The 72,089-nt window shown below is 37.1% G+C and overlaps 1 long non-coding RNA gene and 1 other non-coding gene across 2 annotated transcripts; both read left to right on the top strand.

The window, feature by feature from the left end:
• Nucleotides 1-19,277: 19,277 nt before the first annotated feature.
• Nucleotides 19,278-19,350, top strand: TRNAD-AUC (transfer RNA aspartic acid (anticodon AUC)). The gene has a single exon. It is a non-coding gene; the product is annotated as a tRNA-Asp (tRNA).
• Nucleotides 19,296-49,410, top strand: LOC126646834 (uncharacterized). Its single transcript, XR_007630412.1, has 3 exons — nt 19,296-19,362; nt 37,848-38,011; nt 49,360-49,410. It is a non-coding gene; the product is annotated as an uncharacterized LOC126646834 (long non-coding RNA).
• The last annotated feature ends 22,679 nt before the right edge of the window (nt 49,411-72,089 follow it).

Genomic DNA, 72,089 nt, shown 5'->3' with positions numbered 1-72,089 from the left:
TCAAAGAAAACACACAGTATCATACATTATTGTTTCATGCATGATGACACTTCGCAGCAACAAATTTCAAGCTCAATCTTTCATTTATCTAGTCGTGTGAATATACAGGTGTATGCACAAAAGTATTTACACGTAAATGTGTTATGAATATGTCCCCCTAATTTCTGAAATTGTCTACAGTAGCATAAATAAGGATGTTAAAAGGTGTTTTCATTTTCAAAACAATTGTTGTTGTGCAGTATTTTTATAGAATCAGTTATAATGAAATTCAATTTTCATTTCTTTTTCCAGGTTTTGTAATTTACACTCTTTAACTAGATCATAGTTTAAGCACAGCGTTGATGATTTATCCTTCTAAAATGGCACAGAGGATGAAGGGAAGGGACCTGTAAGGTTCACCTGAACTTGTAACCATATTAGAAATATCATGGTGGATATTTATTTTCCAAAACAGAATTCTAAGGTCAACTGAAGGGTAAGCAGAAAAAACAGTAACTAGGTTTGACAGAAACCTTAACAGATAAATATTACATGCATGTTTGCATTTAAGGTATATATCATGAAGGCTTCTCTTTTTTTCTTCCTTATTTTTTTTGTTTTCTGAACACTACCATTAGTCTTTTTTCTCTAAAAGACTAATAAAATGAATATGGCATATTCACTTCTGTGGGTAACTATCACTTGGGTCACCACATCTTGTGGTTTGTCTTAGAAGCAATCAATACCTTTTAATACCTGTTATTCCTTAGTGTTTCATTCCCAAAGGAAAAGTCCCTGATTAAAGGTTTTGTGCACAGAGAGACAAAAAAGAAGCATCTAAATAAAAAAGTCATACCAACCAATAGGGTTGGACCATATTGTTTTTAAAATTATAAATGAGGAACAGCTGAGATTGGAGAAATAAACAGAAAGTGACTGGTGAAAGGTACTCTTTACTGATTGTTTCTCTGTCAAAGATTTGCTAGGAGGTTTTCAGCAAGTCATTTCACTTTTCTGCCTTTCTTTCTCTCTCTGGAGAGCTGTAATAATAATCCTTGTCCATCCTCAGATGTGCCAAGTACATTTTTCAGACAACATTTCTATAAAGTTTATATTAAATGAATAAAGACATGGTAAAAAAAAAAAAAAAAAGAAAATGTGGTTGACTTGTTTTGCTCTTTCAAAGCAAAGAAAAAACATGCCTCTGTTTCTTGTTCCCAAAATACGTGTTACCTATTTGTTTACAGAACCAGCTTGTGGCAAGTGTGATCCAGGTACTTAATGGTGTACAGATCCCTGCATTATTTGAATGATGTTCTCAGCATCAGAGGTCTTCAGCCTACATGAGAGAGCATTAATCAACTGCAGTTTTCCCAAAATGTATGTGGACGTTTAGCAGCATGACACACATTGGAATGAAAGGGATTTGCATACTAAATAATAGTGCACTGATTCAAATACACATTCCTCACAGTCTTCAAAGTCATGACAATATTTGTTACGTGGACAACACAAAATAGATGGTAAATAGCATTTTCTAAAGAATTGTTAGTTCTTGGTTCAATAAAATATTATTCATCTTTCAAGAATTTAGGACAATTTGTATGACTTGGCCTTCAGTTGCAGTAAGAAAGCACTTAGCATAAATGAAGAACAAGAAAAATCATAACAATGTAACAGAACATTTTCTTGGGGATGCCTCACTCGGTTTGTGACACACCAGATCCAGAAAACACAGAGTGACATTTGTGTGACCTAATATCCATCTCAACACTTATCTTTCTGCTTGTTTGAGCAAAAGATCTAGAATCTCTATCAAATCACATGAACTTTTAGAATTTTCATTACAAAAATAATATAACTGTGTGGAGAATCTTCAAGTAGACATTGATGTACCAAAAATTAAGCCACTGTTATTTCTATTTTTTTTTTAAATATGAAAAATAACAGAAAATTATAGTTTTCAAAATCTTCTTTTAAATGCTCTTTTGCAGTCTTTATTTTAAGGTCTAACAAAAACATATGAAGTCACTACAAAAGTCTGAAATCATCACACATGGTTCAATACCACAGTGCCAGCGAGAGTGAATTCCTGTTCTGAACACATTTGAGTGATTTAGAAAGTGTCATTTTTCTTCCACAAAAGGAAGAGCATTGTTTAGTCCACTAGAACACAAAGACATCATGTGGCGTCATTGAGAATGAAATTTTTGAGCAGGGAAGAGACTGTTGTATATCAAAATACTCCCTGTATGAAGCTGTAAGACAGCTGTTGAAACTGTAAGACAGCCTATGACTTACAGGAGACATAAACATGGTTTGGGGATTAGATAAGAGGAATGGCATGTGCAAATCTTAAATTGTCAATTAGCATCAACGAATCAGTAACAGAAACTCCAAGGGCATGAAAAAGAAAGAATTAAAATAGACAGTCTCTTCTGACTATATTCTAAGATACACAGTATGTCTTTGATTCATGATACTTGCATAACCACATCTAAAATCTTTGATCATATCTTGTCCAGGCTTTACTTATGTTTAAGTGACTGAGAAATGCTTCCCAGAAATCACATTGTTAATAAACTGGTATCTGTAATGATATATGTGCTGCTTCTTTTTGATGGAGTTGAATCCCACATCACTAACCACAGAGAGAAAGGGAAGCTTCCACAATCTTCCTACTGTCCATCAGTCACAGCAGGCCTTCCTTATAGTATCCTTCACAGAATCCATGTACTACACAGATTTTACATGCATGTTGAACTTTTATCAAAGAAAGATATTTAAAAATATTCCTGAAGTCCATAAATACTTCTCAAGTCATATGTAGCTTGTCTATAATGCATGTCAGGAGAATTTTCCCTAACAATGTCAAGAGAAATATTTTTGCAAAAGAAAAGAAAAAACATTTCCAGTTGATGGCATAATTTTTGGATTGGAGAGTAGCCTAGGTCTACTGCTGCATTTTGGGTACTTTTTAAACTTTGAGTAGTAAAGATGATGATCAACAAATTTATTTGCCAAAATAGAATGCAGAATGGTTTCCTGTGATAAGAAGGAATGGCTGTGTTAAATAACACTTCCCTAATTTGAGTCAAAGGTGGCATATGATAGTCCTTTAAAATCTTTGTAATTAATCTAGTATTGTTTTTTTACTTGATTTTCTCTTTTTGTTTACGGTATTGAATTACTTCAGTTCAGGAGAGATAGTTATGCATGAGCAATCATTCTATGATGAATTACATACCTTAAAGTAAAGTATCTTTCATGAATAGCAGCAATACAATACAATGATTTATAGTTCTTCTCAGGGAAATAAAGGTGTAAAGATTAATGAAGGGGGTTTGAGTTCAACAAAATTTAAAACATATTTGGATGGTTCCTTCTCTAAATTCAGCCTCAGAAAGTTTTGTGAGGTTTTTCAGAAGAATAAAACCCAATGTCAGCCAGCCTACAGAGATATATATTTAAAATTGCCTTGTATGAAATTTCCATTTTATTCTAAGATTAGCAATAGCAATATAAAAAAAAAAATCAACCAAATAATACAAAAAGCCCTCCTAATAAGCCACAGAGTTGTGTGTGATGGTGCATTCTTTGCATTCTTCTCCCCTCACCTATGATTTCAGGAATTTCCATGAGTTCTCAGACTTTACATGACTTTGTCAGTGATGTGTCCCTTGATGGTACCAGGAACTCTTGCATGTCCAAATGGAGAGCAATACTGGCCATACCACGAAAACCTCTTACCTGGCCAAGGTGGGGAACAAGAGAGGGAATAATCCATCATTGCCTGACAGCTTTGGAACACTTGCAGCTTAACAGAATTTTGAGAATTCCAGGATGGAAATTTGCTGATGACTAAAGCCCAGCACCTCTGGACACTATAAACAGTAGTCCTGAGTAAGGCGCTTTGAACTCTCCTGGACCACAATAGGCTGCACCAACATCTCCCTCTGAGTTCACTGCCTCTTAAGAGCCAATGAACTCTCAAATGTGAAGTTCAGAGCATCATCACTGAAAGCTGATGACAAGTCCTGGACTAGCATCCCCTACCATTTGAGGCTCAACTCTCACCCACTGAGAAATACCAAGATATGGGATGTGAATATTTCATTGAACTTGAGTGGAACTTTTAACATATAGACCTTTGTACATTTACATATATAATATATAACTTTTTGTCAGCGTGGGAGTGTGTTTCAATTGAGTTAGACCCTGTAGCAAGTATAGTCTGAATGCTGCCGTCTTGGATCTATAATTAAGTTACTGTAGTGATTGCAGTAAATCCTATTGACTTTGTAAATGTTAAATTAGTCAATTATTAAGTGACCCACCTTAAAACTGATCCACACTAAAGCTGTGAATAAACCTCTGCTGCCAGATCAGAGGCTGTGTAAAAATTCTACCTGTGGTGAACTAATACTTTTACACCGTCATATTAAGACCATCTTCGGGGCATATATTGGGCAGTCGTTCTTTAGGTGATTCTAACTTGATTTTCTTCTGTATGTTTCATCCAAGTAAGAGAGTGAACCTTGGCATCCAGTTCTGTTAATCTGTGTTTTGCAAATTTATATTAAACCTGCTTTTGGTGACACTTTAAGTGACTTAAACACTCATTCACGACAGATGGTAGTAACATATTTTAAAGCAGTAGGTTTTTTTAACTAGCTTTAATACTGTTAATCTAAAAGCGCATTATGAACAAATGCAGAGCTTCTTTGATGAACAAACATATGGACACATTCAGTACATCTAATCTACTGAGTCCATCTAATCTAAATCATAGACTGCGTGATAAAGGCAGAAAACAAAGCAATGTATGGGTTTCAGTAAACACCCCTTTAAATCATCTATCAAGACGACAATCACACTAATCTAGACAGACTAGCATATCACAGTGAACAAAAGTACAAACAAAGGTTGGAGTGACCATAAAATGTTCTCGTAGTACCTGAGAGTGGAGAAGAGAAAGGAAGTTTAAAATTAAAATGTTAATAAAATGTTCAGAATAGAAAGTATGCCAAGTTTCACATGTAATCATAGACTCAGAGTCATTTTGTTTTCAAACATACTATCATATTTATAGAATTCCACAATCTCCCACTTATGGATTTTTCTTCATTTAGCTTTTGAGGAGTTTTAGCTTCCCATTGCCCATGAATCTGTGACCACACTGTAGCATAAGGGCACACAAGCTAGAAAGAAGTTAGCTTAAGTTAGTAGTTGTCTAATCTGAGTCAAGTTACTTCTCTGTGGACATCCACACAGTTCTGCCAGGAACTTCTCTGGGATGGTAATATTCCAAGCTATGATCTGATGTCTTCTGATTACGTCAGAAGATCTTAAAAGAGGAATATCCTCCAGCTCTTATGCAAAACACTGGTCCAGCTCACTAACATGTCGAGAAAAAACTTAATCTGTACTATGTTCTGTTTTCACATTCTTTAGTGTTTTATCAAAAACACCTATAAAACTTTTTTATTTTTTTCCTTTTTGTGCAGTGACTAACAGATTAGGTAAGGTGGATAGGTTTCTTTCACATTCTCTTTCACATATTGCCATTGAAAATATAGAAATAGCAGGAGAAATAGCAGAAAAAGAAAGTACAAAAACTAGCAGACCAACAAAAATAGTCAAACCCATGGAACTCACCTGAGAAAGACATTAGAAATGTCACGTTTTCAGTTTTAAAATATTTTAATTTAAGAATTTTGATTTAATTGGATCATTAAAGATCACATAATCTATGCATCTACATCTTTCACTAAAACTAGTTTCTCAAGGCCCCATCTAACCTTAGTTTAGACACTGCAAATGATGAAGCATCCTGCACAACCTGTTCAATAGCTTCTCTGCACAACTTGTTCTGGTGTCTCACCACCTTTATTGTAAAAACTCTATTAGTTTAAAACCATTCCTCCTTGACTTATTACAGACCATGACAAAAGTCTTCATCTTTCTTATAAGCCCCCATTTTATACTGGAATACTGCAGTAAAGTTTTCCCACAGCCTTGTCTTCTGCAGGCAGAACAACCCCAACTCCTTCAACCTGTCTTCATAGGGGAAGGGCTCCAACTCTCTGGTCACTTTAATGACCTTCCTCTGGACCCACTCTTCTTGTATTGGGGACCCCAGAGCTAAACACAGTGCTCTGAGTGGGTTTCATGAGTAGAGGGGGAGAATCATCTCCCTCAACCTCCTGTCTATGTTTCTTTCTGGGCTGTAAGTACACATCTTGCCCAGTTTTTCAACTCCCAGTATCACAAGTATCTGCAGGAGTGCTCTCAATGTATTCAACCCCCAATCTGTACTTATACTGAGGATTACCTTAACCTACAGGCATCACCTTGCTCTTGGTCTTGCTGGTCCAGAGGTAGAAAGAAAGTAAAAATGCTTTCTCTTAGAATTTATAGTCTTTAAGCAAGTACACTGTACGTAAACAGTAAATTCTAACTTTACTTTTGTTTAATGTAAACCATTTCAGTCCTAAAGCAGCATTCTTCACTCTTAATTTGACTCTAAGATGAGCAAAACCTGTATTATGTTCCCTATCTTTCTCAAAGCAATCCTTGTCCAAAGCCAGGAGAAGACCCACAGATGTATTTTAACTCTATGTGCGCTCTTAGGCTCTATGTTGGACAACTTCCAGAATGCCCTGGAAAGTGCACCTTGCCTTTCAATCACTTGTGGTAGGACGATGCCCCAAATGAACTTGCCCCAGTAATCACAAGCCGTCTATATGCAAAACACTTGAACTCTAAATAATCAAACCATGTAGTCACATGGATCTGCTTGTTTGTAAACCTTTCCCCAGATCTAGTAATATCTTAGTGGAACAGGCAGTCCCTGGAATGATGGGATGATATATCTATGGACGGGCTTATCAGTCTGAATCTTAGCCAAGTACCTGTTTGCTTGCACTTCACATCTTAAACATTTTATAACGGAAAGCAGTACATTTCTTTTGGCATGTTTAAAAAAGGGCATCATTTCTGCAAGGAGTCAACTGTAATACATCTACCTCTGAGTATGGAGGTCATATGTGAATGTTGCTTCATGTATAGTTACGTCTGTGCTTTCCAAGGAGTGGAGCATTCTCTGGCTAAGCAGACAGTGGGAAGTGGAAAATGCAGGACAGAAAGAAAGGTACTCATCCCTGGAGAGACTCTCAGAAAGGTCTAGGGAAGTATCAAGGCCAGTTCCACAGACAGTAAATTATGAGCATATGACAGAACAAAAACTGTGCCCCACTGCTCTGTGTGATTAGTGGAGTGGGTACAGGCTGAGGCATGAAAGCGTAGAGAAAAAAAAGGCATGGAGAACTGAATAAGCCCTCAAGGAAGGACTGTCATGTTCTTGCTTTTATATATTAGAAGTTTTCTGAAGCAGCACTTTGAGCATGTTTTGAAGGAAGTTGCTAAAATAGTATATCTCTGCACAGTAGGAAGTTCCCTGAAGCAGGACGCTGAAAAGACACAGAGGAACTTTTGCACATGGGGAAGTACTTGGAAGAGAATTTTAGCATCATATAATACACTGAACTGTCATGTGGCTGCACGGTATTTTGGAAAATGCAGATGTCATGGTTTTGTAGAGGAAAAATAAAGGGAAATTACTGAAGAGGGAAGAAGATAAAGAAGACCAAGAACTGAAGCTTGAAGCGTACAGTTTCTAAATGTGACAGACATAAGCCAGCAGGGGTACTAAAGCAAAGTAAAGAATTTAGATCCTGATGGATAAGAAGTCAGGTCTCTTGCATCAGGTAGTTTTGGTGCAATAAGCCATTTCTGGGTAATTCACACTTTACAAATCTTCAGGAATGAACTAATCAAATAGTGAAGACAATTGCTGACCACAAAGTCTATTTACTATCTGCAGGTGCTTACTTGCTGTCCTTTATTCCTTTTTTTCTGATCAGGAACACTATTACATTTCTCAAAAAATTTTCCTAATAAGACTCCCTTTTTTCCCTAAAAAAGTTCCTAATGAGTTGAATTCAAGAAGATTCAGACAATATGTGATCAAGAAAGTAGTCTTAATTTCTACATCTGGATCAATAGTTTCTGAAAAATTTTCTAAATCCAAGTTAGGTATTACTGATGGAGAAAGAGAGAAAACAGTAGATAAATAGCTGTGGAATAGTGAAACAACTCTCCTGAACGTATATGTTGATTTGTTCAGGATTTTTATTTCTGTCTTGACACTTGGTTGTTACATTTTCAGGTTGACTCTGTCAACACTTCAGCATAGGTTGTCTTTTAAACATCAGCTGCTTAAAAATTTAAAAGTCCCACTGACATAAAATGACAGCTCTTCACTAACCTAGTGAGACTTTATCAGCAGGTAAGATACACCAAATTGGGCAGTGTTGGTAGCAGATGAGGACAATTCATCAGTGTTCAAGTAATTAAGTTCTACAGTTGTTTTTCATACATTTTTGAGTGATATTAGAAGACAACACTTGGGTGATTAAGTGTGTTAAAAGCATTACATTTAGATGTCACCTTTTTCCAAAATTTAGGTTAAAATTACAGATACAAAAATGAAAGGGGCATAAATGAATACTGCAATTATTACTTAAGTCCTACCAGCCATTTACATGCACAAGCACATGATTTCATGATTTATACTGCACACCATAGTTTTGGTTCATGTATATGAGCCGTGCACAGATTGATGCGCAAAAATTTGTGTTTATTCTATTGGGAGATAAGAAATCTTAAAGCGTGGATACACCTTCTTAAAAGACAGATATTCACATTATAAAATGTAATTTTCTTCTCACAGAATGACAGTTTAGAATTCAGACATAGCACATGCTGAATCTTATTTATGATAATTAAAGCTCAGATTTCCAGAGTCAGATATTTAGGATCATATATTCAAAAGAGTAAAGTAATTTTCAGAGGTCAGTAACAACCAAAGACATTCAAAGTCTCCTAAAATCATGCTCTTTTGCAACCACATCATTTTACATATTTATGTTTGAAGAAAAAGGAATTAAATTGAGAGCATTCGCTGAATGAAAAAAAAAAAAAAAGATGCAGTATAACATTTTGTAACTGCTTTGCACTACTTAAAAGCTGACCTAGTCAAAGTCTTCCTGGGAATTGTTCATGAACTGCACCAATATTATTGCCATCCTGTGAATCATGAAGTGTAAGTAGGAAATAGAGCTAACGGGAGAAAAAGAACTGAAGACTCCCTTCAGTAACATCGCAGTGGGGTTGGATCAAGGGTTGGACTTGATGATCTCAGAGGTCTTTTCTACCCTGGTTGATTCTATGATTCTATAAAAGATGTCACCTCTGGCATGTGTTTTCAGACATGTAATTAAGTACAATTTCTTGCAACCTATACCATCATGTATAAAATTACAATCTTTTTCAGTGATGAGATAGTGTTTGCTCTGTTCCATTCTGGTTACGGAAATGATGTCAGTGTCTCAAACAGTACTGAATGATGTGGTCACACTATTTAGTTTCCTGTATGAATATATCCACTAAACACCAAATTCCTTTTCTGGAAGCATGTATAGTCCCTGTAGGTGTGCGTTTACATGCAAAGACTCAGGTTCAAATGTGTGTACTTCTTTTTTACATTTTTTTGTATGCACATATTGGAAACCCAAAAGTTGAAATGGCATCCTGGCCTGTATCAGGAACAGTGTGGCCAGCAGAAGCAGGGAATTGATTTTTCCCCTATACACAGTGCTGGTGAGGCCACACCTGGAGTGCTGTGCCCAGTTCTGGGCCCCTCAGTTCAGGAAGGATATTGAGGTGCTGGAGCAGGTCCAGAGAAGAGCAACCAGGTTGGTGAAGGGACTTGAACACAAGTCCTGTGAGAAGAGGCTGAGGGAGCTGGGGTTGTTTAGCCTGGAGAAGACTCAGGGGAGGTCTCATCACTCTCTACAACTGAAAGCAGGTTGTAACCAGGTGGGGTTTGGTCTCTTCTCCCAGGCAGCTCTCAGTAAGACAAGAGGGCACGGTCTCAAGCTCTGCCAGGGGAGGCTTCAGTTGGATATTAGGAAGAAATTCTTTACAGAGAGGGTGTCCTAGTTTGAGCAGCTGGGACCAGTTCATCACTGTGTGAGTGTAACCCAAACTGTGTATTCTAAACCCTCTATGTCACTTCCCAGAAACTGTTAACAATTGACCATTTGCAGCAGCTGCCCAGAGCACATCTTATCGGGGGGGGGGCTTTTGTCCCCCAAGAAGAGACCCTTGCGGCACACTTTGTTAGGAGACAGTCACACAGATGACCCAAAGTGGCGTTTATTAAAACAATATGTCAGTTTATATACAAGGGAATATGGAGGGATCGGGAACAAAGGTGGGATTCTTGCTAGGAACATCAAATCCTGAGGGTCAGTGATAAGAGGAATGGAGGGATTGGCCGCAGGGGATATGTCCAGCCATATAGGGGAAAGGGAGAGTTGGGGAGGAAAGGAAGAAGTGGTCTGGGGTACAGACATGGGAGTTCTACAGATGTTTGTGAGGCTACACCTTGTAGCTGGGTCTCAGGCAACTTTTTGCAGCTGCAGTTGTTAAAGAACTTCCAGATAAACTGCTTCCTCTGAGACTTCTTTTCAGCCCTTCTGCATCTTTCTCCATTCTCTATAGGCTTCTGCTGGTCCACCTCTGACACACCTGACCCCTCAGGCTGTAAGTTGGGTGTTAAGAGGCCTGTGAGATAAGAGGATGTTCCTGTCCTCACACTCACAACTCACAATCACCCACTGTGGAACTGCCTGCCCTGGGGGAGGTGCTGGGCATTCCTGCCTGAACCTGAGTGTAGATAATCTTGGGGTCTTCTTGGGATCTTGGGACTTCTGTTACCACCCTTGGGATCCAGAGGAGGACCAGAACCCCGATCAGACTGCTACCACCACTCTCAACCAGACTGCAACCATCACTCACAGTAACAGGTTCTTCCTCGCCTTTTATTTTTGAACTCAGGGGGCCCACATGGGGCTCAGCATGGGGGCCAACGAACACCATTCTGTTTGTGCCCCAGGGTACCGGGTTATACATCTGGGGTTTTGTGGGTTAAAATCAATTGTTCATCTGTAAGAGTGTATTTATTTTATTATTTTTATTAAATTGCAATTCTGACTTATAATCTCTTTTGAGTTGGGTTCATTTCTCCTGCTGGTTTGCCTTTAAACCAGCACAGAGGGTAATTAGGCATTGGAATGGGCTGCCCAGGGAGATGCTGGATTCTCCATCACTTGCAGTATTTAAGAAGAGAGTGGATGAGACACTTGGTGCCATGATCTAGTAACTGTGGTGGTAGTGGATCAAGGGTTGGACTTGATCACCTCTGAGGTCCTTTCCAACCCATCTGATTCTATGAAATTATTCCTAGAAGGCTATTAAACATGATTTGTGTGTGGAAATATAAACAAAGAGCCACAAATATGTTAAGAAGAAAAAAAAAAAAACAGAGAGAGGAAAAAACAAGGTGAAAATTTAAAAACCCTTCATATATATTTTATATTTAGGTATCTTCCTGAGGTGTTATTATTTTTCTCTTTTTTTTCTGTTCTCTGCACTATCTGTTGCTTGTTATTTTTCTGTATATTCTTTTCTATACTCTTTCCACACCTTTGACTTTCGCTACTGAATAATATGACAAGAGCATCATCATTTGTATGTTGCCTTCTCTCTGTAAAATTGCACTATCAGCACATCACATTTAATAGAGAGTAATTAAGCTAAATAATCCTTTAAAAGACTTCCAATAAGGCAATATTTGTTCATATAACTAATATAATGAAACTTCACTTTAATTGGTTCATATTATTTTAAGAGTTTTGAACCAAACTTGCCAAGTCATTAATAATACACGAATTCAATCAAAAGTATGTTTCTTATACAGTTCAACAGAACTGGAGCTAATCCCATCTCAGGCTTTTATGGCAAAGATCTCTGCGTATGTATTATTTTTTAAATTATAAATTCATAAGAACAGATGAGATATAATAGAAAAGAATATAGTTACTAAGACCTACATGCATGTGCTGTTCCATATTAAGATCTCTGGGAGAATATTTCCTTAAATGTCCTGGTTTCATACTTCATTTGGTTGTTATTTATATTTTCATGCCATCAAAAAATGTTGATTTTCATGTTGAAAACAGTGCAAGAGAAAATTTTTGTTAAGGGTTTTTTTTGAAAAAAGGAATTTAAAAAATGTGTACAAAATATACTTGGCAACATTTTATTTATAATTTTATTAACATTTTCAAATTTTTACTTAAACTCATGGTCAAATTTCACCTGAAAAAGGCACTATAAGTTCTTAGGTATTATAATCTATAGAGTAAGAGATTTTCTCTAGAGCTGTGACCCTTTAGTCTCAGTAGCAGTGCTCAAACACTGCCTATCTCAGTCAACTTCAGCTCCAAGATGTTAACTTGATTTCACTAAAAGAAAAATATTTCTTAGGTGCTGTAATCTCATTTCAATGCATTGCTTATCTTGCCAATGGTATTTCAATACATATATCTGATTTTTTATTAAAAAAAAATAAAATAGGATCGATTTCAACAGAAGAAAATGAAAGTTAAGAAAAGGAATATTTCCTACCTATCAATTTCTTTGCCTGATAATAATTAATCAATAAAGTATGTAATCTAAATTGCTTCAATGTGAGCATCTTAGTTACTGGTAAGTAGTTTTATTTGTTTATTCTTCCCCATGATTTTTCCTTTTTTTCATTGCTAATGAGGAAAATACACAAAATAACACTTCCCAAAAAAATATCTATCAGTGCAACACTATCAAACATTACTGAGTTTACAATTTAATTTTTTTGTATCTCAGCATCAAACAGACCTACCTAACTCAAAATCTACTTATTTCCATTTCTCTTTACCAGTAAGTTAGAGTGGTCATGAGTTTTTATCATTATCATCATTATTTTGAAGTCAAAGTACTTTATGTCTTTGCTTGCTATTTGTAATTTTGTTCACTGTGATTAAATTTTAAAAGTCATTTCACAACATCAAAACAATCTTTTTTAAGTCATAAGTTAAGCAAAATAATAGTCTGTATTTCACAAGAGAGAAAAGACATTTAAGGATCTTTGTGCAATTCAACTTTGGAAAATACCAAATAATAATAATAATAATAATAATATTCTATTTTACATCCAAGCTGATGAGGTTCAAATAGATTTAAGCAGAACTTTATAGGGATTAAAAAAAAATAAAAAAAACCAAAAACACAAAACAAAACAAAAACCAAACAAACAAATCAAACCAACTGGCAATATCTCATTGTTTTGAGCAACAGGGAAAAACACATTCCATAATGAAGATGGCTGAGCTGGAAAATTTTTTTAGGGGACCTTTATTTTCTACATTCTGAAGCTTTCCCAGCACCACTGGGATGGACAGTGTAGTCATATGTACTGATGTATTTTATTTTCTGCAACATTTTGGTTTCCATTCATGTCTGTGCCATTCATACAAGTCTCTGACACTAACTTGCAACAATTAAGATGAATTAATTCTTTCTTTATTACAAATTTAATCACCTCTACTTTCCAAGATAAAAAGATAGAGATTTATGCCACTTACGTGGGGGATACAAAGTGCCTAATAAAATTTAATCATTCCCTCAAAGTGTAAGTGTAATATGTATGTCTAAAATTGTAGCAGAGAGTTCACTCAGCTCAATAGAGAAGAAAAAACTCTCCAGCAGTAGATCTACTACCACTGTGAATTTAGCTGTGACACTTTCTTACTCTTAATGATTCAGGATCAGTTACCATATTACACCCAGGATCATGCATATTACACCTTTTCAAGAAGGTTTTCATTTCTCCTTGACCTCCCTAATATTCTACCCATAAATTGGTAGGCACGTTGAGCCTTTGATCTGGAAAAATATTTCATCTTGTGCACAATTTTAAGCACCTGAATAATTTTAATGATTGCTGGATCCCAGCCATCTATGACTCACAAGAAGACTTTATAGTGATTAAGACACTGAATAATGACCAGGTGGTAGGGGCACAGCACCCATTTGACACATTTCTCCTACATCATTTTTTGAGCATTCCTTAAACTATGCCTTAAATTTGTCCTCAAAACATTAAAATTTTTGTCACATACATATTGTGAGACAGTGAAATAATAATTGAATATGGTCCATAGAGAAATTAATAATAAATGGGAATATTTTAGTCAGGGCTAACTGAAACAGATCTTATGTTGTAGAGAATGGGTGTTTAAAACCTGTAAAACTCTTGAAAGAAATGAGTTAGGAGATTAACGTCATCTCCAGCGAAAAGCCTTTTAGGCTTAGAAATGATCAAGAGAACCAGAATTTCCTACTTAGAACTGCCCTAGGGTAAGAATGGCTGTGCAATGTGAGCCGCTATTAAAGTCCACCACTGCAACAGTAATGTAGATACATTTCCAAAAGCAAATCCCTTAATTTGTGTGGCAGTAGTTTTACTGTGACAGCATTGAACGACTAAAATTAGTGGACTGTAGTGATAAAGTATTAAAAACCTGTCAAAAAATAACTTGCCTTTCTCTTTCATGATAAGTACACATATGCAAGTAGATACAGATCTGCACAGACAAACATATTTATAGAGATATGTCTGTATATGTCTGAAGGTGTGAAAACATACATATATGTGTATATCATAGTAGCTAATCAGCTACTAGTTTCTTTTTCACTAATCAGAATTATTATTAAATAAAATGGTATGGTTTTAATTCTTTCATGTTCTTAAATGTTCTTAATTACAGAATCATTCTTAAATTTCAACTTTCCATGGAAAATATGTGTGGCACATTTTCACAGGGAAGAACAAAAGAAAGAGTTCACTGAACACATATGGATGGGAATTAAAATCTTTCCATCCAAATATATCACACAGGCCCTTTGTAGGAATGCATTTCCTCTGAGGCAAAGCACTACTTCTCTGTATCCACTTTTGATCATGAAACAAGTTCACAATGCATAATGGAAAATTTAATGTGATCAGGGAGGTTGAGGGTATTAGCATGGGGACTAAAAGCCTGAACTTAAAGACACTGTCATAGCATTTACTTACTACTTAACCTTGTTTTACTTTCCACATTACGTGCACAGGGTCTTGTTGGTTTGAGGTTTTCAGAAAGTTTAGTTCTAGTTCTGAGAAATTTTAAATATGTGTCATTCCTTCTGGTTTTACTACCAAAAATGGAAAATTGCTATAGTCAATTCACTACCAGAACATATTAAACATAGCTTTACTCTATAATGTAATCCTATATAGTAAATATTTATCTTACTTTTGAAATTGTGGATGCCAAAGCTATTAAAAATTTCATTATGAGTGCCAATAAAAGATACAATTTTTATCACTAGTGTTAATATTTTTTAAAAATATAGAATGTGCAAATTTTTTAAATTGTTTTAATTTTGTGTAGCAAATTCCAAAATATAACAACTCTGCTTTGCTGTAAGATATCTGTATTAGTTTTGGTCCCTGGCTTCTTGAAATTTTAACCTCTTCTTGGCTTGAACACAACTATTTGGCCCACCTAAATATAAACTCATAGTTAAAAAAAGAGAAGAGTATTTTTCCTTGTTGCAACAGTTCTTTCGCTCTTTGAGTGATGAAGGAGCATTAATGTGTGGTGTGGCAGAGACTGGTGGAGGCGTGGAGGGGACTCAGGGTGGAAGCAAAAATTTCTAAGGGTATGAGCTAAGGGGGCAAGACCTTGTTGTGTCTGCAATTTTGGAATCACGGGCAAGAAGTAAAGTGTTCTCTGCCTGTTGACAATTTTGAAGTTTTGCAGAGTAATTCACCGACCTCTTTTCTTCAGCTTGCAGTGGATGAGGAGCTATCACAGTGATCCTTGACTCATCACATAGCACAAATTTGGGACTCAAACTCAGTGCTCCAGGAACAGGACAGAAATGGGTACAGCTGAGAAGCAGGACACATGGTTGAGATTTACAGCCATCTCCAGTGAGACTTTCTTGTCAGTAAGTGTAAAGTAAAGAAAGAAAATGAAGAGTTGTATCTATTTTTTTTTCCCCTCAAGTGATGTCAGGCTTTCCAGTTTCACTGCACCCATTAAGCTCTCACGTGTAATGTGGACTTGAATGTTTTTCCTTGCAATTCATTCACTCTATGAAAGAATGTTTTCTTTTCAGAGAACTGATGGCTATCACAAAAGGAAGTTTTCACTGAGAGGTGTAAAAGAAAATCCTAAATAACTATTTGCAAGTATTATTGTTCACAAAAGCAACTCTTTTTTCGGTCAACTCCAAAATTCTATTCAAGATTTTTTTCATAAACTGCAAATTGCAAAATATGAGTGATTTTTATTCCCCAAGAATGTTCATATGTAATGAGAGTTTCTAAGTTGTTTTCATGTTGATTTTATATGTTATTTCTTAACAGAAATGGTTTCTATCAATCCTGTAGAAATGCTTTTAATTTTCTTTTTTTCCTATTAATAAATTTCTCATTATGACAGAAATGACTGATCACATGATCAGTGTGCAATCAATGTGCCTTTGCAGTAAAGAAGGTTAATAGTGTCCTGGGCTGTAAAAGCACTGGTAAAAGCACAATAAAAGCTTTTCAGCACTGGTGAGACTGCATCTGGAGTACTGTGTGGTTCTCCAGCACATGCTGGACATACTGGAAAAAGTCCAGTGAAGTGCTACAAATTTGATGAAGGGACTGAAGTGTGTCTTTGAAGAGGAAAGACTGAGAGCTGGGACTGTTCAGCATGGCGGAGGGGATGCTCAGGGGGAACTTAAGTGCATAGGAGGGAACCATGCTTTTTTCAGTGGCCAGTGACAGGACCAGAGGGGATGGGCACGCACTGAAACACAGGAGTTTGTCTCTGAATATTGGGAAACACTTTCACTGTGAGGAGGAATATATATATCCAAATATAAATACATGCCATTTCAGGCACACCATTCTGATTGGGATTTTCTCTTAATCATTGTAAAGAGTCCAAAAGGAGAACTTGATCAATTGAAAAATCATGGTCAGGAGCAAGTTATGGGCTCTGTAAATGTTCCAACCAATGGCAAAACCCTTCTGAATACAAAGTCACAGCTCCTGCAATGCTCACAAGAAACAGGAGTAATAGTAGTGCTGATTACTCATCCTAAAATCTTAGAAGTTTCCATCTGCGCCATCTATCTGAAAGAATTTGTCACCCAGTTACACGGCAAAAATTGGAGTATCTGCTCTGAGTTCAGCTGAGTTTTGTATTCATGTAACTGAAATCTCAAAATTACCTCAACAATAAACACAGGTTGATAGAAAGGTGGGAAAAGCAAGTTTCTGTTCTCTAGTTCACACAAGTAAAGTGCTGCTTGTTGTAATTTTTCTAATATACAAATAAACTCTCCAATCAGTAAAATTTGTCCACTGAATATTTCCTTTGGTTCAGTATTTTTATCAGTCACAGAAGATAAAACCATGACTCAGAAAGCACTGATCATCCATGACTCTTTAAATCAAATTGTTCTGAAATTGTCTATACCAAACCATACAAGGAAAATCTGGATCAGTCAGGCGATAAGCTTTTATTTATAACCTCATTTATTTGTTTACAGTCCTGAATAAAAAATAGTTATCTCCAGAGTGTGAAAAGCCAGTGCTATTTCCAGAGCAGACTGAAAAAGTGATCTTGAATCTAATGGACCCTTTAACGAAAATCTTTTCTTATGAAAAAAACAAAACAAACAAAACAAACAAACAAACAAAACACACACCCCAAAAAAAACCAAAGAGGAAATATCTCTCTTGATATAAGTTTGTACTTAACCTCCAGATAATCCTGAGTGACAGTTTAATAGATTTATGGATCAATCATATATCACTATCTGGTTTGAGTATGGGCTTGTTTTCAGAAGGAAAAAATTTGCATAATCAGTTTGACAGAAGATGGAGGTCAAAGAAATTTTGTACTTGTTACTGCCACTTGTAAAGGTATGATATTCTTCATAGTAAAGGATATTCTTCATAGTAAAGGATATTCTTCATAGTGAAGAGGGAACAATCTTTCTCAATCCAGCCCTTGATTTAATTGACTGGTGGTCCTTGAATCTTTGATTCAGGGAATTAATGAGAATTCATCTTGTCTGAACAAGACTTTCTAATGTGAAGTTGACCTGGTTGTGACACGTGTTGGCTAAAAGGAGCTGACAAAAGCCAAATAAGCTGCACAGGTGATATGGTAGTTCCTGACACCAAGTTTGGTTGTAGTAAAAATTTGTGCAGAGCTTTTAGACCTAAGTAAGATTTCTAAGGTTATTACTCTTTTGCTTTGCACAATTGCAGGGTAGAATTGTACAAGCAGAGGGAAATCAAAAGTCTTTTTTTAGCGCACTGGAGTTTTCAGTGATCCCTGACAGTTACATCTTGTGGTCACCACTAGGAATTCTCCCACTGCCATTGGTGCGTATTTCCTCTTTAAATCTACAAATATAATATTATTATAAAAGGGGAAGAGCATAGGAAGAATTTTACATTGTAATTATCTTTTTATTCTGTGAAGAGTAATTTTCCAAAGTTTTGGCCTTCAAAGAAACTAAAAATAACCCTCTTAGATGTGGTCATGGTGGACAACAGCTGGCAGTGGTTGCAGAAAGAGTAATAGCATCCTTGTGTAAATACAAAACAATATAATCTTTAATTTCATAATTACATACTATTTTTCTTTGTCTCATTCAGTGTTCAATGCTCAGTTAATGAACCCCTATTGCAATAATTTGTTTAATCATCTTCATTCAGTTGGGCCTGGGGCATATTTTCTGCACTACTCTGTTATATACTGAATTATTGATTTCCTAACAACTTCTTCCTTAAAATTCATTGCTGAAGTATGTAAATGAAGGTATTATAAATTAGAAAAAATATATGAGAAATATTAATTAATTTATCTTCACAACTCCTGACATACTTCCTCTTTTACATGCAGACTACATTTACATTGTTCAGCCTAGGAGCAATCACAGGCTCAAATATGACGTTTTTACACTGCTCAATTTAGGAAGCCTGCAGCTGGGATATATTCATATCCCATAGTGCTTTGTCTTGTTAATTCTTTCTGTTGAAAAGTCTCCACTGGCTTGCCTGTTTTCCATGAACTATTGCTGCAAGACATTCTGGGATGTACAGGACCAGCTTCCATGGTGGTTAGACCTATTATCATATTGGTACATCTACACAGCTGTTAGTGGCGTAATTTGACTTAGCAAAAAGGATAACTTTTGGACACTTCACACTATCTTTATAGTATCTTGGAGCCCCTGGTGGTCTAGTGGTAAAGGCGCCGCGCTATCACCGCGGAGACCCGGGTTCGATTCCCGGTCAGGGCAACTCCCGGGCAGGTGGGGCTCGTTAGCCTTAAAGGCAACCCACCTACGTCCTAAGGACCTCGCTGCCACCGTCCAAGCTCGCTTGGCCCCGGCAGATGAACCTTAGGATTAAAGGGTGGGCTCAGTTCCGCGCACACTGTGTCTCACCTAAAAAATCCAATGCGCAGGCTGGAAGGTGGAAAGACCTTCCCCGGATCTTCGCTCGCGAAGACTGGCCATTATTATTTATTATTTTATTATTATAGTATCTTATATCATCAGAGCGTTGTATTACTGGCATCAGCTGCTGCAAGCACTCAGACCCTCTTGCAAATTACAGACCCTGAGCTTAAATGAGAAGCCTGCAAAATTAAAGGCACACAGGTTCTGGCCACCTGTGAAAAAGTTTAACTCAAATGTAATGTCAGATATCACAAATTAAAATCTAGACTAAGGGGGAAAAGTATCTAGAACAATTCTCACACATCTAAGTCCATATATATAAACACTAAGTGTATATGTATAAATACTTTTTGTATTTTCTGCAATTCCTGCCAGATTGAATGCCTTCAATTCACCTGGCAAGAGGGTGAATTAAAATGTCTTGAGGTGAGGCCAGTTATTATTTTTGTGAGATAGTTTGCTATCAAAAATACCTACTCAGAAACTTCAATAAGCAACAAACATATCAGCCTAAATTAGAGTCTTAGATATGTAACTTCTATCATTTCCTAAATATCTAAGTCATTTCTGTAAATGCACTCTTTAGAAGTGAGTGAAACTGTACATATTGTTTCAGTACCATCTTTAATATCTTCAGAAAGCCCCCAAAACCATACAGAGAGTAGCGTAAAATATCTTAAGTATATAAATGGATTTTTTTACCATTTAAAGTCAAGTTATCTACTTTGTTATTGACAATGAGAGCGTAATAGAGAAAGATAGATCATATCAGGAGGCCAACCTCCCTTGATATGATGAAGTAGAAGATCTTTATTATTTCTCACACTTATCATTTAAGTTGTCTGCACATGCTAGTTTTGTAAAGGATTGGTTTCATCTGCAATTTTTAATTTCTTTTTTAATTTCTTTTTGAACCAGTATCTGGAAACATTTGCACTTACAGTAAGCAGTACAAGCGAAGTGAGTTTGAGAAGCTGTGGACCTCTTGGGAGGACTTATATATTGGATCTGTATCTGATAAACAGATGGTCTGTATCATAAGCTCCACAGGCTCCAAGTTCCTTGGAAGTGCTACCACACACCTACACAGACTATGTAGAATGATTTCTGCACTTGCACAGTAGTTTATCTATTCCAAGTAGATCAACTCTCTTGCACATCTGCAAACCACCTGTGAAGCACATGGACAACAGATCTGATGTGCCTCTTGAGGCAATGGGTCTGGTAACCATAGCTTCATTATGAAAGACTTTCTTTTTAGAATATGTAACCTCCTGGTCTCCTCTCTCCCTCTAGCATAATACTTCTGATAATTAAATACTTAAGTACATATTTTTTCTTGCTATGGTAATGATCCAAAACTGATAGATACTTGTTTTATATTAATAGATATACAACTTCTCTAAAGAATTCTGCAACTAGGGCTGAATTTTTTTGTAATGCATGGCACAGCTTTCCAAAATGCAAAACTTTTGCCAGAACTTCTGTTTTGATGTTGATTTTGTTTAAGACAAATATAATTTAAACACCTAATGTTAGTTTACCTAATTGAATCCTTTTGCTTTTCCGATAAGTTATTTTCTTCCTTTTCTATTATCCCATGCATGGTATTATGAAGACTGTGTAGTTTTAAATTATAAGTAGTAACTTTTTCTTAAATTACACTCATTATAGGTAGCATATTAGCAAAATTACTGACAGTAGGAAAAATATTGGAATGAATGAAATGAAATTACTGGGTCGTTAAATCAATATTTCTAAAACATCCACTCAGTCACCTGATGGGTCAGATGCTGAGCTATGTTCTCTGTCTCTGACTACTAATTATTTTACAGGCAAAAATTATGATAATTTCTTCCTGTTTTGTGAATTGAAATATAATCCGTATATGTCCTGGAGATGACTCTCTCTGTTATTAGTCCAGTATGACTTTACTATCAGACATACAGAGTGCCTTTTCACTCTTTCTGAGATGGTAGGCAGGAAAACAGAAGTTCACTTCTCTCCAAGCATGCATAGTTTTGCTTCCATCTGCTCAAAAAGCAAAAAAATGTGTGTTTGTCATTACTGAAACTACAACTGCCAACCTTTTTGACCTTCTAAGATACATTTCAACATTTTTTTTCTGTGGAGGGCCACTGTACATTCCACAAATGTACATTCCACAAAGACAAAAGACTATGCTTGTTTGCACAGAGTTTGTGTGGAAGTAGAGGACGATATCAGAGCACTTTGTGAACTGTCTAGAAACAGGAACTACTCTACTGGGATATGGATTTTATCTGAGTGAACAGCAGAGTCTTAATATGCTGATGTTTATGTGTCTTAAGGCTCCTGGACTTGCTCTTGCCCCATTGAGTGTGTTGATCTTTAGATTACTTTGCATGGACCTCTGATCTTACAGTTTTTCTTATGTTGACTATAGAATGTTCCTCTCAATTTATTGAAAGTGTCTCAAATCCAACATCTGGTGGAAATCAGAGGAGAGGAGGAATAGTATAACTAGATCCTGAAAGCTTGTGTATATTACTTTCATCCTGTTAATATAATGAAAGCTCTTATCTTCAAACTTTTGTCATAGATTTATACCTAATATGTACAGTCAAGCTTCCAGAGTGATAAATTATGAAAAAAACATAGCTCATAAATTGAGCGTTCCTGCAAAGCTGCTAACAAATAGGAAGTCAGACTATTCCAAATTAAACCACACTTGCTATTTTGTGATTGTATTGGCTATTACTTTAAAGTGAAACTAATTATAGTAGACAATTTCTCACATTATTACCTTTATTTTCTATGAATTAAAAAAAAATGTTAAAATATAGCCTATGAAGTTTGAACTTGCAAAAGGATGATTTGAACACCGTCTTTTTTGGGAAAAAAAAAAAAACAAGCAAACAAACAAACAAAACAAACACTCAACCTAAGATTCATTGTAGTTTTACATTCTTAATTTTTACATGTCTCCACTTGGGTTTGTAATTTTTCTTCTTTTTGTTTTTCTTTTCTAATTTTTTTCTTTTTCTTTTATTTTTTTTATTTATATCTTTATATTATTTTGGTTTTTTAAGACAAGCTCAGCAAGAAAGCTTCATTATTAAGCATTTCATTACCTCGACCTTTTTACTATAAAGATTTGGACACCAATCTCCTACAAATGGGTTAGAAGTAGATAAATCACTCTCCTTGGCACTTCCCATTGTTTACCAGCTTGGTTAGCCAGCTTCTGCAGATGCCCTTCCTGACATCGAAACCCAGGAGCCTGCTGGGAAGAAAAAAGTGCCAGATTTCTCCTGATGCCCAGGAAAGCTTTGTTTGATGTAGGAGAACGCTGTGTGCTTTGATAAATGCCACTGTGCCAAATCAGCATGGTGGGCAGTTTAACTTTGTGACCTGCTTGAAGTTGATGGTTTCCCTCATAGACTGTCTTTGTCATAGCCTATAGCATAGACTGTCAAAACTACTAAACTAAAAGAGAGCACTATTTATTTTACTCTTAAGTCATCTTTTCTCTGTGAAGATCTCAGGTGTCTTGGCATTCTCCTGGACAATTTCATATGCTTTATTTTTTCCATCAGCTGTGTGCAGGGCTTTTTTTTGTTCAAGGGAGTGCATTCTTTGCACAGCCCCATTCTGTCGCCCTGACATTTCACATGTTCCTTGAGTGTCTGGAGCTATTTTCTAGAAACAATTCAGAACAATTTTGTAGTCTTCTGGAGTTGCAACATTGCTACTGTTAGAGCTACTATATTTGGAGACATGGCAGTTTTTGGTTTTGGGGAATTGTTTTCAAACAGTATTATTCACATTAAAATAAAAGCAAAATGCCATCTATCTACCTGCATTTAAAGGAGAAACCAAAGCCACTCCTCCAAAAAAAACCCCAAACTAAAAAAAAAAATAAAAAAAAATATTAAAAAAAAAAAATCCAAACCCATCCCTGTTTTACTTCTACAGATACAAATTTTAAGGACTACTTTTAGAGAGCTTTAAATTGTCATGTCTGTGAAAAATAGAGGAATCGGTTTTATTCCAAGCAAATTAAAATAAACAGAGGGTACTAATAAAAGAACTAATTCTGTATATTTACTAACTTATAGGCATACCGTGGAGGCTGTAAGGTGAAGGGTCCTGTTTGGACCTACCACCAGGGAATCTTTCGTGGCCGGGAACAGGGAACAAATTATAAATAAAATGTATTCCTCTCTGCCATGTAGATACACAGAGAGACCCCCCCTATGCCTTGCAACATGGGGATGATGCAAGACCACCCGGCAGGAGCCCAGGGGAGATATATTGCAACCAGCCAAAAGGTAACACCCACTTCCAAAGCAGAGAAATTACCTTTTAAGGCAACCAACTGACAGTAAATGAATATTTAACAACTCATATCGAAGGGTACAAAAAAGGCCGGTTTTCAAACAGCAGTGTGCTCTCTGTATGATTCAGAGGTGCACCCAGCGCTAGAAATGGGTACCCAGCTCTGCCATAAAAATCTCTTGCTATATTTCTTTGTCCTGCAGGTATTTTTGCCATCTTCAAAATTCAAGAGAAGAATTAACTTATACAATGTCTAGGTTTCTAAGCTGAAAGCCATCTCTAACAGGGTATGCACAATCAAATCCTCACCTGAGGATGAGGACAACAATCCCTAGGACGACAATCCCTAGGATAACAACATGCTATTTTTTCTGAGACAAAGGAGTTCACAGAAGGCTGTGGTTAGTTAAATATCTTTTTGTCCCTTCCATCTCAGTCCCTAATGTATTCTGAATCCTCTCTCACTAGCAGAAGCAGATGGGGTATTCAGGGGTAAACATTTTTACACTAACTATTGCTCTGTGTTTCCATGGGCACTGGTAGAACAAGCCTTTTGCTGCTCTCAGGAGCCTTCTGACTCAAGTAGCTGCCCACTTTCTAGTGCCTAAGGCCAGCCCTAAGACATCCTGTTTCCCTCAGTCAGACACTGTTTGTAGAGTGGACTGTGATAAATCAAACAGTGCACTGCGATCATCTGAGCTGAGAAGATATAAAAAAAATGCTTGAAGCAGTGTGTTCTGATCACTGTCAGTATCTGTAGCAGTGGATGATCAGTCTGAAACTGCCTGATTCTTCATTAAAAGGGAACATAGTTTTATATTTTTATTATTTCATTATCAAAGACAGAAAATCTTTTTCAAGATCAATGAAAGCATGTTTATATTAAAATAAGAACCTTTTCATGTATTGATTTGGGGGTTCCTTGCCCCATATCAGAGAACACAGAATTAAATTTATTAAAAGATATGAGGGTTGTAAATAGACTGGGTTAGATAGCTAGAGTAGAGACTATCCTGTTTTCAGCATTTTCAGGCACTGGGCCTGCAAGCACTGTCTAAGATTGCCACAAAGCGTTGTTTACGACCTCTGTGCTTACATGAGTTCAACAACAAAACATTTCTTCTGTATTCATTGCAAGTGCATAATCTCATAATCTGTATGTCCCTTATAAAATTAAAAAGTAAAATTAAAAAGATGAATTACTTAACATATCTTAGATATATTTTTGTCTTGGCAATCTTCATCTCATAGGCATTATGTCATAATTCTTTCCTAGCACAAGGATGGAGGGAGCTAATGTATAAATTTTTCAATCCTTTTAAAAATAATTTATTTTGGAAAAAACAAGATGACAATTAAAACCAGCAGAAAATATCAGAAGAAAGAATGAAAAAACTTTTTACTACCTGCTCCTACACACAGTGTAATTTAATGTATGATGTAAGACAAAGTGTTATCGCCCCAATGTTGCGAAGTCTGTATGGAAAGAGAAGGAATTCTGAAATCCAGAAAGAATCTTGTCAAAATTTAAAACTATAAAATCAATCTGCAAGGCAGATATAGTCCTTTAAATCCACAGTATAATGTAATTTGATTTCATGGAAGGAAAATGACAGACATCAATGCTCTGCCATGATTCAAGAGCACTTTTATTTGTAGTAGATCTAGTGGTCTGACTAAAGTGTATCCACATCTTTATTCAGGTACATACTGTGCCTATCTGTGCACTGGAATTTACATATGATATAAAATACATAGCATTCATATACTAGTCCAGTAAATAACAACCTTTTAACCTCTCATAAACTATGACCAATGGTCTAATACTTCTGTTATTGATCTTGTGTCATCTGAAGGTATATGTCGATGTGCACAGGTATGTGCACCCAACAGATACTCACCAGTGAATCCTGTGAGGAAAATTCAAAATTCTGTGGTACCAACAACATTTTAATAAATTCCATATGTAGCTGTATCTGTGTGCTACCCTTAGAGGGCTCCATCATGCAGGTGAAAACTCCCAGAATACAAAGCAAGTAGTTTCACATGCTGTAATGATCCTCCAGAAACCAAGGAGTCCCAGCACTTGAGCACTTTCTGCTCATTCCACAGCGGGGCACTGGTGCAGCCTCCAATACTCAATATTTTCTGAGATATTCTTCGCATTGCCTGGGTCTTTAAAGCAAGGTACTTTATCAAGCAAAGAGTAACTTCAGCCAAGCATGTGAAATTGTTCACAGGGAATAGAAGTCTGATTAATATTCACACCACAAATCCTGGTATATCAGAATTACATTTAACCATAAAGAAACTAAGTTCTTTATAATGAGAAAATACAAAGAAGGGAACCCAAATAGTTTTAACTCTAGCTCTACTTCTTAGAAGAAGATTAATCTTTGAAAGAAAGAGTTCTTGGAAATATAGAATCATTGTAATGAGAGTCATAGTCAAATGCCATTTAATGTTTCCCATCTGGTATATCATTATGACAAGAAGAACTGCTATGTGAGGTGATGATATGAAACAAATTAACATGTGTGGAAGATTGCACAGATAGGCTCAGGCACAATGCAAATAGGGGAGTAAAGAGAAAAAGGTGGAAAAGAAACAGAGCATACCATCATTTGCTCTCTCATCTAACCCAGAGAGTGCAACATACTGTGATCTTGTGTAGCAATGCAGGATTCAGGTCAAGATTTTACATTTCTTTATTTGTTCTTACCTTTTATATATGTATAGAGAGAGAATAGGCAGAAAAATATATGTCTGTGTAAAGAGGAACAACTTTGAAATTTCCCCTTTATTATTATCAAAACAGTGAGATACCTTCAGCAGGTTTTCTTGTTTTACAGTTTTTTGACCCATGCATATTACTACTATTTATTCACCTTACAGAGCTTCTTGTAACAAGGGATGCTATGTACCTACTGCTAGTATGTGGGCTAACAGCCTGATTTGAATGTATTTTCCTATAGCTTAGTGTTCAGTTCTCTTAGATAAGAACCTTCTGAAAACTTGTTTCAGACATTGAGTACTAAAAAAGCTCTTTACTGCATAGGTGGCAGACTATACCTCTCAGGTGAACAGTCTTTCTCAAGAGTTCTCTAAAATTAAAGAAAAGCTGTCTATTGTGTTATAGAGCTTCAGTAGGTGGGTGAGACAAAGATGGGATCCAGGACATCTTATTTGGGAAAATCTTTTTTTCCTACCATTGGTTTCTTTGTCTTGCACTGTTGCAGCTTTTTATTACCAGTGACTAACATTTTTAATTTTTGGCTAAAAGCACAATAGGGGTTTTTTGGGGCGGTTGCATTGCTTGGCAGAGAAGATAACCAAAGTATTTACACATTGTTCTTGTCTTAAATTTCTGATAGTTGCAAAAATCAAAATTATTCAGGGTATAATAACTGGATGAAGTTTGTTTTCATACACATTATGATTACAATAGCATGTGATATGCAATTGCATACAATAACCTCATACATAAAAACCAACAACTTTACAGACAGCAAAATTACCCCCTTCTGGGTCAGTTATATCCACAGGGAATGGCTTATCTGACAGGCACAGTAATATGTTAACAGTCTCTTTGCAGGAAAAAATACCTTTCAACAGTTTTTTCTGTAAGTGGCCATTCTAATGTAACTGCTGTTGATCACTACGTCACATTATCCCTGAGTGATTACTCAGTAAATTTTAGACACCACAGCTGTTACCTTCAGCTTTGCTATTTGCATACAAAGCATAGTTGATGAATAGAGGTAAACTATCTAAGAAGAAAAACTAGCTGTACTATCAGCTATTTCTTTTTTCAGCATCACATGCAGAGACATACTGGCTTGGGCGTTCTCTAGACAGCGAGACTCTTATGCAGTACTTATGAAGATTTTGCAGACAAAGCCACCTAAAGGAAAAAAATACATTTGCTTTCAGAAGGCACTTAGTAAAACATTGATTATTCTCAAAGATTCATTCCAGTATTTGATCTGAATACCACTGATTCATAGCCTTTTATCTGGGTGGAAATATATATTTGTGATTTAATACAGTAGATGGGATATGGAGTCAAGAAGATACAATAATAAAGGAAACATGAAGGACAACTATTAACTTGTTCAGATACTGGTTTCAGAAAATAGGTAAAGGGCTACTAGGTATCACACTTGAGGAGACTGTGAGATTCAGAACATATTAGGTCAACTGTGTTGTGTGTAAGTGATTTAGAATTCAAAATGTCAAAGTACAGAAACCTTGTGGTTTTTAAAGAGTGGTGCCACAGTAAATTTACCTCCTATTATTTCCATATTATATCCTCTAGGCCTTAGCAATGACTACAGAAAGCAATTCCAGATGAGTAATGCTTGTGAAAACACGCATATGCAGCTGCTGCTGGCAGCAACAGCCTTATACCTGTCCAGTTAAACTACAGTGACACATACCCAGTACTTCAACACGATATTAAATTGTTTATGTCTCTAACAAATGTCAAAAAATGAACACTATCAGGTTGAAACACTGGACTTTGTTTTTGTAAAGACCAGATACGACAAACATCACCAAGATCCCATTAAGCACCACTATCAAATAAAGAGTTGCACTTAATCTTGTCCACAGACAGAGCAGACAAATGTAGCTCTCAAGGTGCACAATGTGCTGCTGCTGCCCCCTTAAGATAAGTAAACATAAATAATTATATGTGTTGTAGTTTCCCTACATTTTCTGATAGTTCTTTCTCTACAAGCTATTAAACAGCTATTATAATAAGAGGTTTGCCTAGTGTAAGCTGATGCAACAGTAAATCCAGTCTATTACAAAACCTATGAAAAAGTGAGGTTTAGTTTAAGGATCTCAGATTTTTTTTTTTTAATTTGTATTGGAAGCTTTAAGACAGCAAGGCATAAAGTGTAAAAACAAAGATATAGTTAACACTTTTAAAACTTAAAGAATAGCTATTAGCAGAGAGAAAAAAGGTTCAGTCCCTACCCATGCACTTTAGAATGACATACAGCTCAGTAACCTTGATGGGCCATAAGGTGATTATGTGAAAACTGTAGCAAGGATGAGTTATTATCACTTTCCATTCCTTTAACCTTTGTCAAGAGACCTGATTAATGTTTGGTCATTTGCTCCTTTCTTTAAATTTTGTCTAAGACTCAGATATTAGAATTTTAATGGCTGCTGATAGATGTCCTTTGAAACTGAATTGCATAGAGTAGTATTTTGACCTAGACTGATGTTCTCCATTTTCACTTGGCTGTTCACCTCTGCATCTTTGAATTGACTTCATTCAGACACAGTAGAGAAAGCAGAAAAGTTAACTCTGTGTGTATAAAAGGATGAGGTTTTTTCCTGTTGCTTACTATTCAGGAACTTAATATCACAAGGCCACAGAGGCACAGTGGGGTCTAAATAACTGCAATTACTGAGCATATAAAAACTGTAAGGCCTACTACTTTCAGCAATTTCTGGTGAGTTTTAAAATGTAGAACAAAGCAGAGAATCCTATAATCAATTACATTGGAAAAGATCTCTAAGGTCATCAAGTCCAGTCATTAACCCAGCACTGCCAAGACATCCTTTAAATACCTCCAATGCATGGTCCAATTGAAAAAGGAATATAGCCAATTAAAAAACACTACCTTGTTGTAGGGTAGCATGGTACTAACCTTCCATGTTTAAAGATATTTCCAGATGTAAGTCCTTAACTATGCATGCAGGTGTCACACTAAGAAAGACAGTCTTTCCTTGATCATGAAAACATTCAAGGACTAATGTACACTTTAGTGGGGGCAGAGAATAAAAGATCATATGCTTTCATAAATGAAAGAAAGACATAGTGTGGTATAGCCCCAACATCCTCACATAAAAAGATTCTGCTTAGGAAGAACTAACACTGGCAATTACACCTATTTATTTTTGTCAGGTACATGTCAGGTACACTGTAAATTCAGACAGTAAAGGGAAAACTGATTGTCCCCCTAAAACTTTTTAAAATAATTGAAATACTGTAGTTTCTTTTCCTACTCTGTGGCAAAAATACAGGACTTCTGGAGAGCTTTTTCTTAGAACTAAAAAGTCATAAAACATCTGATTAAACATTTCCCAGCTTCTTGTTCAAAGAAGAAAAATAGATGAATTCTACTGTGTGTTTACTGGACACGAGCAAATACAGGAAAATGCCTCTGAATAATATCTAAGATTCAAAAGAATTGCCACTATTAGAATGGCTACATCAGCACTAATGTTTTCTGGAAAACTAACTGCAGTGATGACCTGAAAAAGCTATGAAAGACACCTGAAAGCTTACCTCTGTTTCTCCATATAACTTGCTTGTATAAAAAAAGTATATGTAGTCTCCATTCCATCTTTATGCAACAATCTTTAGGTCATCACCAAAACAGTACTATTGCTGAGATTATTTAAAACTGCTAATTTAAGACCAAACACAAACATGCATCTTGTTTGCTTATTTAGTATAAAATATATTGTTGTTTCTTTATTTAATACTCCTTCTCTCAACATTCAGTGTATCTGTTAGAGGCAATCATAATTCCAAATACAAACCCTCTGGTTAGAGTGGAATCCTTCACATGATGAGATATTTTAAATTTTTTTGCTGGAGTAAGATCACAGCACATAAACTAGCTCTTGAGGACACCAAGTGTGTAACAGTACTATAGTATGAAAATTTTGTTACAAGACTGTGTAAAATCTTGATTTAGAAAATATAAACATTTCCAATGACACTTTAGAGAATTTTACAACACAGCTTTAAAGAAAAAAAAAGTGGAGAAAAGGTGAAAAAAAGGATGTACAGTTTGTTCAGAAACATTTATGGATTTCTGACTTTTGGCTGGGTGATACAGAAGAAGATGCCATGTCGGAGGCAGAGCATCCTAAGTGCCTGTCACTAAGCAGCACTCAGAATGGCTGCTGCATTGTCATAAGTGAAGTCCTTTCTGCAACACAGTACTTCAAGTCAAAAGAAATCCAATATGTTTTATTTTGCTTTTGTCAGAGAGTACATACTGGTCTTAAAAGAAAACAAAACCACATTTTGAAGACTGTTTAAAATAGTTTTCTTTTGGTTTTCACATCATGCTTTTTATCTTCCTTTCATTGTTAATGTTCATTTGGGTTTGGTGTGTTTCTTTCTGCTTGTCCAGTTGAGGTACCTGAGCTTCATTTTGTCCTTTTCTGCATATTCATAAAATCCTGTACATTCTGAGAAGGTTTATCTATCATAGTGGAGAATTCAACTGTCTTTGAGTTTACCTTTTGGGCTAGGCACATTTTCAACCTTTTCATGATATTCTATAGCCCTATGTTTGACAGTTTTATCCAAATCCCTTTCTAAAATATTACCTATAGTTTCCCTCATGCTCCTAGTACTAATTGATGCAGAAAACTCTCATAAGAAGCTTCTTTTAAAAACTATGCAAACCTTTCATATTCTGATATTTAAATTTCATAAAAAGGAATACAGTCTACATTATGTTCTGCTGGTGAAATTTCAGCCTTTCAGCTATTACAAGTCTCTTCTGATTTTAACATATTTTAACAAAGCATTGATTTTATCATGATGCATTGGTTAGGCAAAATTTTTTATATGTGAGTGCTTAAAACCACTAGTTCAATATTAACCACAAAGTAAAAGCTTTATTATATCAGAATCTTGCTCAGACTATAAATCAGATTTCTGCAACTGTGCAACATAAATAATTGCTTTCAACACATCCAGCTGGCACAGCTTCATGGCATGTGTACCTTATCAGTGTATGGTCAAAGTATAGGACAAAGTAATTTTATTACATCATTGGGATTCTGATCTTCTTCCCTTTATTGTAAATAAATTGAACTTAACCAAACAACTGTAGCATAAAACTGAACCATGTTTTATGGATCAGAATCAGGCTTACTTCCACAGCAGGATGACACTATCCTTTGCAGACTGTTTCATATCATTTGCTTCAAAGACTTTGGCTAGTCATTTCTCATGTGCTCTCTGGTCTTGCACTTCAGTGTGATCTTCCTTCTTCCCTTAACCTGTCATATTAGATATTTTTTCCTATTTATCTGTACAATGGAAAATCAGCTAGACTATATGGTGTGACTATTTCTTAATAGGGAAAAATAAATCAGTGCCCTCCTGGCTTTTGAACTCACACAAGTGGAGAAATCCAACTTACTGTATTTAAAATGTCACACAAACTCATTTCCTGACTTATTGTAATGCTTATGGTCTATTACTAACCTCAGACAAAAGAAGGCTTTCCTTCTAGTGCTTGATTTTGTGTCTATCGTTTAATTTGGGGGGTTAAATTTAATATTCATCTTCATTATGCATACAGAAGTACAGAAGTCCTCAGCTGTCATACGAAATCAAATTTTGTGAGTACACTGAAGCTTTGTATGTGTCACAGACTTTTATCTAGCCAAAATATTGCAGTGCTAGATATTGATTTTGATATTTAATTTGTAAAGTGTGTTTTAGCCTGGATATCCTATTTGCTGATGCAAGTAATTCTTGGTAGAATTTAGATAATTTGACATGGAAGTATTGTATTAATTTGGAAAAACATCTATCTGGATGTCAAATAAGCAAATGTGTACATCAACTGTTTAGACTGATAACTTTAAGGAAAGGGATAATTTGCATAATTTGTCACAAGTATCTCTAGGTTGATTTTGCATTTGCCTCTGATCAATCTTTCATTGTCATGTTTGCATTTGCAAGCATTTGTTCTACATCCCCTTTTTAGTTGGGCTACTGCTATAAATCTCTGCTATTTCCCAACTGGTTTTACTAAACTCTCTGTGGTTTGATTGGAATTTCTGGTGTCAGGTATGGTAGAGACTGAATGTTTAACACATAGTTTAAATAGCCCTCTAGTGGTCTTATAACAAACAGGAGAAAAAAGAATTGGGGTGATTGAGGTGTCAGGGAGTGGGGGAGTGGGGAGATGAAACTTTCAGTGTTCCTTTGACTAGTAAAATATTTACTTATCAGGTATGTGTACTTCAGCTTTAATTGCATATAGATTAAATACTGTGACTATTTCTTAACAAGAAAAAATAAATCTCTGCCTTCCTGGCTTAGGCGACAGTTTTATTTGACAGAAATGGCTGAAGAATGACTTGAAGCCATAAGTATCTGTCCATTTATATGGTTGCATTATTAATTTATTTCTTTGCATAGTTTTGGTCCATTCTAGCTTGTATTTTTGAAAAGACGGACAATACAAAGCAAGGAGGAGCAGTTGGTAGATAATTTGTTTATACTGTAATTCAGAGGGACCATGAAAGGTTGGAGAAATGGGCTAGCAGGAAACTCATGAAATTCAACAAGGGGAAGTGGTAAGTTATACCTGAGGTGGAACAACCCCAGGCACCAGAAAACACTGAGGGGTGACTTGTTCTTTGTAGGGTTGCAAAGAAAGCATTGGGAGTCCTGGCAGGCAAAAAGTTGACCACGAGGCAGCAAAGTGGTGTCGTGACAAAAGCAGCCAGTAGTGAGCTGTCAGAGCATTACCAGCAGTGTTAGGGAAGTCACCAGTGTGAGGGAAGTCATCCTTCCTCTCTAGGCAGCAGGGAAAGTGCTGCATGTTTGGAGTTCTGCATCCATTTGTAGGGTCCCCCAGGACAAGTGAGCAATTCCCGAAAAGGCCATGAAGCTGATTATTGAATAGGAGCATATCTCATAAGGGAAGTCTTAGAGAGTTGGTACTTTCTGGCCTGGAAAGGGAAGTTGGTAGGAAATCTTATTAATTCCTAAACAGAGGGCGTAAAGAAGATGACACAAATAAAAGCATCATGAAATTCCATCTGAAGAGAACAAACCTGTTGTTGTTGTTGTTGTTGCAAGCTGTTTTAGTTCAACAAGAGTACAACTTTGAAATTAAGAGGCTTCAAGTGAAAGTGTAGAAAAGGAAAAGAACAGCTCTTTATTAACAAATCTGAATAAACAACAATGGTGTAACCAATTTCTTTCAAAAGAAATAAAACAAAGTCCTAATTCCCCAGGTGGGGGGAAAAAATCTGCGGCAAACCAGTGGGGGTCCGAGAGTGAACTGTCCCCGGCAGTTCAGCAGCTACTCGCAGACACAAGAGCGACCAGCAATGAAAGGGTCCTTTTTCCCACAGGAGCAACCTGAGGTCAGGTAGCTTTGATAACGAAGCCTCATGTCCTGAGGGCATAATACCTCACTCCAAGATGGGTCGATTTCTCTCAGTCGCTCTCCACGAGGTATCCCGAGGAAAGCAGCTCCTGTTTTGTCGGTGGGTGGAAAAAACAAATCCTCCAGACAAAAGGGCTTCAGAGGGACGGCCCTGTCCCGCTTTTTAAAGGGTCTCCCCCCCACTCCCCCTTTCCCGGCTCCCGCACTGCCTCATGCGTACGGCTCAGCTCCCTCCCCCACTCCTGCCTTGGAAGAAACAGATGCGGGGGATGGAAGGAGGGGCAGTGATCGACACTGAGAAAAAATTCTAACATCTCTTTTCAAACCTATAACACAAGCGTGATCAAATTCTGGCACAAATTGCCCAGTGAGGTTTTAGAGCTCCTTCAGCTCTCTGTGGTCCTTTGCCAGTATACCTTTGATCTTTCCAATACACCTCTATGCAGAGGAATGCAACATCCCAGGGCAAGAAATTAATGCAGTGAAATGATCACCTTGGTGAGCAGTGGTGCAATAAAAAGTATTATCACTATCAGACTCTCTCCAGAATCTCTGGAAAACTTCTTGGCAGAAAAGGATTTGGGCATGCTGGTTGACAGCTTGTTGAACACGAGCCAGCAGTGTGCCCAGGTGGCCAAGAAAACCAGTGATATTGTGGTTTGGTTCAGAAACAGTGTGGCCAGCAGGACCAACCAGGGCAGTGATTGTTCCCCTGTAGTCAGTACTGGTGAGGCCACACCTTGAATTCTGTGCTCAGTTTTGGGCTTCTTCTTTGTTGACACATAAGACATTTTGGTGCAGGAGCATGTCCAGAGAAGGGCAGGACAACTGGGGAAGTGCCTGGAGCACAAGTCCCATCAGGAGCAGCTGAGGGAGTTGGAGTTGTTTAGCCTGAAGAAGAGGCTCAGGGGTGGCCTTGTCACTCTCTACAGCTACCCGAGAGGAGGGTGTAGTCAGGTCTGCTTTGGCCTCTTCTTCCAGGTAGCAAGTGATGGAACAAGAGGAAATGGCCTCAGGTTGTGTTCTTCATGGAAAGGGTTGTCAAGCACTGGAACAGGCTGTCCTATGGTTGTGTTGCCTTCCCTGCAGATATTTAAAAGGCATGTAGAGTCATGACTTAGTGGTGAACATGGTAGTACCAGATTAATTGTTGGACTCAGTGATTTAAAGGTCTTTCCAAATCTAAGCAATTCTATGGTTCAGTGATTCAGTAATGCTTTTTTTTCCCAACCCATTTTTTTAATTATAATTTGCAATACATTATTATATTACTGCTACAATTAGGTAACAAAGACACTTTCAGAGTGCAAAGTATCTTTCTTACTTTCTTCTCATTAGTCTATGGGTCCTGATGGGACCCAGAGTCCTGAGGGAGTTGGCTAATGGAGTTGCCAAGCCATTCTCCATGATAGTTGAAAAGTCATGGCACTCATGAAGTTGCAGGTGACTGGAAGAAGGAAACATTTTACACATTATTAAAAAGATTAGAAGGAAAGGTAGACCTGGGAACTATGGACCTCTCAGCGTCACCTCTGTGCCTGGGAAGATCTTGGAACAGATTCTCACAGAAGCTCTACTAAGGCACATGGAGAACAGGAAGGTGGTTAAGGACAGCCAGCACAACTTCACCAGTGGCAAGTCCTGCTGGACTCACCTGGAAGCCTTTGATGGAGGGACTACATCAAGGAACAAAGAAAGCGTTACAGATGTTAATTATCTGGATTTCTGTAAAATGTTCCCCACAACATCCCTCTCTCCAAATTGGAGAGAAATAGATTTGATGAGGGCACTATTAGATGGATGGTCCCATCCAGAGGGTAGTGGTGAATGGCTCAGAGTGCCAGTGGACACAAGTGACGTGTTATTTTAACTTCTTCATTAATGACACAGATGAAGGGATCAAGTGCACCCTCAGCAGATTTGCAGACGACACCAAGCTGAGTGGTGCTGTTGACACTCCTGAAGAACAGGATGTCATCCAGAGGGACCTGGACAAGCTCAAGTAGGGGGGGGCATGGGAATCTCATGAGATTTAACAAGATCAAGTGCAAGGTGCTGAATATGGGTTGGGGCAACCCTTCATATTATCACAGGCTGGGGGGAACAGATCAAGAGCAGCCCTGCTGAGAAGGACTTGGTAGTGCTGGTGAGTGAGAGGCTGGACATGAGCCATCCATGTGCACTGGCAGCCCAGAAAACCAAGTGTGTCTTGGGCTGTATCCAAAGCAGTGAGAACAACAGGTCGAGGGAAGGGATTTTACCCTTCTGCTTTACTCTGGTGAGACCCAGCTGCAGTGCTGTATCCAGCTTGAGGATCCCTAGCACAGGAAGTACACCAGCCTGTTAGAGTAAGGCCAGAGGAGGGACACCAATGTGATTAGAGGAAGAGAGTATCTCTCCTCTGAGGAAAGGATGAGAGAATTGGAATTGGTCAGCCCAGAAAAGAGAAGGCTTCAGGGTGACCTAGTTGTGGCCTTCCAATACCTGAAGGGAAGATACCTTTAAGAAAGATGGAGAGGGACTAATTACAAGGATATGTAGTGATGGGACAAAGGGGAAATGGTTTCAAACTGACAGAGATAGGTTAGATATTGGGAAGACATTCTTTATTGTGAAGGTGGTGAGGCACTGGAGTAGATCGTTCAGAGAAGCTGTGGTTGGCCCATACCTGGAATTGTTCAAGGCCAGACTGGATGGAACTCTGAGCAGCCTGATCTAGTGGAAAGTGTCCCTGTCCATGGTGGAGTGTTTGGAGCTAGGTGATCTTTAAAGTCCCATTCCAACCCAGGCCATTCTATGATGCTATAATTCTAATTAGATAACACCAGAAAAGTATAACTGGGGCTGTCCTTTAACACTATAAATTAAAAAAAAAAAAAAAAAAAAATCCAAAACCACACAGAAAACACCCACAACAACAAAAAAACTCACAAAAATAGGAAACCAGTCTTTATATGTTTCTTTCTAAGAATTATTGTCTTTAATTGAACTTTATAATTTTTAATCCTGTTGGAAGGTAATACCATAACCACAAGTGTGTGGTGCAGTGTCACTGAACACCTCCTGAACTGTTTTAGTATAGATACTGATGCACACCACTGTTCAAAAGTTGGGAGTAGTCTCTTATGTTTTGTCTTCTTTGTTGTACTCAGTGCATGTAGACAATTTTCTGGATTATGTTCATCTCAACCTATGGAAAAAAAGAAAGAATCTATGTAGAAAACAGTAAAAAAATTCTCATCTGTTTTCATTTTAGATAATATTTAAAATTTTTTTTGTCATCATAAGAATGAGAACATCTTGATCAGATTCAGTGATAAGTACTCAAGATTGGAGCATTTTTTTTTTTGCCATTAGTGCAAACCACAATTAACTAGAAAACAAAATAATATAATTTTTTTGAAAAAAAATTACCTATACTGTACTTAAATACTATAGAGGATAAGCACCTCTAATCAAGCTTGATTGAATTAATTTTAGCTCAGATAGCACATTTGCTCCTGAGGTAATTCTATATGCATTTCATTATGTTTTTCTGCTGCATATAAAGTAATACAAAAGATTAGTCATTAGGGTTTTGGAGGTATTTATTCTAATTTTTCAATTGGCTCCTGGTAAAAAAGTTATTAGTTGTTATTATTATAATTTTTTACTTTGGAGAACAGAAAAAATCAAAGAAATATAGAAAGACCATATTTTCAGATTACCTCCTTGATATGACTGTTTATTTGTTCTGTGTTGTTCTGGTGGGAGCCCCTGGTGGTCTAGTGGTAAAGGCGCGGCGCTATCACCGCGGAGACCCAGGTTTGATTCCCGGTCAGGGCCACTCCCGGGCAGGTGGGGCTCGTTAGCCCTTAAAGGCAACCCACCTACGTCCTAAGGACCTCGCTGCCACCGTCCAAGCTCGCTTGGCCCCGGCAGATGAACCTTAGGATTAAAGGGTGGGCTCAGTTCCGCGCACACTGTGTCTCACCTAAAAAATCCAATGCGCAGGCTGGAAGGTGTAAAGACCTTCCCCGGATCTTCGCTCGCGAACACTGGCCATTATTATTTTATGTTGTTCTGGTGTGCTTGAATGACATTCATTTTTCTCTGCTGTTTTGTTTTTTCTTTTATAAATGTTGACACAGTTAAATTTGAAAGAATTTAAATCTATTCGGTTTCTTGTTTTAGATTTATTCAGATATGCAATTATATTATGCTATTCTTTCAAGAGTTTCTTATCTGAATCCTGCAGCCTTTTATTTGTGTTTGTCGTTCTCATTCTTCCACATATTTGTTCTAATCTATTTTTTTCTTTAACTAAGACACATGCAAAAAAACACTTTCTCTGAAAAACAAATTGCAGTAATGTTACAGCTGTAAACATGACTTCGTTTTTTATCACCTTCCAACTTCCTATATTCATAAATTCACAAATTCTAACCCACAGTCTGAAGAATCATATTTGCTTTTTAAACTTGTCATGGGTTTGATGACCAGCAGGCCCCCGGGGCTGAAAATAAGTTTTTCCAGGTGGATTTCCAGAGCAAAGGCAATCAAAAGTTTTAGTAACGCCTCTGCCAAATACATATTTAAGAAAAGAGAAGAGAAAGTTTGTTGTCCAGAAGCAATTAGGAGCCATGTAAGGGGAGGTGGCAGGCGCCAGGTGGGCCAGATCTCTCTCCTTCCCCAACTCTGGGCCAGGGGCAGGTGTGGCACTGAAGCCCCCCCTGACCAAGACATGTAACAGAGTGGAGGAAAAACTCTAAAGGAAGATTGCCTGGACTAGAAATACTGCAGAAGGAATTCCAGGTAGAGAGATAGAGCAGCCTCCAAGGTCAAAGCTGGCAGCCAGAGCAGAGAGAAGAGAAACCCAAAGACAGGGGGCTCCTTCTTTTCCCCCCTTTCTCTCCCTTCAGCAGGGAAGAGACTGAAAACTAAAACCCCCTGCCACCTGTAGAAGATTGCTGGGGAGCAGAGATCCTCCTGCTGCAGCTGATGAAGAAGCCCACACCAAAGCAGAGGAGTGCATGAAGTAGATGTGACTCTGTGGGAGGCCTAAGATGAAAGAGTCCTACTGGAGACCTGTGGCCCATGGAGAGAGAGATCTATGCTGGAGCAAGTCCGTGTGGGTAGGATCTTGTGATCCCAGTGAGGGATCCATGCTGATGCAGCTGAATTTGTGACCATGAGGAACAGCAGACAATGGAAGAACTGTTGCCCAAAGGTGGACTCACACTAGAGGTCTGTCAATGACTGTCTCTTGTGAGGAGGGACAAGAAACAGGGGTAGACTCAAAAGCCATTATCCCCTGTAACTGTGGGAAGACCATGGTAAGGCAAGTGTCCCCTTGCACTCCATAGAAGACCCCACAAGGCCCAGGTAACCCCCAGCTTCTGGTCTTAGCCCAGAAGGGGGTAGACCCAGCCCTGAGGTTGACACAGGAGAGAGAGAGAAAGAGAAAGAGAAAGAGAAAGAGAAAGAGAAAGAGAAAGAGAAAGAGAAAGAGAAAGAGAAAGAGAAAGAGAAAGAGAAAGAGAAAGAGAAAGAGAAAGAGAAAGAAGAGAAAGAGAAAGAGAGAAGAGAGAGAGAGAGAAAGAGAAAGAAGAAAGAAAGAGAAAGAAAGAAAGAAGAAAGAGAAAGAAGAAGAAAGAGAAAGAAAGAAAGAGAGAGAGAAAGAGAAAGAGAGAGAAAGAGAAAGAAAGAAAAGAGAGAAAGAAAGAGAAGAGAAAGAGAAAGAAAGAGAAAGAGAGAGAGATAAACAGTTCCAGCTGCGACAAATCAAAGTTGTCGTCCTAGAAATAATAGAAGAAGAACTTTCAAGTGCTGCAAAATTATTTAGAAGACCTGTAGCTCTGGAAATGGAAAAGAGACTGCTTCTCCTCCTGAACTGATACAAGGGGAAATGGGTATTTCTGTAAATAATAGCACTTTTGCCTAGTTAGAACTGTTGTATATATAGTTCTATGGGGTTTATCCTGCCAGTAATAAATTCTGATATTATTTTCCCCACATCAGATCTCTTTTGTCTGCATAAACCTTCTCTCAATTTGTAGCAATTGTGTGTGGGGTAAAAGAAAATTAGCCCAAAGTAAACCCACAATAAAACTTAATCATAAGCCACCACACAGGTAATTGGCATAGTACTTGAAGCAGCAAGTTATATGTGATTATATCAGTGTCAGTTCTTGATGGCATTAATTTACTGCTGTGACACTGTAAGAATACCTAGAATTTCACATCCTAAACATTTCCCTTCGTCTCTACTAATTAATGCATTCCATAAGGAAGCACACTTAAGATTTGTTAAATAAGGCTGGAGTTACCAAATAATGCTACCTCTTTTAATCTTCCCTTTTATAGGAATTAAAAAGATATCTTTTGTGGTGTCTCCAATAGTAACTAGGATTTCTTGGTCTTAAGGCAGGTATTTTCAGCCCAATCACTCCAGTGATGATAAACAGCTACCTGCTGTGGAAGGAACATGATGGATACATGAGCAATTTATATTGCATTCTGTAGTTTTATAAACTTTGCTTTAATATAGCTTTATAGATATTATAACTTGTAAGTGCCGAGATGGCTGCGAGTTTCCTAGCTAGAACAAAAGAAAAAACTTCTGTGCCAAGAAGAAGGTCAGGTTTGATAAAGTAAATAATTACCTTATTCTACCTGGATACCTGTTATAAACCAATTATAAATGTATTTGTAATGTATGTTTACATCTGGACAGTAACTTGTAACCAATTGTGTGCATCTGGTCATGAGACCTTGTATAGAGAAACTATAAAAAGTCTGAGCTCTTTTAATAAAGCGGACATATTGGAGATCTTATAGATCATGTGCATATGTTACCCGAGCCCCTCTGTCAACAACCTGCCTTTCTCATGCAACTGATGGAAATTTTCTTTATTCTGATTTAGGAAAACTATTCTCAAAAGGTGTGACCCAGCAAAAGCATATTAAGAAAGTACCATATTTGTGATAATTTTGATTCCTTAAAGAGCCCCAAATATGCTAAACCTTTTCCTAACACAGAAATAAACACAAAGTTCAATGTATTTTCTGAAGGACAACTGCTTTCAAATATTGAAAAATTTAAAACCAAAAAAATTTACAAAGGCTGAATCTCTGTGAGATATGGAACTGTTACATTGTATTGATTGTCTTAATATAATAGAATTGGCATGATTTTAGCACCAGTCCTTACTGCAGTCCCTTTTTGGCAAAGTTCTGAATATATGAGGCAGCAAAAGAGGGACACAAATATTGATCACATATTACAACATAGGAAATAATTAGAGGGGCAGAGGAAAGAGAAAAAAAATTCAATTAGAATTACTTTTTCTCCTAATCTTTTTACTCCTCCTGAAGTCCTTAATGGATTTTCCTTTTTTTTTTTTTTTTTTATACTACAAAGTTTCTTGATATGTTATTCATTTATGAATGGATGCTAATTGATATTGATCTCAATGCCTTGTTTATTATCATCTTCTGGAGAATGAATTATGCTAAGGTGATATATCTGTAGTGAATTGTGGTCCTGAGGGCAAAATCAATATACATAGGAAAGTCTGAAGAAACAGTTCTGCTTTGAAGCACATTGTAGTTAAGAAAGATTAATTTGGAAGGCATGGATTAAGACAGAGAAATGGGACACCTGAAAAAGAGATGATAGGGATAGAAACTATGTAAGATACCAGAAAAGAACAAGAGAAAGATGCTGAGATCACAGACAGTATGAGATTCTTCCTTTACTTTTTTTTTTTGGTAGCTTTGCAAAAGCAAATACTTACCAAAAGCAATAGAGTAAGGAAAAAGCATAGCAGTCAAAGCCGTATATAGAAATATAGTTAATCTGTGCTGTTTTGACAATGTTTAGGGGTTCTAGGCCTGGACAGTGAGAGAAATACTGTGAGCTTTGCCACTGCAATGACATTGTGCATGTGAGAGGTGTTGTTGTGGAAAGCCACTTATTTTTGTGGATGGACAGATTTCTGAAGTAGGCTGTTCCTATGCCAGAGTAGACTAGGGTAATAAAAGCAAGTCCTTCTTTGGAGAGTGGTAAGTATAATGGAAAAGAAAGTAATGTATTTACTGAGCAGTAATAGAATGTTTTCTAATAACACTCAGATTGAAGTATTGCCAAGTCTTTCTTGAAGAGTTATGGAAATGCTATGTCTGTACAAATAAGAAAAGATTATTTTCTCCAGCAATAAAATGAATGATAGAACAGTTTATTACTGTTGCCAGAAAATTTATACTGACAAATATACCCACATAATTCATTGCACGAAAAAGAACGTTATATTGTCTTGTCAAAGAAAAACATCATTTTAATTTAAGACAAATTGTACTTTACTAGCTGGTACAGACTTCATAGATTGTAGATCTGAGTAATGAAACTGATTTAAAGAAAACATCTAAGATATTACTTTAACAATTACCTGATTAGAACAACTCAGCCTTTGATCAGCATTGCTCACATTTTGAGGAAGTTGTTCTGTGAACTGACTCATTTTACAAAATACCTTCCATAATATCAAGCTTTAAAGTTTAAGTATACCTCAAGGCATCCAAGTTGCTTCAAATACTGGAGGGGAAAAATAATTCTGTCATCCTGTGCTCTATAAGAATTGTTCTAGAAAATTATGGTCCTCCTGGAGACATTATAATCTCTCATTTTATTTGAATCATGCAAAGCATGTTATTAATAGAAAAAACTCCTCAAAGGGTCTCACTTTGTAAAACTAGAATAGGGCTGAGCCAGTGCAGTACAAGTTGGAGTAATAACATGGTATGTAAAACTGGAAGTTTCCTAATCTCTTTCACAGAGGAGAAAGTGTGATGTGAAATCTTTTCCCCAGAGGATAAACAGCACCTTAGAATCTCTCATTTTGGCATTGAGGCGTGATTCTGGTCTCAGTAAGTAAAGTAACCCCAATGCATGCTGTTCTGGCAGAAGTGAAAGCAAGACCATTTCAGAAACAACTGTTCAGAGGAAGAATGATAGGATTAATGACTTCTTTATCTCTTCTGGTGATGCCCTTGTTGATGCAGCCCAGCACCCCAGTGGCTTTCTTTGCTGCAGCAGCACAGAGTTCACTCATACTGAGCTTGCTGCCCACCAGGACCCATTGGTCCTTTCCACAGCCAGCTAGATCCCTGCCTGTCCTGCACCCCTGGGCTACATTTTCTCAGGTGTGTTACCTCACACTTGTCTTTGTTGAACTTCATAAGATTATTGTTAGCCTACTCTTCCAACCTATCCAGATCTTCCTGCAAGGTAGCTCTCCCTGACAAAATGCCCACCTCCCCCAGTGATAAATTTGGGATCACTGGTAAACTTTATCAGGCTACACTTGATCCCATCTTCCACATCATTTATGAAGACAGCTCACTTGTCCAAACTGCAACACGTCTGTTTTTCTAGGAGGTGGCTGTAGGAAATCCTATGGAAAACCTTGAAGAACTCCACTGCTTGCCCCACATCAACTGAGTAGGTTACTTTATTGTAGAAGGTGATCAGGTTTGTCAAGCATGACTTGCTCCTGGTGATTCTGTGCTTGCTTTTCCCAATCATGTGCTTCATCTGACTTGTGATGACCTCCAGGAGGATTTGTTCCATAGCTTTCCCAGGCACTGAAGTAGGACTAGTAGGCCTATAATATCCTGGATCCTACTTAAACGTTTTGTAAGCTGGGGTCTACACTAGGCTCCCTCCAGGCTTCTGGGATGTCCCCTAATCTCCATGACTTCTCAAAGATTGCAGGCAGCAGCCTAACAATGACATCAGACAGCTTAACATGCATGGGTTGATACTGTCAGGGTTCAGTGATTTGTATAGGGGCTAAGCTATGATAGTCCACATACCAACTCTTCCTTCACTGCTGGTGGACCGGTGTCTGCATCACCCTGGATTTTTGTTTCCAAGGCCTGAGGCCAAACAACACTGGTAAAGAAGGAGGTGTTGAGAATCTCTGCCTTTTCAGCATTGTTGGTGACTAATTCTCCTGTTTAACAGGGGCCCAGTATTTTGCTTCTGTTATTTTCCTTCTGTTTCTACCTGTTCTTCACATACCTGAAGAACCCTTTCTTGTGTTTTTTTATGTGTCTGGCCAATTTCTGAACTTTTGCTTTTCTAACTGGATCTTTGCATACCCTGGCAATGCCCTTGTACTTCTTAACAGGTATTTGTTCACTTACCATCTCTGGTATGCTTCTTTTTCAGTTTCAAGCAGATTTGAAAGCTCAGAACTAAGCCAAGGGAGTCTATTGCTCTGCCTCTTCCATTGCTTTTAAAGGGCATGAACTGTTTTTTTGCTTCCTGGAGAATGTTCTCAAAAACATCCCAGCACTCACTAGCTTTTCCATCCTCCATGGAAGCTTACTATGGAATTTCTTCCAGTAGAGCTCTGAGCAAACTCAAGTTTGCTCTTCCAAAATCTAAACCCTTCATCTTAATACTAACCTTCCATACTTTCAGGCAGATTCCAAACTGCACAATATTATGGTCTCTGCAGCCAAGGTTATCACTAACCAATGTTTACTACAAAATGTTTACCTGGTTTGTGAGCATCAAGCCCAGAAGTGCCTCATTCCTGTTTGGCACACCTAATCTTTATATGAGGAAAGAGTCCTCTATGAATTCCAGGAACTTTTAAGAGATTCAGGTGTTGCTTCATTGGCCTTATTGTCTTGGTTTGGAGGTCAATAGCAGATGTCTGCTCTAAGGTAACCCTTGGAGACAATCCCTCTGATCTTGACCCAGAGACAATCAAGTGGGCTTCCAAAATTGCTATAGTAAGATTTAAAAAGATTGACCAGAATAGATATTTCTCCTTTTTTTTGGTAACTTTTCCTTAGAAAATACAAGTATGGAGTAGGTTTTAATTTAGTTGATGAAGTACTCATCTGCTTCCCATTTTCCCCTGAAGATAAAAACAGTGTTAGAAAAAAACTACTAAATATATTTATACAGTAAAAGCAATCCTTTTCTTTTGCACATTTAGATTGCCAGAAACTAATGAGAAACAAAATATAACCATAATCCTTAGTTCCAAATCACATTAAGCCTGATACACATTAGCTTAGTATAAGATTGGATATTTAATGGTATCCACTATAACAATGAGAACAGACATGAAACAAAGGGGAAACAAGCAATTGCATTGTTACATTGAACAAGTAGGACATACAAATTATCAAACTAATGCAAGCTTACTGAAGTTTTTGAGTAAGGAGACTAATTTTTTTTTTTTAATTAGGTTTATTTTAAATATATCTTGGGGAGGTTGTTATATTTTGGTTTTTTCTTGGCTATTTGTTTTATTTCTGCTGAAATCCATAATCTTTTCTAGAGTTTCATTATTTCAAGAGACCCATAAAAAAGTGAGGTAGAGAAAACAGGATGGGAACCAAATACTAATTTCTCCTAAATTTTTCACTGAAGATTAAATTCACTGAGGTATTGTACAGGTAAGTATTTAAATCCAGAGTTTATTTTACTTTTACTATCTTTCCTCAGTCCTTTATCCAGTTGTTTTGTCTCATGTGTAGAAAGGCCAAATGGAGTTTCTAAGGGATGCTCAAGAGCTGTAGTTTAGTGTGATGGCATAATGGAAAGACAGTGCTTGATCTGCAAAATCACAGTGGCATAGACCATATATTTTCTATTGCCTGATTAGAGACTACTGAACATATATTACATTTTATGACTAGGTGATATTTCTTGAGAGGAAAAAAAAAGGAGTAAAGACCATAAACAGCAAGAAGTTGATGTAATCTGTTCTGTAACATAATGTCCATTGTCACCCTCTGGCAGTGAAACACCTAGTTTAGTGACAGGGATTTAAAATCTAGTTAGGCCAGATTGTGCTTATTTTTCTTGACTAGTCACATTAATTAATGCTAAATTCAGCAGTAAGATTTAGATAGTTAGAGATTTTCTCATCAGATTTAATATAGAAGAGAAAAATGAAGCCCCAAACTAGTGATGCAAAAAAACCTGCCCAGTTGTGACAAAATGAATTCAAAGAGGTAGTACTTTGATTTTGAATTCTGCTAAGTAGCAAAGGAGAGTGAGGGATGCCAAGTATTAAAAGTTGTATTTCTGACAGGTAATATATTTTTAGGAAGAGAAATTCCAGGACAAAAATACAGTTATGCTTATGCAAACAGATCAGCTCCTCAGATGTATAAACAGGAATAATAGCAAAAGCATTGGCAGTAGCACTTGTACTGTCTCTTTATCCTAACAAGACTATCCTTAGAATTGTCAAAAGGCAGGAATCTACCATACAAACACAGAACAGAAATAGAAAATTAAATAAGTGGCCAGAATGAACACTTTTCCTGCTTGAAAGAACCAACAATACAAGCATAAGGAAGAAATACAAGATGAAGACAGATGTACAGATGAATCTGAGGAAACAATTAGAGTGCACTGATCATTGTGATAAGCAGCAGAAACCACATATGAGTGTTTCAGACATGTCATGTCTTTGTAGGCAGTGCTCCAAAAAAAAGGTTTTAAGGAAGGGTTTTAAAGCAAATAACACAGACATTACAAAGTTATTCAAAGATTCCTGCCACAAAAGGGACTGCTGGGGTGGAGAATTACAGATGTATTCATTTGAATATCCTGATATTTATTCATATCAGTGCATTCTCTGACTTGAAAACAAAACTGTTTACAAAATCAATGTTTATCTCAAAAATCCAGGAAATGCTCTCCTATCATAGAATTGTGAGTTATCTATATAAAAATATGTTTGAAAAAAATAAAAATCTAGTGTTTAAAAGGCTGTATCAGAAAGCCTGAAATGCTGTAATAACTTGTAATATATTCCTGGGCAAAGAGATCCCTGAAGAGGCCAAAGTCTCCTCTCCTGAAACCCAGTGCTGTGATCCTGCTTTTTACCATTCACCCTTCTTGTAGGATCCTAGACCCACAATTTTATGGTCACTGCAGCCAAGGCTGTCCCTGACTTTCACATCCATGACCAGTTCTTCCTTGCTTGTAAGCAAAAGGTTCAGCAGGGCACCCTGCTTTCTTGGTTACTCAATCACCCATCATCCACATGCTCTAGAAAACCTCCAAGACTGCTTGAACACTTCTGTGTTATCCCAACAGATATCAGGGTAGTTGAAGCTCCCCAGAAGGATTGGGGCCCAGAAATGTGATGTTTCTTCCAGTCATCTGAAGAAGACCTCAGCCACTACTTCTTTCTGCTCAGGAGATCTATAGCAACACCCACTGCAACAACAACCACTCTGCTCCACCTGCTGATCTTCATTTACAAGCTCTCAGCTGGCTCCTTACCGATGCCTGGGCACAGCTCCACGCACTCCAGCTGCTCTCTCACATAAAGGGCAATTCATCCTCTTCACCCTCCTGCTCGTCATTCTTGAGGAACCAGTATCCAACCATCACTGAACTCCAGTCATGTGTGCTGTCTTACCACACTTCCCTAATCCACTGTGGCTGTAGTGTTATGACTGTACAGAGACTTCTAACTTGTGTGTGGTTTTTTTCCATACAACATGAACTTCAGGCATTTCAACGAGTGTACTGGGGCTATGTGGCAAGATTTTGGTGACAGAGTCGTTACAGGGGTGACTTCTGTGAGAAGAGAATAGAAACTTCCACTATATCCAACAGAACCAATCCCGGACAGCTCCAAGCTGGACCCACTGTTGGTGGCCAAAGCTGACTCCCTCAGCAATAGTAGTGGTCCTGGGATAACAGACTTAAGAAGAGAAAAAAATTACTGCACAACAGTAGCTGTGAGAGAAGAGTAAGAACGGGGGGAACAACAGCCCTGCAGACCCCAAGACTGGTGAAGAAGGAGGTGGGAGAAGGTGCTCCAGAGGCTGGAGCAAAGATTCCCCTGCAGCCTGGGGTGAAGTCCATCATAAGGCAGCTGTGCCCCTGTGGCTCATGGGGTCCACAGAGGATCAGATAACTTCATGCAGGTTGTATAGAACACTGTGTGTGGGGTTCATGCGAGGCATGGACAACTCAAGACAGCAATATGATGATCAGAGAATGCTGTTTATTCAGATCAAGTGGTAGCCTTTTATACAGTTATTAAACTTCCATACACATGCTTGCTACTTTGCTTATTGGTTATATTAGCTGTTCACGTGCCTAACATGCACTAACAGTTCCCTTCTATTGGTTCATCCTCATTGATGTTCTTTATGTCCTTAAACATCCTGATAACCTGTACTTGGATCCTGTTTTGTGTATCTAGTTCCTTATTACTGTTTTTCTTAGTGGTTCTATTTGTCTTTCACATCCTCATACCATCAGAAGGTCATCAAAATAAAGGTCATGTTCTCACAATTGCAACATATCTTCTATGTTAGCACTATAAACCCTCACACCTCCCCCTTTTTCTTTAAACAAAGCAGATACAGTTTGGGCTACCAAGCTGCAAAAATATTGTATCAAACATGGTAAAAAAATACATATTCCAAGAAGCAGTAAGACAATGGGTACCAGCCACTGTACAATTTGTATATGCCATGGTCCCAACCCAAGTTCCTTCAGCCAATCAGTAAATGGTGTCATGCCATAAGTAATGTGATTTAAGAGTTCTTGTAAGGTCTGCAATTCTTTGTGTATGTTCTGTGAATGGTCAGACAAATTCATGCAACACATGCCTTCAAATTCTTGGCACTCATGGCCTTGTGCTAGCAATAAAAAGTCAATTGCTGTTCTATTTTGCAAAACTGCATGTCGCACACTATCTATATCAGTTAAAAGCTGAGATATAATATTGGATGTTATTAAACTGTTTAACACACCAACATGCTAAGCGTTTCAATTTAGCATAGTTAGCGCAGCAGCTCCTCCAGGAAGAAAAAAGGCTAAGGCTATTCTTCCCACCTCTTTTCCAACTTGGACATTATCATCACAGTATGGACTGAAATGATGAAAATCTCTTTTCGTATGTTGTGTATCTTTCCACAATTTCCTTAGGTTAGGGGCAAAAAAGTGTTAATTTTCCAATGTAACATGGACCTCCCACTGGATGAAAAGGGATGCCTTCCCATGCACAATCACCACAGATAAGGAAATATCCTGGTGGTAATAAATAACCTGGAGCCCCTGGTGGTCTAATGGTAAAGGCGCCGCGCTATCACCGCAGAGACCCGGGTTCGATTCCCGGTCAGGGCCACTCCCGGGCAGGTGGGGCTCGTTAGCCCTTAAAGGCAACCCACCTACGTCCTAAGGACCTCACTGCCACCGTCCAAGCTCGCTTGGCCCCGGCAGATGAACCTTAGGATTAAAGGGTGGGCTCAGTTCCGCGCACACTGTGTCTCACCTAAAAAAAAAATCCAATGCGCAGGCTGGAAGGTGGAAAGACCTTCCCCGGATCTTCGCTCGCGAAGACTGGCCATTATTATTTATTATTATTATTAATAAATAACCTCCAGAGGTGTTAACATTAAACCACGGAAAAATCCAATGTTCAGAATTGCCGCTTACATTAAACCATGGAAAAATCCAATGTTCAGAATTGCCACTTACATTTTAATATCCTTTCCATGCTAATTGTTCACCCTGTGTTTGAAGCCAGAGGTACCAAGGTTTCCCAAAGTCAACTACTCCTGTTCCATTCCATAGTTGTTCTTGAGGGCTAACATTGCTACAGTTGGTATATGAAGTTACTTTTGCCCACTGAGTAGGTGCTACAGAACCTAACAGGTCTAACTCCTGTAATGGAAGTAGACTTGAATGCTTCAGGCGTTGTATGAGATATTGCTGTACAAAAGCACTTTGCATTACCGGCATATGCATTCCCCAGAGCAGCTCTTGTTCTGTCTTGTATTATTAAAAAATTACTCCATTTGGGCAAAGCTACCATTAAACTACCCTTCAAATACCTGTTCTTCAAACATAGGGTAACCAATAAGGCATGTAGGAAAAGGATCCCCAGGCGTTGCTAAAGATAGACAAAAGTCAGTTTGTCCAGTTTGGTTTGCCCATGTAACCCACATGTTTTGTCTTGGGTTAGTAAGGCCTGTGGTTATGCCAACAGTAAGTATTAATGCCATAGTGACTGTCGATACCATCAGTGACGACATTCTTACTGCCATTGATCACTCCGCACAAACCAAGATTGTGGTACTTTTATCCGTTCTCCACAACTACTGTCTACAATTACACACTCTTTTATCACCTGGTTGCGGGCTGCTAAGCGAACAAATTCAAAGATAATCAACGCATTTTCTTGCGTGAGGCAAGTGACAGAGTAGCTTTGGTGGGCACTTGGCATCCAGCCATGTCACAACAAAGAGGCACTCAAGTGTGCAGATTACCTCTTACAGGCAAGAGTTTTCCCAATAAGGTTGTTCTTTAGACACTTGAACTTCCTTACATGGTTGTTCTCAAACAGATTACATTTCACTCTTGTGTTGTTAATTACTGTATCCAATTCTGCTCCCATCACCCCAGGCTTTTGTCTTGCCCACCCCATCCACTACTTCTTTACCTACAGACAAATCTCTCCCTCAGCAGTCATTCCTAATTTAAATATCTCCCTACTAGGTGTCTTACCAGCCATACCAGGTTGTTGACAAAGATTTGTCCCACACATTCGGTGGACCTCATAGCTTCCAAATAGTTATTGACCCCCAAAGAGTGTTCAAAAAACGCCGTTATTCCCTTTATTTTCATTTTGAAGTATTATACGGCAGCTTCACTTGCTCAAAGACTCTTCTAAATCCTTCATATTATTTTCAGATAGTACAAAGTGTTTGGGTTGATTCATTAAATTTACAAGAGGTATGTCCTTATCACCAGTTGTCTTATTCGGCACAACGGTTTCTCTGTATAAAATATTAAGCAACAGAACTGCTAGTTTTAAAGGAGATATTGATTCTACAATTATCTCTACTCTTTCAGTAAACATTCTGGAGCTCTCAAGTGTTCATTCTCAAATACGTTGTTACCACTGTGAAAGGATGTTACAGAATTACCACGTGCAAAGACCCTCTTGGCAACTCATTACAACTGCAAATTATATGAGACATTTGATTTAATATCTCATCTTGGTATGATGTGATTGTTAAGATTACAGAATTCCTATAGCCAAACGTACATAAAGTCATACTCCACACGCAGTTTTAGTCACACATCCAAACTTCTCCTGCAGACCTGGGTGCAAATAACGCTAAGCTTATATTTTTGATCGAAGTAGCCACCTTTGCCTTTCCCATCAGAAATAATTTTACATAAGATGGTGAAAGTATTAGGTTTCCTAACACACCACTTTTCCTCTCTTCTATCTTTATTACACCTGTTATTGTACTTCCAATAAAATCAGCTGGATTTTCACTGGTATTGTAGCAGGAGCAGAATCAGATTAATTACCTCAGCAGCCCTCCTAACCTTTGAAAACTGCAACTGAGCATAAAGAGGGGAGAATATACCTGGGGAACTGTGCCTTTACGAGGCTCTAAAGTGACCTGAAGCAGAGTGGTGCTGTACAGAGCACACATAACAAATGCCAGAGCCTAAGGAAGCTTCACCTCTCTTACACATCTGAGCGACCAGGCTTGCAATGAAAGACAACTTCAGGCAACTCTTATACATGTGGGAGATTAACTTGCAAAATGGTTCTCCCAGGAGACACAGTATTGCTGCAGCAAAAAAGTCCTCTGCCCAGCTCCCACTACTGTCAGTTTTGCAGATTAACAGCTTCTATTTAAACTTAGCACAAGCTTTAGCACCATCTTTCAAAGGGGTGTCTGTGTCCAACCACTGCTAAGTAACAGAAAGAGGAAAGATTTCTTTCAACTGAGGTGTGGCATAAAAAGACATTTGTTGAAATTTATGCAGCTTACGCTGAGACTATAGCAGGTTCTACGTATTAATATTTTGATGAAAATGGGTTGTATGTTCTTCAGAAACAAAGGGTTTGTGAGTGCCTTAAAGAAAAGATCAATTTTCAGCTATTCAATTGGAACCACCTGCTCTTCATCAAATGGCTGATTTCCTGATAGAATTTAAATATCTTTTAAAGAGGAGGAGATTGTTGCTTCTGAAAATACACTACAGAGTTTGCTACAGGTGTTTGTCTTGACTGGAAGCCATGTGGGTGTGGGGGTTGATTTTTTGTTTGTTTGATGCTTGTTTGTTTTGTTTGGTTTTGGTGGGGGTTTTGTTTTGGTTTGGGGTTTTTTTGGTTTGGTTTTTTCCTCCTGATTCCTCTGTCATTTCTTCTTATCACTGGCTGGGCACCCTGAAAATATCTAGCTGCCAACAGTCAAAGGCAATGGTCAAAAATTAGTTCACATCTACAAATCAGGTAGTCATCCTTGCCTCTTGCAGATTCCTTCTCTCTGCTACATTTTTTTTTATATATATATTCATATATACTAAACATGTTTGACAGAAGAGTCCTGAGTATTGGTTTTCAAGGTAAGTTTTTTATGGAATGAAAAAACCCCTTTTAAGATTCAGTAAAAACTGTGATTTTAACATGTTTTTTTTTAACATGCTGCAGCTATCTAGTAGAAATCATGGTTATGTAAGAGTATGGATACAGTGGATATTTTGTGACATATGTCATCAGATGCAGGAGCTAGCTGAACTTTGTATGGAGCAAACACCCTACTTTTAAGCAAACTACCTTATTTAAATGTAAAGGGGTTAACCTACTAAGAAATGCCTAGATGCCAAACACTGCTAAGGGCTGATTAAGCACTTAAGAAAATTAAGGCATTGTGACTGTACACATAATACTGCAAGCACTTTCTATACCTATGACCATTTCACATTCTAGCTAGACACCATAGGTGTGCTTAAATAGGCAGGAAACAGCATTGTAATGATGGCATGTAAGTCATTCTCTTGTGTAAGCCACTGCCTCTTGTGTATGATCTCAGTTTCACCCTGCATAGTTTTTTACAGAAAGATTTGCCATTGCCTGGAGGCTAGAAAGCTTGAAACAACCAAAGGTTTAGATTAATGGCACATCCTTATACCCAGCGGTTTGCAAAGTTATTTCATACAACCTTCAGAAAAGTGCCTCTAGCACTTGAAATGATAATTAGATCTGTTTTTTCTTGCACTCTGTGGGGGGTTAGGGTTCTTGTTAAGGAGAGGTTTTGGTTATCTTTCTGATCAGCTTAAATATGAATTATTTCTCTTTATTTACTCTTCTTAATAATAATTTTCTTTGTATGAATTGTATACTGTATGGAAACTTGCTCAAGTGATAAGGGATAATCTTCAGCAAATATTTAAAGGGCACATATTCCTACTTACTAAGCTTTCTTATATTTAGTCTGAGAACTTTGCATACAAACTTTGTCCCTACAGTTTAGGAACTTTAAATTTTGATATCTGCTTGCTGCTCTGGGACTTTGCCTAAGCCAGTTTTTTTCCTCCTATTCCAAGGCAATTGCTGTAGCTGTCAGCACTTTGCCTGTTAGCTAGGTCAGTAGCTAGCATCTCAGACAGCTTCTTAATGAAAGACCCATGCTGATCCCTGTATTTATGTATTAGATCATTGACTGATCTAGGACTCACCCTAGACCTGCAAGGTACAACAGTCTTATTTTAATCAGCTGGAGCTCTCAGAAATGAGCATTCACAGTGCAAGAGCTCTCTGACATGGTGCATGCTACACCACTTTCTCCAAACCTACAGCACAGTGTCTTAAACTGTTATGTTTATAAATGGAGATTTCTGAAGAAAGCTATTACAACAAATACAACCTTTCAGCAGAACCATGCTGTCGACTTGCAAATAATCAGGGAACACACAGGAAGATGTGCAGGTAAAAGACATTTTCAGTCTTTAAGTGAACAGTGAGTAAATCCCAGTAGTGTCTCATAAAATGGGGTTAAATTCAGCTCTAAAGACATAGCTTTACACCATCATCATTCTATCAAAAAAAAAAAGGCAACTCACTTTTATTTTCATTATGATAATCAAATTGACTTGATTGCTAGATAATTACAATGTCTGTTGTTACAACAAGAAAGGGCACTTGGACTATGCATTTATTTTCATCTGGATGAGCATTCAGGGAGGATTGTTCCAGAATGCTGAATGTGCAGCACATTTATAGGGCTTTCTTCAAATCAAAAATGACTCTTTTTTTTTGTTTTTGTTTTCCTTCCTTCTTTCCATTGTGGATATAGTTTACGACTAAGGTAAAAGAGAAAGATTTTTCTACAAACATAAGAAACTAACTATGCCTTTGCAAGCAATGCTCATTAGAGATTTACTATATTTTAATTTTTCTGTTGTGTGTATGTATATGTGCATAATAGGCATCTGTGTACTTTTCTCCTTTCATTTCTTTATATCTGCCTTTAGAGAAACATTTTTTTTATTTAATTTCTCTGCTACTATATTCATCAATCCAACAGTGATGGATTGACCCAACCCCATATGATAGTTTCTCTGTATGCTTTCTATACAAAAATTATATAAGGAACTGTTCTAGTTTGTTTAAGATTTTTCTGCATTTTACAACGTTTTCATTTGTTTATGATGAAAGTTTTATCCCACTAGTATGGGCAGCATTAGCACTGGCTCTTGAACTGATCTGTAACTGAAATGAAACTGTGACCTATCTGCTTTGGACACTTTGGAATGTTCTTGTCATTCCTATACATTAAGCAAATAGCAAATCATTGTAAAGCTTCAAACATAAAAATGATGCCTCAACAGATACAGCTCATTACTGATTTCAGTGACCTTACAATTTCACCCAGTATTTTTAATTGTAGATCTTGAAATCACACCTCAATTGTTAAAAATTTATATTTTCACAATGGGTTGAAAATGAAGTGCTGAGATAACAAGATTTTATGGCTTCAGAAATGTGCTCAGTGGATCTTACAATTTCCTTTTTGGTTGGGGGAATATAAAAGCTATACTATATTCAAAAGAGGAGAGATTATGCTTCTTTGAACAAGAACTTTTCATTGGCAAAAATGACAAGCAGACCAGGATTCATAATATGCCTTAGCAGTGAGGTTTAAATTCCTTGTTAAGGGTTTACAGAAATATTCAGGTTTTAGATATATGTGCATAAATTATCTAGTCAAGCAAAACCATTTTTATATCTATCTGACTGTAAGTGTGGTGGTGTGATCCCAATTGGTATCCAAGAACCTAAACAACTCCTTGTTACTGCTGCTTCTCCAAGACAGGATAAAAGAGAGTACAGGGAGAATGAGACAGACAAAACTAACAGGTACAAATAAAATATAAAATATTTAACAAAAAAACCAAACTCAAAACAAAAAAGAAACAGAAAAATTAACCAGCTAGCAATGTCCTTGGTAGGGCTAAGATTCAGGTGCCAGCTCTTCTCAGAAGAATTAGCTCTGATTAATACCAATCCCAGGGAAGTAAATTCAGAAATATGTATGTGAAAATGCATAAGGTGGGGTACATTATAAACAAGATGACATTGTCTAATAAATATTGAGATTCAAGCAGTTTTGCAGTAAAGTGTCCTCGGTGCCTGTTCTTATTTAATTAGTATCCTCTCCCCAGTGTTTTGTCTATAAATCACAGGCTAATCATGTGCACAGATTCATTTTGTAAGAATACTTGTCCGAGTCACTTTCAAATTGCTCCAAACTTCTTCCTTGATTTTTTTTCTCTCTCTTTTGGAACACTCAAAAATTACCAATTAGTTTCATATTCTGGAGAAAAAAAAATAAAATCTGAGGACCTCTGTACCACCTGCCTGAAGCAAATTTGCACTGTTGAGTTATATCAGAGGATTTTAAACTTGAAGTAATGGCATACCCTTGAACACAGCAGCATGAATGGCTCTGCTAGAATTGCAAATGATTTTATGTATGTTAGCAGTAAGACACCATTGATATCACACAGTAAAAAAAAAAATGAACATAAAGTAGTGACAAATTTGCTGCTACTATTAATCAAAGTTGTTTGTGGGTTACAAACAGGGCAGAATTTGGATGTGTAATTCTGCTCTGAAAACGTAACATGGAGTATAAAGTACTAGGCAGAAATGGAAAGTGATCGATTAGAAATGTTGTCTGAAACCATTAAACAAACATTAGCAAGATGAGGAAATTTGTAAGGATAAAATGACAAATCCCTTTCATCACAGTCTATAGTTAGTATTTATGGATTCAGATACAATGATAGGTAACGTGGTAGATTTTTGTAATGCCATTTATTAAGGCTCTCATTTTCCTATCTGCTGCATAAAATTACTATGTGTTATATTTCACTCTAGTTATTTTACACTCTAGGATTTTTATTTAAAATAAAAATGCAAGTTTGTGGCTTAATTATACATCTTTGAATGATGACATGCAATACTTCTGCAGGTTTCCTTTGGTGCAGAAGGACCACTACAGAATCAACAGATCATCTGAAAGGTTTTGTGGAGTGTTACTGCTATGATATTAAAGGGGACATGTCATGCCTGAACCACTGCTGATCTACCCATGGACTGTTAAAAATTGTTTAAGTATCTCATAACATCCCATCACTCAAGAATAGTTAAGGACAGATGTTTTCCATCCAACTAACAGTATTTTCACATTGCTTTCATTAAACTGTCATTTAAAAAACTGCTTCAATTTGAGTCTCCTTTCTGCTTTGTTAGTTTTAATGTATCTCTCTGCACCTTGTGTGGCAGGAGAGGTTGCCTTTGTTCTTGTATGTAAATTTACCAGAAATTAGGGCACACTCACACACACAGTTACCTACAGTAAGTCTGACAGTAATCATACAACTGCTAAAAGGTCTGGGCAAAAACAGTCTTCTGAATTTATGCTTATTTATAGTCTAATCTGAAAAGCTTTATAATGTATTAAGGCATTGTGAATTGAAACATTTATGCAACTTTGACTTGAAAGAATCAGTAACCTTGATATAGTAATGCTGTAGAATACATTGTTCACCGAACACAGAAAAGGAATGCTTCAGCTTGTCCTAAACAGACAAAAAATAAGAGTCAAGAGCAATAGTGATTTAGCAAATACAGCAAATAAATGTATATAATTGAACCAAGTGATCCTTTGAAAGGTTCAAACACTTGGGTCTCAATGTTTGCAAAAGCTGTGGATGTAATTTCTTCCAGAAATTCCATTCTTGTTTTTTCTTGGTCTCAGATATTTTCTTTTCTTGTAAAATGTTGCACTGAGGAGCTATAAACTTCCAAGGACAATAAAATATACACTTCATAAGAAAAAAGTGTTTTCAAAAGTTGTGCTGCAAAACAAGAGATAGGAAGTTGCATCATATACATTCAAAACTACAACAACAAAGAGAATATCTTCTTTCTCTTTCATGAAAATGTAGAATAATTTTGAAGTAAATCCCAGGGCCTTGACAGGTTGAAGTGTCTCTTTATATCCCTGAGATCAGGAAAACACAGTATAAAGTTTAATTCTTTGGTGGAAGTCAGGCAGCCATACATAAATACATATATGTGAACAAAGATGAGGAAATGGAATGGCACAGATTTCTTTTTTGCAGCCACACTGAAGCAGAGCTGACAGAGAAGCTAAGCTTCTGGCCCCATTCCAGACCTGCTTCCAGTAGAGAGCAACATGATGTATCTAAATCCTGGTGTACCAGGTCACACACTGCAGCAAATATCTGATCTGCATGGACCAAGGCAGCCTTGGCCCAGCAGCAGTTAAGTGTTAAGGATCATGCAATTCCCTCAAACACATCAGCATACTTATATGCATGAAACTGGTTTTAACACTGTCTATGGTAACTGGAGGAGGTAGGGGAAAAAAGAAAAAAAGGAAAGAAGAAAAATTTAGGAGGAAATATTTCCCTTCATATATGATTTCGGTTCCCATTTGGAAAAAAAAAAAAAAAAAAAAGAGCCAATATCAAGAATTCAAGCCTAGTCCCAATTAGAAAGTTGATAAGTGCTGTTTTGTGTTAACAAGGGGTGATGACAACTGTTTCCTATCTTATAAATGTATTCTGAGGATGTATAGATTTTAGGAAGTGCCAAGATATTTTGATTATGAGGAATAAAAATTCAAAAAAAGGAAATAAAATTCAGGCTGGTGGTGAGAAGAAACTACCTGAAAATGCTCTCCTAGTTTTCACTGGACGTACAAGAAATATATATAAATCATAAATGTGCTTTTACTTATTTGTTTGAGGAAACTATAAACCTAATAGATAACAGAAACCCTAACTATGGGTTTTGTTTAATTGGATTTTGGGGTTTTTTTGTTTATTTCAATACTTTTCACAATTTAACTGCAATAGGCCTTGATATAAGGGTTGTCACATGTATTGAGAACTGATTAAGGCATGATAGCTCACTTCTGCTATTAGCTGTCCACCATTCCACTTACCATTTCCCCACCCTGTTTGCCACAGATTGAAAAAAAGACTCAAGAACAAACTTACAAGATAAAAATCAATTCTGAATTTTTCAGCTGTTAAGTTGCTTAAAGCCAGAATCTGTTTCACTCTTGAGAAGTGTGATTTGTTGGGACTCTTATTCCGTGCGTAGTCTGAACAAATTAGTGTTCTTTGGATCAAAAATTTGGACTGTCTTGCATAGACTTCGTAAATACTCTCCATGTCTGTGCATTCATAGCAAATGCAATATTCCATTGCACCATATTCCAGCAAATATGTACCCACAGCAAAAATAAAAAAAAAAAGTTTTTTGTAGTAGCTTAGCAACCAGTAAATTCTTCTAATATCCATGCAGAGGATATTTATTAAATCATCTTCTATAGAATTGCATGAAAACTCTTTCATACAAAAAGAAACAAAAGCCTGATTTTACACCTTCTTAGAGAGGCTAAACACCAATTGAATTTCTCCCATCTCTGAGTGAATACAATGTGTAATTATTGATCATCATGTATTCTTTCCAGGAGTGCTTTAGTTTGATTTTAATTATATATATAACTATTTTGTAATTAGTTTTTCTCATTTTTCTCCTTTTTTAAAGTTAAAATTCTTTCATACAGTTCAATTTTACAGATAGGTTTTACACTCTGTCTTTATTCCCACTGCAGTCTTTTTAACAGTGGTTTAACCTCTTCTTTGAACACATTTAATTACACTATATGGGGCTTACCTAATACCGTATTCTTTATGCTGCAATAGAGACACTTTAATATATGAGGTTTAAAAGCTCAATAATTTCCTTCACATAGCATTTCTATCATTCCATGTAACATAAGTTTCACTGATGGTCATAATTTAAAAGCTAGCTTATTGTCTCCATTCTTCACATCCACAATTATTTCAGAGTTTTACAAAGTAACATTCCTTGATTTGGATCAAATGAGGTAATATTAATTCCTCACCCTGGAGTACACAGTGATACCCACTCTGATAGTTAAACTAGCCATAAGCGTCTGAAATAATACAAATCTGCTTTTCAATTTATGATTTCTGCTTTTCTCTTTAGAACTTTAAAAAACTTTCAAGAGCATTAATTTATTATGTGTGTGCTGTATTTATGAATGTTGTTTGAGGCACTGGCACACAGTTGACTACACCTTCTACCTTGTAGAAAATACAGGTCAGGATATTTGTACAAATTTGCAAGATTATGAGTGTTTGCCCTCGTCCTATTTGACATATGATGACTGGGAAAAACTTTATGTTTTATATATATATGCAAATAAAAGTGGCTCAAGATACCCAGTTTACAGTAGAAGTAAAATGAGGGTCTCAATATTCTGAGATGAGCTGTAAAGGAGGGTCTGAGAAAACATATCTAAGTTATTTTCTGAATGACAGAGAGGTTTATATTCTTCTCATTGCATAAACTGTTGTGAATCTGCTTTGCTCAGAGCAAAGCTCTGTGTAGGACATGATGTGGACAGGCACCATATACAGAATTTTAGGACAGAACATTTATTAGAGAATTACTGCTACCTGATCACAGTGGCACACTGCTGCTTTCATTCAAGACTTGTGTGTCATGTTCACACCTCAGCTCCACCTTTTAAAATATTTTTGAAGGAAATGGGGCTCCACATACCACTGAGATGTTTATGCCCCCTACTCAGTGTGCTACGGAAAAGTCAGCCTGACTGGGAAGTCAAAGAGCAAAGTACAGCTGAGTAAAGAGCTATGTTGCTGGGAGAGGAAGGTCATGAGTTGCAGGAAAGAAGGGATATAGTTTGGACCAAATATTCTGTAAGGAGTATAGAGAAATGTGTTCCATTTGAAACACTGACACACCTTCTTTCATTCTTGTCCCTGTATTACTAGAAAAAAAACTAGGTAAGGTAAGTGGAATTAAAGAAGCGTATTTTTAAATGCAATAATACTCTTTAGTGTAACTACTTTAGTGTACAAGCACGTTGGTGCTTTACAGTAAAAAAGCAAAATTTAAGGTGGGGCAAATTGAGACTTTATTTTCAGCATCTGGCTAAGGCTAAAATGTTTAATGAGTTTCTGTATTTTGTGTATTCCTTCACTTTATTTTCCATCAGACTTAAATTTGAATAAAGTGCTAAATTTCACTTCTCGTTTATATGCCTCTCGTAGTAGAATTCTGTAAATAATCTGTTGGAATAACTAAATTGAAGGATATTTGAGGTACATATAATTCCCATTTGACATTTGCTTAACATGGTAATTCTTTTTGTATTATTTATCTATTAATACTGTTTTCAGATCAGTCATCCCTGCAAGGCCCATTCGACTTGTTCAGTTGTTTGTGTTGAACTGGGTGATTCTCTTTTAGCTTTAAATTATTTGAAGAAAAGGTTTTCTCTGTGTATATTAAGACAGAAAAAATTTCTTATCAGGTCCTAATAACTGAAATTGCTTAAAGCTTCCCAGCTACCGTATATCTGAGAATATATTAATCAGCTAGTCATCACTATTCAGATAAAGGCTGCCAAGTGCTTCTCTAGTTAACATCTGCATTAAATATCAGTCTTTATTTAGCTGTACTTCATAATTTTTCCTTTTTACTCCATAGCTGTGCTGACTTCTCTGTAGTAGCCTACTGTGGTTTAGGAATGGTATTCCCCCAACGAATGCTCCCAGAAAAACAATACTGTTTAAAGCAAATTTTCAGGCATCTTATTGCAGTGATTCTAAACTTTGCAGTACTATTAGCTACTGTTGCAACAGAGAAAAATTAAAAAATATTCAGTCTTGCCATCCTTAAAGCAGACTTACTTTGACTTCAGGTGAACAATTCTTATGGTAATACTGTTTTTATCTTTACTTGCAAGGATTTTGCAGAGAACATAATTAAATGCACAGACATTAAAAATCAAATCCTAACAGCAGTTACCTTAGACTGTCATACAAAATACAGGAACCATAGCTGAAGGTTAGCTATAGGAGCCAGATGATTTGTGGATAGGATTGTATTAAAAGCTGGTGTTAAAGGATGAGTCTGACCACTAATCCCAGTGCCAGTACTATAATTAATTGTCAGAATATAATCATAGAAAACTGGTTTCCTTAATTTCATCAAAAAATCCCTAAAGATTTTGTCATCAATTACTTAGACTAAGACTGAGGCTCCAGGAAATCCTTAGCCATTTACTGATATTTCAATTCAGTGACATTTTATTTTGTTATTTTTTATTTGTGCAGCTCAAATGTTTAGGTAAAACAGAAAGTAAATGTTTGAGATCAGAGTAAAGACGTTAATTAAAAGTATTTAATTAAACCTTACTATGATCAACAAATAAATTTAAAAAGATCTAAGGATCTAATTTTTACTTAGTTTGCTCTCACATAAACTGAGCCAAAGGCAAAACATTTCTAAGTACCCAATTTGCATCCAAAACAAGGTGAATGAAGACAGAGATACTGAGATATGATTTAACTATCTCCAAAATAACCTCCTTAGATAAAAAGGAAGAGAAAGTGTTGTAAATGTTTTCTAAAATTATATATCCTTAGAAAATAGACAAACCTCTACCTTTTCAAATGATTCTGTAACTTTCTAAATACTCTGGGAAAAGAGAAGATACCTACAAGATTAAAGAGCACAATATTTTAATATCATTTGAAAACAGTAAAACACAATTCTGTAGCATTTCAGAGAATGCACGCAACTCATGGAGGGCTATCTGATGCCTATGGGTGTAAACAGGTACTTTCTGTGTGTTTGTCCTTCTCCCACTTTTATCAGCCAGGTAAAAACTTATGTCAATTATTTTGCCTTTCAAAAGATTACTCTGTATTGGTTTTTTTTCCTAGAAGAGTAACCCTGTAAAATCTCTGTTTTCATATCCTGAAACCATCAGAAAACAGTACTTACAGGAAAACACTGCCTGAAACCATCCAAAAGGTTTTCCCAGAAACAAGTAACACACTTTTCCACTAGTGGTATATTCTCTGTAACCAGGAATAATAATCAGAAAGAAAGATTATCATTTTTCCTTTTCTGTTTCAGGAAATTCTTAATCATCTTTGAGTCACTGGAACTGGGAGATTTACAGAGAGGTGAGAATCTGGTGTTCAAAGTCACTGACTGATATCTTGCTATCAACCTGAAAGTGTTAAACCATACAGATGACACTGTTATTCCTATTAGCTTTTAATTTAAACTGTGTACTGTGTGTCATTAGGGAAAAAAAAAAAAAAAGGTGGGGAAAAAGCATCAGTTGTTATAGGTTAAGTTATACAAGAGATATATTAAAGGTTTCCTGGTTTCAGTTGATATGGAGTTATTACTTTTCAGTACCTGGTCCCATGCTGTGTTTTGGATTCAGTATGAATATAATAATAATAACACACAGAGGTTTTGGTTGTTCCTAAGTAATGTTTATCCTAAGTCAAGGACTTTTTCAGCCTCTCATGCTCTGCCATGAGAAGGTAGACAAAAAATTCTAGGAAGGGCCATGGCCAGGACAAATTGGCCAGAGGGATATTCCACACTAGAGAACATCATGCCCAGCATATAAACCAGGGGAGTTACCCAGATTATTGTTTATTTATTAAATAATACTTATAAAAATTACTAATTTACCCAGAATAGCTTGGGGGAGGCTGATCGGGGTTCAGGGATGGGATCTGGCAGTTGGCCTGCAGGTGGTGAACAATTGAATGTGCATCCCTTGTTTTAACTTGGGTTGTATGGATGATGATGACGGCAATGATTCTATTTTATTTCATTTCAATTATTAAACTGTTCTTATCTCAACGTACAGGTTTTACTTTTGATTCTTCTCCCCATTCCCCAAGGAATGAGTGAGCAAGCACGTTAGTTGCCAGCTGACCTTATATCATAACAAGGGTAAAATATACACTTTTCTGATATAATTACAGTTTTAGAATTTTATATTAACATGAAATCTCTGTGGAATTTGACAAACTATAAGTTACATTGGGGTTGTCTCTGTTTATTTATTTATTTATTTATATTTGTTTTGTGTGCTTTATGTGCAATGATTCTAGAGTTTCCTCTTGATTCTAATGACTGTAAATAGATTTTATATTTTTTATATTAAAAAAATGTCTTCTCTCACAAGTTCCCCTTTACCACAAAGTTTGATATGAAATTAATAAAGGTACAGTTGTGGACATAACTTTTTATTGCTTTTTAGTTCAAAGAAAAAAAGTGACATGTAAATAGAATAGTCCTCTGACATTATTATTTTAAAGAAAAATGAAAAATAACTCCTAAAATATTCATTTGGACTTGAAAAGTATAACATAACAATAGTCACTAAGCACATAGATTTACAAGATTAGTTAGAAACTGTGGTGCAGGGTAAGGCAAACTTTTGATCTGTGATTGAAACATTAGATTTTTATTTTATGTGCAGTATGTACAGTTACATTGTTTCATAATAGTAATATTCCCCCCCCCCGAATTGATATGATACATTGCTATGTAGAATAAATAAAAGCAATTGGACAGACATAAAAAAAAATATATATTTAATGACTTTTTTCCTACTGAATAAAAAAAACCAGGAGAGATTCTACGTTTCCTTAACACCTGTAGGTGAAAGAAGCAAAAAAACAATTGTATGTTTATTATTTGATTTACCATTAACTATCTGAGCTTAACAAGAGAAGAATTTGTAAATCCACACATGCAGATATCATATTAAAGGTATTTAATGGGTTCTTAAGGATCAAGTCCTAAGAATGAATCCTACCTTGCAAACAGTCAATTCAGGTAGCATTTGCATAATTGGGCTTTACACACTTGAGTTAATATTAACTGAATTCAGTGAAGACTGACTCCCAGCAACTATGAGATAGGTCCAAATACATGCATTTTTGAAGTTTGTGTGACTAAATTTCTGTTATTTTCAATTGGAAGTTTATGGGAATAAATGCAACAGAAGTGACTTGTCAGTAATTCATGTTTTAGATAGAACATTAAATCAAGCAGTGTATTCAGTACTGTAGTTAGATAAATGTTCAAGATATTTCTCTTGCAATAAATTAGGTTTTAGGATGAAACCAATATTTAGCTATTATATCGGACTAAATAATGTCAAGAATTTTTATCAGGTTTTGATGGTTAATTGGGAGTTTCATAAATTAACTTTTCTTTTTTTCAGGTCTCTTTTCTCTATACATTTCTAAGGTCATGTTAACAAAGCTGTTTGAAATGAATGGTGAAGTACCTCAGTTGCCCTATTTTCCCATGCCCCATAACTCTTTAGAAGCAATGACTCTTTTTAAAGAGTCATATGCCCAGGAAAAAGGAACAAGAAGTCATATCAGGATCAACTCCACTTCTGGTAAGAATAAACCTGGAATATAAAGGTATAGATCAGGAAGAATAAAAATAAATTATATTCTTTACACAGTATCTTTTTATTTGGATTACCAGGCTATCAAAAACTAGTGCAGGCTAGAGCAAAGTTCAAAGTATGAAACAAGCAATACTACTGCCTGGGATTCAGCACAGACATCAGTATTCAGCACGTTAAAAATTAATCAGTACATTTTTTTAAATACATACAAAAAAACGTTGAGTTCTTAGGAAAAATGAAGAGTCAGCTCCATAGCATTTACCTGAGGATGAACTAAATACTTATGTGAATAACCAAACAAATGTATGAGAGAGAGGAAAAGTTTACAATATAGTAAAATCATATTCACAAGCAACAGTAAGACTTACCTTGTTGGCTGTCTGATGCTTGAACTACAGTAATGTCATTTTCGTAAGAACTTACACTGTTGTCCCTAGAAATGGGATTCATCATCTGGTGTGCAGTAAGCCCATCTCACGCATAGAACAGAGGTATTTGTTTATTTCATATTTGGGTAAAGATGGGAAATCCACAAAGGCAGCTCGTCCATTCTCAAAACTTTACACTATTTATACACATTAGCAAACAAAAGAATCATGGTTCATTGTCTGCAAGTTACCTCTCTGGACATATTGTTAACTGGCTCTGTTATATCAGTGTAAGCAATACTGAGTAACTATTTTCGTAAGTGATAGTCGTTTTGCCCCTTCCCAAGGTCTTTGCTGCAACTGCTGATTGAGTGCACAAAAAGTGCTGCTTTGTAAAACTGCGGGAAACATGGAAAGTATCATTCATACATTGAAGGAGGCAGAAATGGGAGCACAATGGACAATAGGACTGATACAAATAATTAAAGTGATGTCTTGAAATGTGAGCTGAGAATTAGACTTTATCATCTGTGTTTACTTCCACATACATCAGCAGTGTTTGGAAAATGTAAATCTGTGAGTGAACCTTTTGTTTTCAAAACCTTTGCTGTGTTTTCTGTCTAACCCACCTCTGCTTCCCCCATAACATTTTTTGGGAATCCCTAGCAATGTCCTCCACTTGCAAACATGACTTTATTGAGAATATAGCAAGGGCTGCATACAAGGTTTTCCTCTACTTATCCAGGCACCAGTGAGGCTCCCCACTGGATACCAAGTCTGGGAAAAATATTTTAAAATATTTAATCCTATTTATTAACAAATTCATTAATCATTTGCTTTCAAATTGCTGTCTTTCTTTCAAGACTCTTAGTGCTCTTGATTTCCTATGCAAAGATGATCTATTTTATCTACTAGAAGTCTGAAGTGATCAACTAAAATTATTTGTAATTGTTTCAAAATAATTCAGAGAACTAGCATGTCACAAGTATTCATAGGTCCCTTTATTTCCTAATTTTCATTTTGTAACCTCAGTTTCAGTTTTTTGCTTTGTCACAACAAACAGTCATTGTGTTCTGATTTGTGTACTGTGTCTTGAAAAAAAAAACCAAGTAAAAAAAAATAAACAAACAACAAAAAACCCACACACATTTCTATTTTTAGTTTAGGTTGAATCGTTCCTCAGACTTTTTACAAAGGATACAATTGTTATTTCAGTGTTTCTTCAGAAAGATTCTGTGCTTTTGGCCTCAAGCCATCCTAGTTGTGACCTGAAACAAGTATTTCATGTTTTGTGATTTATAATATACAATGCTTACTTCAGCTCTGCTGGGCGTTCTACCTTCAATCACCTTATGTCACCTGGAAAGAGAAAACTGATACTTCACAAAGCCAAAAAGTGTTCAGAGCAGCGCTGAACAGCTTCTCATATAAGAGGCATGACAGAAGAATTGTCAGTTTTGGTTTTGCTATGTGTTGTTCTTTGGGTCGGGCGGGAGCGGGGGGATGAGGGCGGATGGGCCTGGGGCTTCCCTGGGCCAACAGTGGGGGGGCTGGGGTGGCCTCGTTTGGGGGGCCGCGGGTGGGCAGTTCGGGGGGGAGCTTGCAGTAGGGAGCTTGCAGTGGCGCACTGGGGGTTGAGGTTTGGGGTGGGTAGTGGGTTCCTCTGGGGGTTGAAGTGTTTGGGCTGGGCAGGGGCTGTGGAGGGTGCCCTACATGGGTGCCAGTCCTTGCCCAGGGGTATGCTGAGATCGCTCCTATTCAGGTGTAGACTCAGTGGGAATGGGATATGATGGGTTCGGCTTACTTGTGGCTTCTGCCCAGGAAAGTTGTGTGATTTTGTTGTGGTGGTTGTTGTTTTGTGGGTTGTGGGTTTTTTGGTTTTTTTTTGTGTTTTGTTTTTTTTTTTTAATATATAGCATCTTAGGGGAGTGCTCAGGGCAAGGAAATGTCCCTGGGTTAAACTGTAGGAAGCTGTGAAGGAAAAGTAGGGAGAGAAGGGCTTGTCCAAACTATTTCAGCATGCCCTTATGAGGTTGCGAGCTGTGCTGACGGTGGCATATGCCTCTGGTAGGGTCTCCCATGCCAGACAGGTCAAAACTGAAGGGGCGAATGTGTCCATGGGCAGGATGAGCTCACTAGCCTTCCGGCGGTCATCCTAGGAGAAGGACAACTCTGATTTCAAACCCGGGCAGAGGGAGCTCGCTTAGCCCTGTAAGGCCATCCATCCAAGAGAAGGATACTCTAATTAAACCTACGTCCTGAGGACCTCACTGTCACTGTCCAAGCTTGCTAGGCCCTGGCAGTTGAACCTCAGGAGTAAAGGGTGGGACCAGTTCTGCACAAGCTGAGCCTCACCTAAAAAATCCACTGCGCAGGCTCTAGGGTTACACCCACACTTGTAAAGTCCTGCAGGGACAGGTGAGGAATGACAGGGCAGGTGATAAGGTGCAGTGGAAGCCGCAGTCCTAACCCTGCATGCAGGCAGTTCAGGACATTGGTCACCTGAGTGTGACCCTGGAGATGACAGACTCACTCGACAGCATCCTGAATGACCAAGCAGCCTTTTTCAAGGAGAGCACTGCTTGCTCCACACGGAGAGGGGCCTAGAAAAGGTGGCCTAACCAAAGCTCATCTCCATCCTTCACCTGGTTGGTTAACCGCGGCCAACGGGCATCTTCTATTGCGGTCAAATAAAGATTAAGAGTAAAAGGCACACACCTGCCTCCAAAGGTGCACTCAAATTAACACTCGCATGCTGGAACATCAGAACCATGCTTGATACTGCAAACAGCGGCCGTCCTGATCGTCGCTCTGCTCTAATTGCCCATGAACTGTCATCAACATCGCTGCTCTCAGTGAAGTTCATCTCCACGAGGAAGGCAGCCTTAGAGAACATGGTGTTGGTTATACATTCTACTGGTCAGGTAAACCCAGTTCTGAAAGGCATCTCTCAGGAGTTGGTATCATGATTAAAAACTCTATTGCCTCTAAACTCGAAAATCTGCCAATTGGTCATTCTGATCGCAGCATCTCCCTACACATTGGCCTTTTTAGCCATCAGCGCGCTTGCAGCAAGCGTGGGTAGAGCCCTTCTCAAATCTTCATTCATGAAGCCTAGCCATGATGATGATGTGTTGTTCTGATAGAGAAAGAAAGAGAGTTGAGGGTTGGTTTGGGTTTGTTTGTTTGTTTTTTGTTTGTTTTTCCCCTAGGGGATTGAACACCAAATTACTATATTAGCAGTTGGAATATAGGACCTGTTAATGCTCTAGTCCTGAGTCCCAGCTAGGTCACCTAATGCAGAATGAAAGCATCACCAAATTCGGGAATGTTGAGTTTTGACATCAGATAGTGTGTGAATCTTTGGTTAAGGGCTATACCCACAGAAGACCTTAATGAAATCTGGAGTGGGGTCTGCAGCTTCCTTCTTTATGAACAGCACTGACTATTCAGATAAGTGTTCTCACTGAGGGTAATAAGATTGCTTACTCATGTGTGAAGTAGTCTCTTGATTTTACATATAACTGATGTCTTTGTGGATTGGGAAAATACTTGGTATATCTGATTTGTAATTTATCAACCTATTTTAAGAACATAATAAAAGCCCATTTGATTTGGATTGCAGAATTAAACCTTTATTAAAATGTGTGTTTTATTCAGAAATAAATAGTCAGGCGACTTTGAAACATTAGGAAAAAATAAATGAACACACTAGTCAATCTTTTACCTTTATGTTGAATACAAAGAAGTGATCTAACCCTTTTTAACCTTGAGGCATGTTTTCTGATATATACTCCATTCATGTATTCCTCCGAAAACTGCATACAGTTGGTAGCTAATGTAAAATAAATGACCTGAAATTTTAATGCACACAAGAATTGATGTTACCAATATTTCATTTTGTATGTGTAATTTGGTATCATAAATATTTAACAACATGTTCCTGTGAAAAGATTTGTGCAAACTTCATTTCATGCATATATGTAGACCTGTGAATCATGACTGTTAGCTGCTATTTGAGAAAAAAAAATCTGGGAAATTTTTTTAATTATTTTTATTATTGTGACAGGACTTTGTATGGATTTTTCGTTTTGCAATATTTCTGGCTTTGTAAGATATTTAGAATAGGGTAGACTACTTCAAGAAAGGACTGTAGGATGCTCTACCTGGAGTGGGTGTAAAACAACTCTAAAAATACCCTATTCGCAAAGCTATCAGTGGTGAATGGAGAAGGTGTTGAATAATGCTGGAACAAGTCAGTCTCATTAATTCCCTAAGTTAAACATCCTTATAGTGAGATGAAGCTATGGCAGACCTAGTAAAGTTCCTGATAAAGGAGCCAATAAGTAATAGTGCTGGTAACTTATCTAAAGCTGCTGAGCTGACACAGATGGCCCAGAAACATACGACTGACAGTCAAACCCTTTTTTTATTTCTCTTTTCTGAGAAGGAGTTTAAAAACAAGGGAGTCCCCAGGTCATCCTACTGAAGTCAACAGTAGGACTTCTCTAATAAACTTTGCCTGAAGCTCCCATTCTGAATCCAACAGGGACCTACAGTGACCATCAAGTCCAACCATCTGACCAACTCATGCCTGACCATATTAAAGCATGTAACTTGTAGGAAAGTTGAAGTTTATTGGGAAAAAACCTCATCTCATCCCATGAGTACTTCCTCCAGGAATAAAGAAAGTTCAGAGTTGGGGAGAAGGATTTTGATTACAAACTTTTATTGGACAGGGCCTTTTCAAATCAAAATTTTTTTGTTGATAAAACCTGCAGGGCAGCTTTAAGTTGCTGCTTACAGCCCCCTAAAATAAGGAAACGTTATGATAACATGGCCATTCACAGCTTCCGATGTGAATATCTGGAGGTAAAATGCCTTGTCAAAGCTGAGGACTGGCATGACTTTCTATTTGCCACATAAATTCCCTGTAGAACACATGCCAGTTGAAGCAAGTCTCTGATGAAAATTTCCTTCATGATGATTTTTTAAGTAAAATGGTAAGATACATAGCATGGAACAGGCAGAAGACATCTAGCAAGAATTTGCTCTTACACTGAGGAAATAATAGGATAGGAACAGTTCTATACTCCAGGACAGTGGATTATGGGACATTTCATTCATGTATTTATGTATGTGGACTCTGTCCTGTCAATAGCCAGGGCCCCCAAAAAGTTCAAATATTTGAACCTTGACAAGGAAAGAGAAATCAAAATTTCTTAAAAACCAAGAAAACAAAACCAACATACCCACCCACCCCAGGGAAAAACAAAACAAAAAAAATAACAAATCAAAACAAACCCCAAACAAACAAACAAAAACCTGAAAAAAAAACCCAAAAATCAACCAAAAAAAATCAAACAAACAAGCAAACACAACCAAACAAAAAACAAACAAACAAAAAAAAAAAAAAAAAAAAAACAACAAACAAACAAAAAAACAAAAAAAAAAAAAAAAAAAAAACCACAACCACCAAAAAAATCTCCCAATAGCCTTCCCCTCCCAAGCCCTACATTCAGGTTTCCAACCACTCCTCCATCACTGCAAAAACCCCTACAGTTGTTTGTCTATTATTAAGAGATGATTCATGAACTACCCTCAAAGAGTCAAGATCATGATAATATTAATATATTTTGTGTAGTCTAATGGTGTAAATAGCTGTAGAGATGGAAAAGCAGTGATCTCTCAGTTAGTATAGGAACCTTGCTTTTTTGTGATATTTTGCAACGAACCTGAAAGGCATTAAATGTGGTCAATACTGGTTATTTCAAATATTTGTCAGACTTGTTTCTCTATTTGAATGCAACTGCAGAGATGGTCAGTTGTATGATTGAGAGTATCATTAAATTCCCTGGTGGACTTTCCTTTACATTCAGTGGGCACATGTCAGGCAAACATGTCCAAACCAAACCCTACACTGACTGAACCATAGTCTGAATAAGCCGATGGACTTCTTCCATTCAAACCTCAGTAATTCTACACAGTGTGTCTACTGCTAATTTTTAAAGTGGAGCTAACAATTCATTTTAATCACTGCAAATGATGTTTTCAAAAGAATGTGTTATGTTCTTATGCTCATGGAATATAGATATATATATTTTTTCAAAGTCAATAACTCAGGAAAAAAAGCTATTCCAGTGCTCTTGGTGTTATTAATTTACTGATCATTACCATGAACAAGAGAGAGCATTTGGCATTTTTAAATTGATGTTTAAAATCTAATGGCCTAAGTAAAGAACATTTGTAATTGTATGTAGCTGCTAATCTTTGAGTACTCTGAACATTCCCTTTCTAACATTAAAAACCAACCGACGTTGATCATCTAAAACACTTGCAACCTGTCCTTCCATGACTGATCGTTACAGAGTAGAGGCAGCCAGAAGGGAAAGCTAACTGGGCTGTAATATACAGATGTAAATGAATGCCCTAGATTTATCTTCCATCAGCCGCATGATGTATAATACTTCAGTAGTAGCTTTGAAACAAAATGGTTTGGAATGTAATTCATTGGACCTGCCTAGCAGCTTAGAAAAGTATGATTAGGTTGGAGGTATAGCTTTTAGAAGTTGAAAATGTAGTAGCACTTTGAGTACTTAGCTCACATTTTTAAAATAGTATTTCTCAAAAAACTTTGGATATGACAGGGTTGGGGCTTTTCTGGTTAATTGCTTTGATTTTTTTAGACTTAACATCTGAATTAAAACTGGAATGTTAACTCATAATTGCATATTCTTTTTGAGGTCCAAAGGGCGGAAGATCAGAAACGGAAACTATTTTTTATGTGAGTTTCTTATTATATTCTAAAATAAAAACTGAAGATTAATATTAAATGGAAAGGGATCTGTCAGCCTACAATGGTGGTTTGCACAATGGAACATACATATGCACACACACACACACACGCACACACACATTTGCATGATTTCTTCTTACTTTTCTCTTAAGTTCTACACATTTTTAAATTTTTTTTTTTGTAGCAATAGATCTTTTCAGACTTGCAACATGATGA

The sequence above is a fragment of the Myiozetetes cayanensis genome, unplaced genomic scaffold (assembly GCF_022539395.1).
Source record: "Myiozetetes cayanensis isolate MyiCay16 unplaced genomic scaffold, myiCay2020 scf4, whole genome shotgun sequence".
NCBI lineage: Eukaryota > Metazoa > Chordata > Aves > Passeriformes > Tyrannidae > Myiozetetes > Myiozetetes cayanensis.
This window is presented reverse-complemented; position numbering and strand designations above follow the sequence as displayed.